Source organism: Cydia fagiglandana, chromosome 1 (genome assembly GCF_963556715.1).
Source record: "Cydia fagiglandana chromosome 1, ilCydFagi1.1, whole genome shotgun sequence".
Taxonomy (NCBI): Eukaryota; Metazoa; Arthropoda; class Insecta; order Lepidoptera; family Tortricidae; genus Cydia; species Cydia fagiglandana.
This window is the reverse complement of record NC_085932.1, coordinates 14,406,712-14,478,800: the sequence shown is the minus strand read 5'-3', so window position 1 is coordinate 14,478,800 and position 72,089 is coordinate 14,406,712. Positions and strand designations below refer to the sequence as shown.

The 72,089-nt window shown below is 35.3% G+C and overlaps 1 protein-coding gene across 2 annotated transcripts; it reads right to left on the bottom strand.

The window, feature by feature from the left end:
- Window positions 1–24,521: 24,521 nt before the first annotated feature.
- LOC134664772 (uncharacterized) lies at window positions 24,522–60,641 on the bottom strand. 2 transcript variants are annotated; one of them, XM_063521526.1, is made up of 8 exons: window positions 59,805–60,641; window positions 59,636–59,706; window positions 42,559–42,637; window positions 39,929–40,128; window positions 36,543–36,753; window positions 35,334–35,461; window positions 29,986–30,154; window positions 24,522–24,908 (listed from the first exon to the last, which is right to left on the bottom strand). In XM_063521526.1, the coding sequence occupies exons 3-8, from the start codon at window positions 42,623–42,625 to the stop codon at window positions 24,778–24,780; spliced, it is 906 nt and encodes a 301-aa protein (XP_063377596.1). In that variant the 5' UTR covers window positions 42,626–42,637; window positions 59,636–59,706; window positions 59,805–60,641; the 3' UTR covers window positions 24,522–24,777. The 2 variants fall into 2 exon arrangements, with proteins under 2 accessions (XP_063377596.1, XP_063377589.1); XM_063521519.1 differs by having other exon boundaries at window positions 59,636–60,641.
- Window positions 60,642–72,089: the final 11,448 nt, after the last annotated feature.

The following is a 72,089-nucleotide window of genomic DNA, read 5'->3' as shown; positions in this document are numbered from 1 at the left end:
AAATGTACCTCTAATGTACTTCACGTACCTCGTCGGAAATTGAACGTACCTCTGTAGTTTGGCAGATATATGCGTTTAAAAGGGGTCCGGCTGGGAAGTAGAATCTGCAGCCGGACCACGCCTGGATCCGCTGATATCTGTTATTTTGAGATATAATTTAAATAACAGATGAATGTACCTGTTACGTACCTCTGAATAAATACTTTTTTTATTTAAAAAATGGTCTCATAAATGGATTTTCATACATTTCATTTTTTGAGTATACTACGCGTAAGCGCCTGTCAAAAAATAATAGCAACAGAGATAGTAGAAAACAAATGTATTCAATTCGGGCAAGGCGTCTAACGTGACAACTAGATACAAATGTGGATGGTTATAGGGAGTGTTTCAAACCGACACGAGTTGCGAATTGCCTTTTCGCACGTGTATTTTACAACGTTTTACAGTATACAGTTGAAATCATCAGAGATGAAGTATTTCTGTTGCCGCTATAACAAATACTAAAAACAATAAGTTAAATATTTAAGTTCATTCCATACAACAAACGTGATTTGTTTGCCGTTGTTTGCTCGATATTAGTGATAATACGGAATGGTACGAGGACCTTCGTGCACGAGTTTGACTCGCACTTGACCGGTTTTTTTGTTTCTTGCCATGACGCTCTATTAGACTTTTGAAACTGTAATATTATTGTATTTAAATGATTATCATTATTATTTCCGACTGAAATTTATATCCTATGTATAACTTAAGTACTAAATATGCCGGTTATACCGGAATATACAGTGTGGAAAAAAATTACGGAACCTGGAAGGATAGTAACTTAAAACCTTAAGCTAGCTCATTGTACCTACTTAAATTAAACATTCTTTTATTTTTAACAAGAGACAAAACTGCATTTAAAGCTTTTTTTTTTAATTAGCTTAGAATAACGTAGCGTGTGTTTAAGTTTTAGAATTTTTGTTAATGATAACATTTCTCCAAGAAACATTAGGCAAACAAGAAACATATCCATAAAATCGAATATTTAGTACTCAAAAATAATTATTTTTATTACAAAAAAAATTGAAGAAAAATGAATATCTTTGAATGCAGTTTTGTTTCTTTTTAGAAATAAAAGAATGTTTCCTTTAAGTATAATGCGCTATAACTTAAGGTTTGAAGGCAGTTTCCTTCCAGGGCCCATCAATTTTTTCCACCCTGCATTACCTATAGGTAATCTAACACATCTAATTTGTCAGTAGGAAAATGCGCGAAATTCCAATCATGAAACATTTTTTAAATTTGCCGAAATTTTCTAATGACAAGGTGGGTGTTGCCAGAGCATATAGATGGTCAAGCAAATCTTGTCAGTAGAAAAGGCGCGAAATTCAAATTTTCTATGAGACTTTATCACTTCGCGCCTACATTTTTCAAATGTGCCGCCTTTATATACTGACAAGATCTGCTTGACCAACTTTATATAGTTTGTCAAAGGACTACATGTCGTTTCAAATATAGACAGAGAGAATCATAATACTATCTTTGTCTTACATTAGTACTAGCACCCAAAAGAAAAGGATGGGTATAGTTTTTTTGTTCTTATTTACTGACTTTGGTTTGGCCAAATATATATCAAACTTAGGTAAATGCAAAAACCTATTACTATAATAATACCGTACATTTATGCGAAAAAACGGGCCGAGTGAGAGATGACAAATGAAGTTTGTCCCTTTCTTTCACAAGAAAGCGTAAAAACTATATATACAGCAGCAAACTATAGTTTTCACAATATGGCTGGTGTTCGCTAGGCAGATCATAAAATGGCGGCGTTTCATGATCTGACTGGCGACCACCAGCTATATCGTGCAAACCTCAAGGGGTGGTAATACTGATAGGTAATCCTAGGCAGATCACCAGTGAACACCAGCTATATCGTGCAAACTAATGAAACGCCGCCATTTTATGCTGCGCTTTACCCGGATCTCTTGAATTGCCTTTTTTACTTTTCCAGACAATTAAATTTAGAGCTGTCCTTGAACTGAGACTGAAGTATTTTAATTATTTTTTGAAATGGGTACATTTGGCCAAAATCTTGCAGTAAGTACCTACAGTGTGCGCTTATTTTTAAATTTCACAGCTCTATTTCTTAAGGTCGGCCGAATCATAAATCGGGTCATAAGTCGGGTCACTGAAATACCGCTTTAAGTATACGAAAATGTGTTTTTTTTTGTTTACTTAAAAGGCTCATAATTCAATAAAAACTAAGATTATTTATTATTCACAACGACGGGAATTGATTTCGTAAACTTAAGCTTTAAATACATAATAATGTATATGTGTTGTGAATAATAATGACTGAAAATCGTGAAAGTTTAAATCAGTGAAAAATAAAGATTTTCTGAAAATATATTTATCTGGAGATTTTATATTTTGTTAATTATACTAATAATAATTGGTTTGAACAATTTTTTTTAAAAAGGAGATAATATAGTCCAACAGATATTTCTTTTTTAGGGTTCCGTACCCTAATGGTAAAAACGTGACCCTAATACTAAGACTCCACTATCTGTCCGTCTCTCTGTCTGTCCGTCTGTCACCAGGCTGTATCTCATGAACCGTGATAGACATTTAATTTTTTACGGATAATGTATAACAACAAATACTAAAAAGTACGGAACCCTCAGTGGGCGAATCCGGCTCGCACTTGTCCGATTTTTTTTACGTCTTAGAGTGTGATCCTCCCCAGCCGGACCACCTCGTCTGATTGCGCTCAGTTTTTAATGGCGAAATGTACCTCTAATGTACTTCACGTACCTCGTCGGAAATTGAACGTACCTCTGTAGTTTGGCAGATATATGCGTTTAAAAGGGGTCCGGCTGGGAAGTAGAATCTGCAGCCGGACCACGCCTGGATCCGCTGATATCTGTTATTTTGAGATATAATTTAAATAACAGATGAATGTACCTGTTACGTACCTCTGAATAAATACTTTTTTTATTTAAAAAATGGTCTCATAAATGGATTTTCATACATTTCATTTTTTGAGTATACTACGCGTAAGCGCCTGTCAAAAAATAATAGCAACAGAGATAGTAGAAAACAAATGTATTCAATTCGGGCAAGGCGTCTAACGTGACAACTAGATACAAATGTGGGTGGTTATAGGGAGTGTTTCAAACCGACACGAGTTGCGAATTGCCTTTTCGCACGTGTATTTTACAACGTTTTACAGTATACAGTTGAAATCATCAGAGATGAAGTATTTCTGTTGCCGCTATAACAAATACTAAAAACAATAAGTTAAATATTTAAGTTCATTCCATACAACAAACGTGATTTGTTTGCCGTTGTTTGCTCGATATTAGTGATAATACGGAATGGTACGAGGACCTTCGTGCACGAGTTTGACTCGCACTTGACCGGTTTTTTTGTTTCTTGCCATGACGCTCTATTAGACTTTTGAAACTGTAATATTATTGTATTTAAATGATTATCATTATTATTTCCGACTGAAATTTATATCCTATGTATAACTTAAGTACTAAATATGCCGGTTATACCGGAATATACAGTGTGGAAAAAAATTACGGAACCTGGAAGGATAGTAACTTAAAACCTTAAGCTAGCTCATTGTACCTACTTAAATTAAACATTCTTTTATTTTTAACAAGAGACAAAACTGCATTTAAAGCTTTTTTTTTTAATTAGCTTAGAATAACGTAGCGTGTGTTTAAGTTTTAGAATTTTTGTTAATGATAACATTTCTCCAAGAAACATTAGGCAAACAAGAAACATATCCATAAAATCGAATATTTAGTACTCAAAAATAATTATTTTTATTACAAAAAAAATTGAAGAAAAATGAATATCTTTGAATGCAGTTTTGTTTCTTTTTAGAAATAAAAGAATGTTTCCTTTAAGTATAATGCGCTATAACTTAAGGTTTGAAGGCAGTTTCCTTCCAGGGCCCATCAATTTTTTCCACCCTGCATTACCTATAGGTAATCTAACACATCTAATTTGTCAGTAGGAAAATGCGCGAAATTCCAATCATGAAACATTTTTTAAATTTGCCGAAATTTTCTAATGACAAGGTGGGTGTTGCCAGAGCATATAGATGGTCAAGCAAATCTTGTCAGTAGAAAAGGCGCGAAATTCAAATTTTCTATGAGACTTTATCACTTCGCGCCTACATTTTTCAAATGTGCCGCCTTTATATACTGACAAGATCTGCTTGACCAACTTTATATAGTTTGTCAAAGGACTACATGTCGTTTCAAATATAGACAGAGAGAATCATAATACTATCTTTGTCTTACATTAGTACTAGCACCCAAAAGAAAAGGATGGGTATAGTTTTTTTGTTCTTATTTACTGACTTTGGTTTGGCCAAATATATATCAAACTTAGGTAAATGCAAAAACCTATTACTATAATAATACCGTACATTTATGCGAAAAAACGGGCCGAGTGAGAGATGACAAATGAAGTTTGTCCCTTTCTTTCACAAGAAAGCGTAAAAACTATATATACAGCAGCAAACTATAGTTTTCACAATATGGCTGGTGTTCGCTAGGCAGATCATAAAATGGCGGCGTTTCATGATCTGACTGGCGACCACCAGCTATATCGTGCAAACCTCAAGGGGTGGTAATACTGATAGGTAATCCTAGGCAGATCACCAGTGAACACCAGCTATATCGTGCAAACTAATGAAACGCCGCCATTTTATGCTGCGCTTTACCCGGATCTCTTGAATTGCCTTTTTTACTTTTCCAGACAATTAAATTTAGAGCTGTCCTTGAACTGAGACTGAAGTATTTTAATTATTTTTTGAAATGGGTACATTTGGCCAAAATCTTGCAGTAAGTACCTACAGTGTGCGCTTATTTTTAAATTTCACAGCTCTATTTCTTAAGGTCGGCCGAATCATAAATCGGGTCATAAGTCGGGTCACTGAAATACCGCTTTAAGTATACGAAAATGTGTTTTTTTTTGTTTACTTAAAAGGCTCATAATTCAATAAAAACTAAGATTATTTATTATTCACAACGACGGGAATTGATTTCGTAAACTTAAGCTTTAAATACATAATAATGTATATGTGTTGTGAATAATAATGACTGAAAATCGTGAAAGTTTAAATCAGTGAAAAATAAAGATTTTCTGAAAATATATTTATCTGGAGATTTTATATTTTGTTAATTATACTAATAATAATTGGTTTGAACAATTTTTTTTAAAAAGGAGATAATATAGTCCAGCAGATATTTCTTTTTTAGGGTTCCGTACCCTAATGGTAAAAACGTGACCCTAATACTAAGACTCCACTATCTGTCCGTCTCTCTGTCTGTCCGTCTGTCACCAGGCTGTATCTCATGAACCGTGATAGACATTTAATTTTTTACGGATAATGTATAACAACAAATACTAAAAAGTACGGAACCCTCAGTGGGCGAATCCGGCTCGCACTTGTCCGATTTTTTTTACGTCTTAGAGTGTGATCCTCCCCAGCCGGACCACCTCGTCTGATTGCGCTCAGTTTTTAATGGCGAAATGTACCTCTAATGTACTTCACGTACCTCGTCGGAAATTGAACGTACCTCTGTAGTTTGGCAGATATATGCGTTTAAAAGGGGTCCGGCTGGGAAGTAGAATCTGCAGCCGGACCACGCCTGGATCCGCTGATATCTGTTATTTTGAGATATAATTTAAATAACAGATGAATGTACCTGTTACGTACCTCTGAATAAATACTTTTTTTATTTAAAAAATGGTCTCATAAATGGATTTTCATACATTTCATTTTTTGAGTATACTACGCGTAAGCGCCTGTCAAAAAATAATAGCAACAGAGATAGTAGAAAACAAATGTATTCAATTCGGGCAAGGCGTCTAACGTGACAACTAGATACAAATGTGGGTGGTTATAGGGAGTGTTTCAAACCGACACGAGTTGCGAATTGCCTTTTCGCACGTGTATTTTACAACGTTTTACAGTATACAGTTGAAATCATCAGAGATGAAGTATTTCTGTTGCCGCTATAACAAATACTAAAAACAATAAGTTAAATATTTAAGTTCATTCCATACAACAAACGTGATTTGTTTGCCGTTGTTTGCTCGATATTAGTGATAATACGGAATGGTACGAGGACCTTCGTGCACGAGTTTGACTCGCACTTGACCGGTTTTTTTGTTTCTTGCCATGACGCTCTATTAGACTTTTGAAACTGTAATATTATTGTATTTAAATGATTATCATTATTATTTCCGACTGAAATTTATATCCTATGTATAACTTAAGTACTAAATATGCCGGTTATACCGGAATATACAGTGTGGAAAAAAATTACGGAACCTGGAAGGATAGTAACTTAAAACCTTAAGCTAGCTCATTGTACCTACTTAAATTAAACATTCTTTTATTTTTAACAAGAGACAAAACTGCATTTAAAGCTTTTTTTTTTAATTAGCTTAGAATAACGTAGCGTGTGTTTAAGTTTTAGAATTTTTGTTAATGATAACATTTCTCCAAGAAACATTAGGCAAACAAGAAACATATCCATAAAATCGAATATTTAGTACTCAAAAATAATTATTTTTATTACAAAAAAAATTGAAGAAAAATGAATATCTTTGAATGCAGTTTTGTTTCTTTTTAGAAATAAAAGAATGTTTCCTTTAAGTATAATGCGCTATAACTTAAGGTTTGAAGGCAGTTTCCTTCCAGGGCCCATCAATTTTTTCCACCCTGCATTACCTATAGGTAATCTAACACATCTAATTTGTCAGTAGGAAAATGCGCGAAATTCCAATCATGAAACATTTTTTAAATTTGCCGAAATTTTCTAATGACAAGGTGGGTGTTGCCAGAGCATATAGATGGTCAAGCAAATCTTGTCAGTAGAAAAGGCGCGAAATTCAAATTTTCTATGAGACTTTATCACTTCGCGCCTACATTTTTCAAATGTGCCGCCTTTATATACTGACAAGATCTGCTTGACCAACTTTATATAGTTTGTCAAAGGACTACATGTCGTTTCAAATATAGACAGAGAGAATCATAATACTATCTTTGTCTTACATTAGTACTAGCACCCAAAAGAAAAGGATGGGTATAGTTTTTTTGTTCTTATTTACTGACTTTGGTTTGGCCAAATATATATCAAACTTAGGTAAATGCAAAAACCTATTACTATAATAATACCGTACATTTATGCGAAAAAACGGGCCGAGTGAGAGATGACAAATGAAGTTTGTCCCTTTCTTTCACAAGAAAGCGTAAAAACTATATATACAGCAGCAAACTATAGTTTTCACAATATGGCTGGTGTTCGCTAGGCAGATCATAAAATGGCGGCGTTTCATGATCTGACTGGCGACCACCAGCTATATCGTGCAAACCTCAAGGGGTGGTAATACTGATAGGTAATCCTAGGCAGATCACCAGTGAACACCAGCTATATCGTGCAAACTAATGAAACGCCGCCATTTTATGCTGCGCTTTACCCGGATCTCTTGAATTGCCTTTTTTACTTTTCCAGACAATTAAATTTAGAGCTGTCCTTGAACTGAGACTGAAGTATTTTAATTATTTTTTGAAATGGGTACATTTGGCCAAAATCTTGCAGTAAGTACCTACAGTGTGCGCTTATTTTTAAATTTCACAGCTCTATTTCTTAAGGTCGGCCGAATCATAAATCGGGTCATAAGTCGGGTCACTGAAATACCGCTTTAAGTATACGAAAATGTGTTTTTTTTTGTTTACTTAAAAGGCTCATAATTCAATAAAAACTAAGATTATTTATTATTCACAACGACGGGAATTGATTTCGTAAACTTAAGCTTTAAATACATAATAATGTATATGTGTTGTGAATAATAATGACTGAAAATCGTGAAAGTTTAAATCAGTGAAAAATAAAGATTTTCTGAAAATATATTTATCTGGAGATTTTATATTTTGTTAATTATACTAATAATAATTGGTTTGAACAATTTTTTTTAAAAAGGAGATAATATAGTCCAGCAGATATTTCTTTTTTAGGGTTCCGTACCCTAATGGTAAAAACGTGACCCTAATACTAAGACTCCACTATCTGTCCGTCTCTCTGTCTGTCCGTCTGTCACCAGGCTGTATCTCATGAACCGTGATAGACATTTAATTTTTTACGGATAATGTATAACAACAAATACTAAAAAGTACGGAACCCTCAGTGGGCGAATCCGGCTCGCACTTGTCCGATTTTTTTTACGTCTTAGAGTGTGATCCTCCCCAGCCGGACCACCTCGTCTGATTGCGCTCAGTTTTTAATGGCGAAATGTACCTCTAATGTACTTCACGTACCTCGTCGGAAATTGAACGTACCTCTGTAGTTTGGCAGATATATGCGTTTAAAAGGGGTCCGGCTGGGAAGTAGAATCTGCAGCCGGACCACGCCTGGATCCGCTGATATCTGTTATTTTGAGATATAATTTAAATAACAGATGAATGTACCTGTTACGTACCTCTGAATAAATACTTTTTTTATTTAAAAAATGGTCTCATAAATGGATTTTCATACATTTCATTTTTTGAGTATACTACGCGTAAGCGCCTGTCAAAAAATAATAGCAACAGAGATAGTAGAAAACAAATGTATTCAATTCGGGCAAGGCGTCTAACGTGACAACTAGATACAAATGTGGGTGGTTATAGGGAGTGTTTCAAACCGACACGAGTTGCGAATTGCCTTTTCGCACGTGTATTTTACAACGTTTTACAGTATACAGTTGAAATCATCAGAGATGAAGTATTTCTGTTGCCGCTATAACAAATACTAAAAACAATAAGTTAAATATTTAAGTTCATTCCATACAACAAACGTGATTTGTTTGCCGTTGTTTGCTCGATATTAGTGATAATACGGAATGGTACGAGGACCTTCGTGCACGAGTTTGACTCGCACTTGACCGGTTTTTTTGTTTCTTGCCATGACGCTCTATTAGACTTTTGAAACTGTAATATTATTGTATTTAAATGATTATCATTATTATTTCCGACTGAAATTTATATCCTATGTATAACTTAAGTACTAAATATGCCGGTTATACCGGAATATACAGTGTGGAAAAAAATTACGGAACCTGGAAGGATAGTAACTTAAAACCTTAAGCTAGCTCATTGTACCTACTTAAATTAAACATTCTTTTATTTTTAACAAGAGACAAAACTGCATTTAAAGCTTTTTTTTTTAATTAGCTTAGAATAACGTAGCGTGTGTTTAAGTTTTAGAATTTTTGTTAATGATAACATTTCTCCAAGAAACATTAGGCAAACAAGAAACATATCCATAAAATCGAATATTTAGTACTCAAAAATAATTATTTTTATTACAAAAAAAATTGAAGAAAAATGAATATCTTTGAATGCAGTTTTGTTTCTTTTTAGAAATAAAAGAATGTTTCCTTTAAGTATAATGCGCTATAACTTAAGGTTTGAAGGCAGTTTCCTTCCAGGGCCCATCAATTTTTTCCACCCTGCATTACCTATAGGTAATCTAACACATCTAATTTGTCAGTAGGAAAATGCGCGAAATTCCAATCATGAAACATTTTTTAAATTTGCCGAAATTTTCTAATGACAAGGTGGGTGTTGCCAGAGCATATAGATGGTCAAGCAAATCTTGTCAGTAGAAAAGGCGCGAAATTCAAATTTTCTATGAGACTTTATCACTTCGCGCCTACATTTTTCAAATGTGCCGCCTTTATATACTGACAAGATCTGCTTGACCAACTTTATATAGTTTGTCAAAGGACTACATGTCGTTTCAAATATAGACAGAGAGAATCATAATACTATCTTTGTCTTACATTAGTACTAGCACCCAAAAGAAAAGGATGGGTATAGTTTTTTTGTTCTTATTTACTGACTTTGGTTTGGCCAAATATATATCAAACTTAGGTAAATGCAAAAACCTATTACTATAATAATACCGTACATTTATGCGAAAAAACGGGCCGAGTGAGAGATGACAAATGAAGTTTGTCCCTTTCTTTCACAAGAAAGCGTAAAAACTATATATACAGCAGCAAACTATAGTTTTCACAATATGGCTGGTGTTCGCTAGGCAGATCATAAAATGGCGGCGTTTCATGATCTGACTGGCGACCACCAGCTATATCGTGCAAACCTCAAGGGGTGGTAATACTGATAGGTAATCCTAGGCAGATCACCAGTGAACACCAGCTATATCGTGCAAACTAATGAAACGCCGCCATTTTATGATCTGCCTAGCGAACACCAGCCATATTGTGAAAACTATAGTTTGCTGCTGTATATATAGTTTTTACGCTTTCTTGTGAAAGAAAGGGACAAACTTCATTTGTCATCTCTCACTCGGCCCGTTTTTTCGCATAAATGTACGGTATTATTATAGTAATAGGTTTTTGCATTTACCTAAGTTTGATATATATTTGGCCAAACCAAAGTCAGTAAATAAGAACAAAAAAACTATACCCATCCTTTTCTTTTGGGTGCTAGTACTAATGTAAGACAAAGATAGTATTATGATTCTCTCTGTCTATATTTGAAACGACATGTAGTCCTTTGACAAACTATATAAAGTTGGTCAAGCAGATCTTGTCAGTATATAAAGGCGGCACATTTTAAAAATGTAGGCGCGAAGTGATAAAGTCTCATAGAAAATTTTAAATTTCGCGCCTTTTCTACTGACAAGATTTGCTTGACCATCTATATGCTCTGGCAACACCCACCTTGTCATTAGAAAATTTCGGCAAATTTAAAAAATGTTTCATGATTGGAATTTCGCGCATTTTCCTACTGACAAATTAGATGTGTTAGATTACCTATAGGTAATGCAGGGTGGAAAAAATTGATGGGCCCTGGAAGGAAACTGCCTTCAAACCTTAAGTTATAGCGCATTATACTTAAAGGAAACATTCTTTTATTTCTAAAAAGAAACAAAACTGCATTCAAAGATATTCATTTTTCTTCATTTTTTTTTGTAATAAAAATAATTATTTTTGAGTACTAAATATTCGATTTTATGGATATGTTTCTTGTTTGCCTAATGTTTCTTGGAGAAATGTTATCATTAACAAAAATTCTAAAACTTAAACACACGCTACGTTATTCTAAGCTAATTAAAAAAAAAAGCTTTAAATGCAGTTTTGTCTCTTGTTAAAAATAAAAGAATGTTTAATTTAAGTAGGTACAATGAGCTAGCTTAAGGTTTTAAGTTACTATCCTTCCAGGTTCCGTAATTTTTTTCCACACTGTATATTCCGGTATAACCGGCATATTTAGTACTTAAGTTATACATAGGATATAAATTTCAGTCGGAAATAATAATGATAATCATTTAAATACAATAATATTACAGTTTCAAATGTCTAATAGAGCGTCATGGCAAGAAACAAAAAAACCGGTCAAGTGCGAGTCAAACTCGTGCACGAAGGTCCTCGTACCATTCCGTATTATCACTAATATCGAGCAAACAACGGCAAACAAATCACGTTTGTTGTATGGAATGAACTTAAATATTTAACTTATTGTTTTTAGTATTTGTTATAGCGGCAACAGAAATACTTCATCTCTGATGATTTCAACTGTATACTGTAAAACGTTGTAAAATACACGTGCGAAAAGGCAATTCGCAACTCGTGTCGGTTTGAAACACTCCCTATAACCACCCACATTTGTATCTAGTTGTCACGTTAGACGCCTTGCCCGAATTGAATACATTTGTTTTCTACTATCTCTGTTGCTATTATTTTTTGACAGGCGCTTACGCGTAGTATACTCAAAAAATGAAATGTATGAAAATCCATTTATGAGACCATTTTTTAAATAAAAAAAGTATTTATTCAGAGGTACGTAACAGGTACATTCATCTGTTATTTAAATTATATCTCAAAATAACAGATATCAGCGGATCCAGGCGTGGTCCGGCTGCAGATTCTACTTCCCAGCCGGACCCCTTTTAAACGCATATATCTGCCAAACTACAGAGGTACGTTCAATTTCCGACGAGGTACGTGAAGTACATTAGAGGTACATTTCGCCATTAAAAACTGAGCGCAATCAGACGAGGTGGTCCGGCTGGGGAGGATCACACCGTCTTAGATACTTACTTTTGTTGTCATCTCCTAATACATCTTCCCGAAACTTCATAACACTTTCAAATAACCTCACTATCAGCTCATTCATACACGTCCCTTTCTAACTCGGCAACGATACTACCATTCGTCATGTTGTATGGGAAATATTTCCGATGTATGCTGCCCGTTTCGAAACGACACTGGAGCTCTATAACTCTTGAAATACAGAAGGTGAACTCCTTAATACGTGGCGAGGTAGGTAAAAAACCTGCTCGTAATCACGAGTATACTACTCGTACCTACTTATTTATGTAAAATTAATTAACCATTAGGCCCCGTCGTTTGACTTTTTATTAACATCACATCGTGTAATTTTTTTTATAATGTTGTGTGTTGTGTGTGTGTGTTGTGTGTGTTGTGTTGTGTTGTTGGTGTTTATCCGGAGAGGAAAATGGGGACCTAATTTGTATAGAGAGGCGGTGATCCACATTCTTTTTACCTACTTAATCCACTCAAGACCACATCAATCGTGCCAAGTTTCAGCGCATTTTTAATCATATAATGAAAGGTTTACATGCCTACGTATACGAGATTAACTAGATGAACATCAAACTAAAAAGCACCCGCAGGCTAAAACGAAATACAAATAGTATTAAAGAATTAAAAAGTTATTTAAATCCAATTGGTATACCTACAAGGTATTTTGAGGACTTTAGATTTCAGACGCTCAGTTTATAATTAAATAAATGTACAACCGAAACAAAACAACCTCTGTGTTATTCGACGTATTATGACGGAATGAGCGTTTCAGTTTTTCAACAACTATTAGCTATGGGTATTAGCAATTAATACATTCACTATTTCAAAACTAGCAAACCAATGCTAGCTCAATATTGAAAATCGTGTTTCCTACCGGCAACCAAAAACATTATTAGTGCAACTCACGCAGTGCTCAATAATAACTCTAATAGGAGTTCTATTTATTCAAATGCGGATATATAATCACAAATTATAAAATAAAATAATTACCTATGCGTAGTTAAATATGCGCAGGCAACGGTAACATTTCGATTTTGGAATGTACGGACTTTCCAAAATCGAAATGTTTTCCTAAGTCACATTTATTCATTAAGTGACGGCGTCTAAAAATCAATAGATTATACTTGTGTGTATAAAATAGTCGCCTTTCAAGTCCAAAAAGTTTTTCGGAAAATGGTCCTTCTGTGTTCATTGTAACCACTTTGTCCGCGCTTTTTTGCGGCTGCCCCAGGCACGCGGGTTGCAAATTACATAATTTATCATGTCGACTCCGTTTTGAGCTTGTTGGAAAACATTTTCTTTCACTCATGTGAGAGTATTTGAGTTATCGTGTATTATTTTCTGGTGTAAATTGACTTCGAGACGACTTGACATTGACACCTGCTTCGTCGAGTTCATGATAAATGCATTCTAGATATAATATCTATTTTATATATTTTGAAATTTTCTGTACCACAATAACGATCCTTTGAGCGTTGCGTTTAAATAAAAAGCTATAGTCTAAACTAGCTTAAACTTTAATTGCAATTAAAGCCATTCAATGTACGAAGACTAATTTTGGTCCAACATTTAGTTATTGAATAAAAAAGTTTAACATAAACAATAATTAATTTTATAAAAGTTATTGGAGGTTGAGTGCTTATTAAAGAGTAATACACAAAAGTTGAGTTGACAGCATTTCATTTAGGCTTATTGGATTTAAAAATAGCGTTTGTAAATATTATGCCAGGTATTCATTTTTGTATTTTTCTTATATTGTGTAAGTTTTTATTCATAAAATCTTGATTGAAGTTTACAATTACATTGTCGAAAAATGCAATGTGCTAAAATGAACTGTGCTAATAGTTAAAAGGGTAGTGGAGGCTTCGCCATATAAATATTTTCTTCTCTGGATATTAACATTATGGAAAATATTTCTATACGAATTGATGTATATGGTTGCCTAAACCATACTATTAGCTGAAGCATTCCCATACACCCGCATTTGATTTCTTGTATTACAACTTTTTTCGGCGTTTAAAACCGATGATAATTGTTCCGGTTATATTTATAACCATTTGTGTGTTTTGTCACAGAAAAATAAACCCATATACCTGCAAATGTTTAGATAATTCGCGTTTGTACAGGACAACGGTACCTAGACCATTAAATGGAATGCGCCAGCTATGCCCCTTCGTTTAAGTTAATTATTACGATTTTGTTATTATTATTATTATACAGTCATACATCATCCAGGGGCAGTGTTGCCAGATGGTCACAAAAGTCACATTTTTCGTGAATTTTGGCCTTCTCGTGTGACATGTGCGTGACTTTCGATCATGAGGCAATTTTTGTGACTTTTTAAGCTAGTCGAATTTTGGACAAGTTTAATTCTGCAATTCGTATTATTTAGGAACGCAGTGAACGCACCCAAGTTGACACTTGCACTGGCACTTTGACGTTACATCCACCATCAAGTTTATTATAATAGTCGTGGCAAAATGAGACTTGTTACCTTGACATGACGGTGTTATTTAGTTTGATAGTATACCTAGTAATTATCTATACGCCTCTGGCGGCCTCTGATTCGATCGGGCAGTTTAATCTGATTGGCGAAAATTTGACTAATCTGAATACGCCTTAAATCGGAGATTGACGCCAATTTTATTTCTGATCAAATCAGTCGATTTGTTCATCCTGTCTGGATACCGCTTAAAGGCTCTCGTGATTGTTCAAAAACTGATAAGAAAGTTGCATTTTATCCACATGTGAGGCAAAGTAATCAAGTGCAAATTTTGCTGGTAGAATTGATTATTTTCAGGAACAAAAATATCAATAGATTTATGGTGATATTATATTAGTACCCCTAAATTGAAAAAATGCCCCAAAAAGAAAATACTGGCGTCACAAATTGGTATTCTTGCGCCCGTACTCCGTTTTATCGGTAATATCGGTCATAATCGGCGATTTAATTCGGCGAGCTAAATTGGCGTTTGCGTCCGCACGTCCTGATTCGATCGGGCAATTTAATCAGATTGGCGAAAAATTTACTAGTCTGGATACGCCTTAAAATTCATGAAATCGATCACAAATAGCATTAAGTATGAAAATGTGTGTTTCAAAAAGAAAAATCATATAAAGTTAGTAGATTTTTTGTGAAATATATTATTTTCTGAATCTGAAAATCGATTTAAAGTTGGTCAAGCAGATCTTGTCAGTAGAAAAAGGCGTCAAATTTGAAAAATGTAGGCGCAAAGGGATATCGTCTCATAGAAAATTTGAATTTCGCGGCTTTTCGTACTGACAAGATTTGCTTGACCAGCTATACCTACCCATACAATACAATAATATAAAAATGTGACTTAAGCAGCAAAAACGTGACTTTTAGTGAAACGAAACGTAACTTAGGACTCCAGAGCCCTGGCAACACTGTCCAGGGGGTAGGGGTGACCACCCTAACAATACCTCATAAGGATCGACCAAGAAATATTTAATATTCCTCGGTCGATCCTGAAATTTTCAGGTTGTCTGAGTCCCCTGTGGTTCTGCCTACCTCTGAATCTCCTCAGCACCCTGCTATGGGAAGAACTGGAGTACCACAAATTCATGCCCCACCGTCCCGTGGAGTCACCCGGGTATATTAACCCCGGTTGTTCTCATCTAGCTAACGGCGAGTACATGCGCAGACATAATCTTGTAGCTAGAATTATTCACCAGCAACTTGCTTTCCTATACGGCGTTGTGCCTCCTTTGCGACCTATGCGACCGCGAAGTACCGTACTACGAGTACCCACCTGCATCAGTTTTCGAAAATGGTTGTACCACGTTCTTTGTGCTTTCTGCGACCCTGACCACCGGCAACTTGAGTCCTGTTCTGCTGCTACACAACACACAAGTTTCATTTTTTATATTATATTCATATGTACTTTTGTATGATTTTTTGATGTCTTTCTACATTTTACTTTTATATTTATATTGTGAAAACATGAGACAGATGCCTGAAAGGAATAATAATTCAGCCCATATGACACTGCTGGTGCTGAGCACATTAAGTAATTACATTTTGATGTAGGTAATATTTCTTTTATCGATTAAAAAATAGTTATTAAAAACATACCTACATTTTAATGTCGCGCTGGCTAATTTAATGTTTATCGGGTGTTAATAAATTTTTTTGCATTCAAATATGCACGATGGTGAATCATGATCAATATTATTTGGACCCATGACGGTTTTAATGTTCATACTTTGTACGTACTGACTTGAGAAAGCTACTAAGTTTTAATGAGATTTTTGAGGTAGCCGTGCGGTCTTCAGGACAGACATGAAATTCGAATCCCAAATTGACTTAGCAGAAGTTACTTTCGTCTTGTCGTGTCCCAGGTTAATCCGCTTGAAAGTTACAAATTTACTCTTGAAATGGAAAAATTTGATGAGCGAAGACAAATTTGAAATATGGCTATGCTTAACTTGTTTATTTATTTATTAATCAAGTTAAATAGTTTCGGTATAAAAGTTAAGTAGGTACCTATTGAATTTATAGACCTCTTTATTACCGAAACATAGGTTAGGTAACTCTTTTTTCAAAAACTAGAAAGGATTTATCCTAGGACTATGATAGTGGTGCCGTCATATCATTATAGCGACCATCTCCATACAAAATACTACATGGAGACGGCTCCTATATGACGGCACCGCTATCCTAGGAAAACAGAGTTTTAGAACGTTTTTTTGGAGGCGAGAGAGCAGTCTACTTTAATACGTCTATGCTTAAGTACAATATGTGCGCACGCGTCATAAAGAAACAAGATGAACGCTTAGTATTTGTTTTAAGCAAGAAATAAGTAAATGCAATATGAAATTACATAGTGTAGACCAAGATAAGTCTTCAGCGATTTTGATAGCCCACGCAGTGCAAGTGTTATTTTTACGTCATAATTTCATATACTTAACCCTTTAATTCGCAATGTTGAGTATGCTTAACATTAGAATCAAAAAAATATTGCAACGTAATTTTCACTTAAACTCAGTACTTTTTTTTAATAAAATGATAGTTTAAAACCTAACGCATCTTCGACGAGTGAGATTATTGTCCAGGCGCACGTATTTTGACAGTTAATGGCAAAATGGTGCCACGACAGCAATTGTCCTCAGGACGCAAGTTAATTAAAAAATATAAAAAAATATTTATACCTATAATGTCGATTGAAATACTATTACAATGTGTTCTTGAGGGTGTGTGCTTTGTGTTTTTATGTTTTTATAACACAATAGCAGCCTAACTAACACAGGACTGGGTTACCATTATACGTGTTGAGAATGCTCAACATTGCGAGATTCTTAGAAATATACTTAGTGTAACGCATGTTGAGCATTCTTAACACTGCGACGCTATGAATAAAGTACATTCGTGTTAGGCTGATAAGAAGGTTAATATAAGGGAAGATGCAACATCCACGACTTGATGAATTCAAAGGTGGTGGACCGCCAAGATGACCGTTTTGCAGCGAGCTCTTCCCATCCCAACGTGCAGGATCGATATCACACACGTTTAGGTGACGCTTGAGCATGTCCGCCGTGCTTCCGCTTGCCCTCTGCTAATTCTGAGTAGAATATAGCTTTAGGCAGGCGGCGATCGTCCATCCGAAGAACATGCCCACACCACCTGAGCTGACGCTGCATCAATAGTGCCTCCATGCCGTACATCCCGGAACGACGCAGAACCTCAGAGTTTGGAATACGGTCCTGCCATTTAATTCTGAGTACCTAAACATTAGACATCTTAGGTGGTGCGTGTCTAGTCTTTTGATATCTGGCTTGTACAGGTATCGTGTCTCTGCGCCATACAGAACTGGGATTATTACGGCCTTATAGATGCTTATCTTAGTTTCAAACTTGATATCATGGGAGCGGCTTTGGCGATGCGAGATGGTATTTCTGAAGCCAGGGTGTTGTCATGTCGTATAGGGATCCCAAGATATTTAAAATAAGACTTCATCTAGTGGTTTCCCATCTAGATTCACTGGTTTTTAATCAGATTCAACTCCACAGGGTGGTTGTTGAGGTTTTGTGTTTTGGAAATACTTATTACCAGCCCGAATTGTTGCCAAGGGTGGTTTAATGCATCAACGTAGCTTTGGAGATGCGCCATACTGCCAGACATAAGGCATATGTCGTCAGCGTAGAGTATCTCTAATATGTAGACTCGTCGCACTTTAGACTTCGCCCTGAACCTTTAAGACACCTTTTTCAGGCCCCTCACATTTAGTTGTCTCCACTGAGAAGCATGTATATGGCAAATAGTGTGGGTGCCATGACACATCCCTGCTTCACTTCGCTTGTAACCTGGATCTCCTCAAAGAGTTCGTTTTCCTGTTGAACCTGCGCTTTCATGCCATCGTGGAATTGGCGAATGAGGTTTACGAACTTCTTTGGATATCCAGATTTTATAGATAAAAGTAAATAATGTCTGGTTGTTGTATCGGCGACAAGCAGGAGCTACTGAAAAGACTATGCTACTGAATAAATTAAGACTACTACACAACTAGCAATGGAGCTGCTAAAAAGAAACTAGAAAAGTGCGAGGCGGACTCGCCCACCGAGGGTTCCGTACTTTTTAGTATTTGTTGTTACAGCGGCAACAGAAATACATCATCTGCGAAATTTTCAACTGTGTAGCTGTAGCTACTACGGTTCATGACTTTCATGAGATACAGCCTGGTGACAGACTGTGGTGGAGTGGTAGGGTTCCGTTTTTACCCTTTGTGTATGGAAACCTAAAAACAGGGCTGGGCCCTGTTTTTTTTTAGAAGCTTCAAGTTCCAAGACCTCCACATCTTGTAGTTCATCAGTATATAAAATCAGTGTACACCTTGAACATATTGCAAAATAGGATACACGAACATATTCAAAATTGATATTATGTCTCGCCTAGTAGCAAAAACAAATCGTTTCTACTCTTTTCATGACACTCAATAGAAACTTTTTATTAAAAACTATAAATTTTTTATTTCTTCATTATCTCTAAATCATGCGCAATGTTGAGAGTACTCAACATTGGTTGCCAATGGTGATATTGTGAAAGTTGGGCAATGTTGAGTATTCTTAACATATGTTTTCTACAATATCATATAAAAAAAATTTTTTTTATTATTTTTCTGTACTTTATATTACCCCTAAGAACTCATTTATGTGCTTAAAAGCAGAAAAAAATAGAAATATTTTTTTGAGCATTAAAGGGTTAATTTTGACGTTTAACTTGGTCTAACTCTACTTACCGATGATATGATATCTCTTCAATCTACTAGATTTTTCTGTTTTAGATTTTATTCTCATCACGATACAACTAGCCTTTAAACAAATAAGAATGGCATTGCGCAAAACGGCTCACGACTGCGATTGTGACACCAACGAACTGGGCTGGGAACTTCGTAGTGTCTGTAAGGCCTAACACTGATTTAAACATTCACCATTTTTTTTTTTTAATTTATTTAGAAAACAAACAGCCTTTTACAAATAAGTCTTACAAAAATTATTGAAAATAGGCCTAAAGTTTCATATGTTACTAGGTTGACTATTACAATAAAGGTAGTAGGTTACTTAATTATAAATTACCCGAAGGTATTATATAGTTGTGAATACTACACGCAAATAAAGTAAGAATACAATGCGAAATATAACTAGAAACAATTTTTTCAATTACTAGAAAACAAAATATGCCGAACTTTGTTCTTGAAAACGGACAAACTATGAACAAAAATGTCTATATCATTAAGCGATTCATTATACATATTACAAGTGCGCCTAAAGAAAGAATTTTTAGCATACTGTGTGCCACAGGAAGAAATAGAAAAGGTAGGTTTAGAACGTGAGTGGAACCGAGAAATTTTGAAGGAAATGTTTTCTAATAGTGGGTTGGAATCAATATGATTTCTAATAATTTTAAATAAGAATAAAATATCTAGATATGCTCTTCTTTTTTCCAAAGGAGGAAGTCTATGTCTAGCTGCTGACGAAAGATAGTCACAGTTATAGCGGCCGGTTCTATAATCAAGGGACTTACAAAAAAATTTCTGAATCCTTTCAAGTCGAGACTGATGAATACCGAAATGTGGGCTCCAAACAACACTACCAAACTCCAAAATACTACGGACGAAAGAGTAATACAAGACTTTTAACGTGAGCGTACTTTTGAACGGTTTACTTAAACGCAAGATCATGCCTAACTTTTTATAGGCTCTCGTCACAATATTATCTATGTGTTCATTAAAGGAGAGTTTAGCGTCCAGAGTAATCCCTAAATCTCGAATCGACGACACACGTGAGACACTGATTTTTACACATTATTAATTACTTTATAAAACGGGACTGGACGATCAGTTTTTATGAAGATATATTTATATAAAGTATCATTCTATGGAACTTGCTAACTAACTATGCAAACAAAAGTCACTAGTAAATTAATAATTCAGCCGGCCTAGCCAAGGTTACAATCGCAATCGCTTCGACAACGAAAAGCAATATGTCTCTCTATCACTCTTCCATATTAGTGCGACAGTGACAGTTGCGTTTCGATCGCTACGGAGCGTAAGCGATCGGCATCTTGGCTACGTGGCCTGAGTTTTCAGCATGTCGGTTTGTTTACATGGTAAGCAAGTTCCATAGAATGACAGTTTAGTACTTCGTAGTTCATCGTATATTATAAATCTTCGGCATTCCATGCAGTTGTGGTTGCAGGTAGAAGCAAGTATTAAATACGGTTTTGGAAGAAGTACAATTTTCTGTTTGTTATTGGGAATCAATGTGTGTGTTATCAATAGAAAAACAAGAAATAATAAAAAGAAATGGTAATTTCTATCAATTTCTATTTGTTCTACAAACTTAATGCAATTATATTCGGTGGCCTTATTTAATTAGAAAAACGTGAATTAATTTAAGCTAACCAAAGAAAAGATTTTTACTAATTCCGACGTGACCATGGGTTTAAATGAGTTTAAGGCTTTCCTCGAGGAATATTAGAAAATTGTCAAGACAGTGCCATAAACGAATACGGAATTTAATTCACGTAGTTAAAATATATATTTAATTTCAACAGATGTCGCTATTAATATAAATATTACAATGCTCATAAATAATTAAAATAATTGACCTATTTTGAAATTCGAAAATTTGAGTAAGGTAAGTCATTCTCAGTTTTAGCATTCTAATTATAGACTAATTGTAACAAACCTTTGGATTCCTTGGGTTTATAAAACAATGCCCCTGAACGAAATTAATACAAATCAATTATCAAATTGATCATTGATCACTTTGGCATGATAATAGTAAAAACGGAACTATAGTTATTTAGAGCAACAATATTTCACGGTTGGGGAAATTAGGAAATTGCCACAACCCTTTTTATTTGTTTGTTATTTTTAAATAATTTGATGAAAAATGAAATAAAGCTTTGTAATAATTCTAATAGAAAAAGCGTGAGTCTAGTTTTAGACCATAATAGTTCACGGTTTCAGCAATTAGAATATTGAAGATGTATGTCTGTTTAAGAAAGAAGGAATTTATGTGAACCATAAATGTGAACATGAGACATTATATCAACTTGCTAGTATCAAAGTTATTTGTTAAAATAAACGTTCTTAACACAAGCTCGCATCTAGTTAACAGCGTACTTTTACAGCAAGATAAGTAAACAGGTTTCGTTGCTTTTAAAATCGTTGACCGTTTTCCGGGGCGAGCTCTTAGCCTTTGTGATTAAGAATGTGCTCAATATTGCTGTAACTACTTCGAAGAGCAAAATTTAATCAAAGAAAGCAAAATTAAATTAGACTGCTATTTCACTACCGGGTTGAAGTGCACGATTGATATAGCTCTTTGAAATCAAGGTGGCACTCGGCAACTTTCCCTTACGTAACTCAAATGCTCCGAGAAATAATTAAATTGCAAAGGTTTCTGGACAAATGGTTATTGGCGAAGGAATTCGGCGGTATTAATTTCTTCACCAGAGGTTTTTAGTGAAATTAATGGGGTTTGCCCTAAAAGGGTTTATTACCGGCCCCAATGAATTGGCTATTGGTAACGTTGCTTTCCATTAAGTCTGTTTCCGCAGATTCAATCTCTGATTCTCCAGTCAATAGCCATTTTAATTAAATTTAATATTGTTACTTTATTTTCTTTTTTGCGATGGCACTGGAAAATATTTTACGAACTACTCGAAGTTTGAACTATGTACAGTAAACATCACCCAAGTCGAGAATAATATATGTAAGCAGGTTTATTAAGATTTACTCTAAGATATTTAATTTATTCCACCTGTAGGTGTAGAATGAACTGTCATCTGCGGTATTTCCGAACCGATATGATTTTAAACCTTCAATTTAAGAGCGTACTCCTATCTTAAATTCCGGCAACGCACTTAAAACCCCTCTGCGCTTGTAGGTGTCCATAAGCGACGGTAGATTGTTACTATCAGGTGATTTTTCTGCTAGTTTCCCTCCTGTACCTGTAAAAAAGCCGCAAACAATTTTGCACGCATTAGGTATATAACGTTTATATTTTAATTCATACAATATTTTATCAACGGTAAAAGAAAAGTTCTACGCGTTTTCCTCTGATAAATATTATTAACCCACTTAGTTATGGTTATATCTCAACAGTCCATGAACCCAATTTGTGAAATAATCCCTCAACTCTGTTGTCAAAGATGGTAAGCCCCATTCCAAATAGGATAAAATGTCCGTACTATTAAGCAACCAAAATATTTCGTTGTAGATTTTTAGGGGACTGTACTCCCGACGATACCTACATGTTAGTATTCATAATAACACAGTATTTTCTTAAAATAAGTTTAACGCTTACCAACAAAGTCATAAAAATAACCTGCTCCGAGTCTGAGTACGGCAATGCACACAAATTGCGTGATAAAATAAATTAAACCATCTTATTAAAGGCCCGTTTTCGCTAAAATTGCGTAATTACCTTTGAAAATTTAAGAAATGCTCCCATATTTTAGTGCGAAACACTTCGCCTTCGGTAAACGACCTCCCAAAGACGTTCATCAGGGACGCTTTTATTACAATAAAATTATTCGCTTAAAAAGATCATCCTTCTGTGGCCTTTGAAACGATTTGAAAATCCATTTCACTTGGTGACTACCAAATAAATCTAAGCGACTTATAAGTTACTTTAGATCACTTGGCTGAGTGAACCAGTCGTTTTCATAGAGCTAACTTTTCAATACCCCAAGTTGTTAAACTTTGAGTGTTTTTTTCTGTCGGCCTAGCCAACTAATTAGTTGGCTTACTAAACCAGATGGCTGCGACACATATAATTCTAAAAGCTGAGTAACAATACAATATTTGTTTGGTGTTACGTGTGATGACAATAGAATGGTGTCTATAAATAAGTGTACTATCCCTGTACAAGACAGTAGTTAGTACTCTTGTACCTGTATTTAAAAACACCAAGTGCACAGCAGTAGTGGAAATGTGCAATACTATGCTGAAAACGCAATCTGCAGAAACTATTAAAAAGCTGCTCTGATAGCGTCCTACATGATATACTTCAGTCAAAGGTTACCTTGGAAAAGGAATACTATTAGCGGCTCGATTCGGAAAATGAATTAGATTTCTACTAGACTTCAACAAGTTACGATATAGATAATTTAAAGATATTTTCTCAAAAATGAACGGCAAAGTCGACTTTGCCATCTAAAAAATAGGTCGCGAAGCGCGGAGTTTATGGTCAGTCAAAAATTAAAAAGTTAAAAACATTGCAGTCTCGATTTTAGGACTGCAATGTTGCATACAAATTCCATTATTTGTCGAGTTCCAAACTTTTTAAAAGTTGTAATGGCCATATCAAATGAAGGCACAGGCCCATTAAACAGCCAAACAGATGATTAGTACCGCGACTATTTAGCTGTCTCAAATAGGTTGGCGTATTTTCGGCAGAAAAATACACTTCTATTTTTTTATTAAAAAAAATAAAAAAGGCGGCAAGGGCTTTGTTCTGTGAAAATATATACGTAAGAATGTTGCTTTTGTAAAATATTTCTATGATATTTATATTTCTTGCACCATTTTTGAGAAAAGCACTATATATGACTCGGCTAGAAGGCTACTTGCTGGCTTCGGATTCAATTAAACGGACTCCCAAGGTCGTCCGTTTAAAACGAATCCTCAGCCTGCAAGTAGCTACTTCCGAGCCTCGACAATAATGTACTATTGTAAGATAGATACATATGTCAAATTTGACGTTTCCACGATTCTGGAGGTCCTCTTGAACGATTTCGACAAGTCATGACTTAGATATCCAAGTCACATCTAGTCAATATCTAATGTAAATCTAGTTGATTTCTAAATCGTCTCTAGATCTTGTGATTATCTCGAAATCCGAATAGGCCTGTAGGTCTCAATAAAACTTTTTTCAATTTAAGTATTTATTATTCGATGATGTATTTTTTAATTAAACTAATTTTTACAGTCCTTATAAAATTACATTTATGTACTAATAACAGTCACAACATTTTGTAATTACAGGATGCATTGGAATTGCTAAAAAAAAACACTACTCACAGATTTAAAAAAAAAGTTCACATAGATGAGAATTAAATATATATATACAAATAACTAGTGTATTTTTTATAGTTATAAATCAATTTACATAAAGATGAAGTTAAGTACCAAACTGTAGGTCAAAAAACGATTTATTTAGAAAGTAGAAGCTCAAAAGACAGCACAGTATTGTTGTCATTTTGTCGAGAGATGATTTTGCACAGCCTTGCTGCATCGCCGCTGGATGTTCACCTGAGAAAAATATGCTTTTTAATAAAATGGTAAATATATTTAAAAAAAATGAAATTATACATTTTTAAATGATATATTATTCCTCATTTAAGTCTACGACCGCATACTATCTATGAACTAGGGTGTTTGTTAATGAATACTACAATAGAAAATGTCTTGTAATGATTGGGTCGTGACAAATCAATGTAGTACATAAATTGCTTGTATCTTGTAATATGCATACAAAACCGACACGCTTTATTAAACTAGTTTAGTCTATGGTCTGTGTTAATTGACTAAAAAAATGTCTCATAACAGTGTTAAATTTACTCTTAGATTTTCTACGTTACGTACGTTGCGGCACCTCATAGTAAGTTTCTTTTTTATTTCCTTTAATTTAAACCACAATATATCCTGTCCTGTTCAATGTGATTTATAATGGACATATTCCATTTTTAGCAAGTTATGAATGAAAACTTGGATAGGTTGAGTTTACACTGTTTTTTTTTTGTTTTTACTTAAAATGTGAAACAATATAAAATTACCTCTATTTTTGAAATAATTCGGTTTAAATTTCAATGGCTTAAATTTAGCATGGTGGGCAGGCCGAGGCTAAAACGATCGAAATATTCATTCACTTAGGACTGGGCTGCAACTAGGCTGTAACGTTACACCTTAGTCAGATTTACTCTACTAGTAGTTTCTGACTTTTGAATTACTTTTATGGAGTTAAATCTATCCATGTATACATCTGCGGCTGCCCTAAGCAGAAAACAAGTATCTCGGAAATTTTCAAAAACGGGTTTTTTGGATTTTCGGAATCTACAATTTCAGGCGCATCTTTCACCAAAAAAATAACTGTAAAATAATGCGTAGTTTTTAAAATATTCATGTTTTTAAAATCCAAGTATATTTTTTTGACCCTGTATTCTACGCTGAATTCAAGTATATGCCCCATTTCTACGCTAAATTCAAGTAACTAAACAGAGATACTTGTAATTCATATAGATGACTGAGATACTTGAGTTTAGCGTAGATGTTCGTAATTGCGAATCAGTTTATTACAATGGTAATACAAGTATCTCCCAACACAATCTGCAATTTAGGTTAGAAATTAGTTACATAGTTATACAGAAGGTACCTTGTTTAAACGTATACATAGAGAACAAATTTGTTTAGCAATATTCGTGTCAAAGGCTAACACGTGAGAGAGTCTGTGAGATTTAAGTATAAAGAAAAAGTGTTATTAAAACAATTAAAATTATCTGTATTGTTTACAGTAACGAAAACAGAACACTAGAATGCAAAGAAAGAGGAAATCATAATCATGCCGAAAAATAGAAACAAACAATAACTGACTTGATTCAATTGACCAAAAGGGAAATATTTAATCCAGAAATTTATTTTTTATAAAGACATATATTTATTATGTGGTAAAGTGAATCATCTAAGATCAATCTCGAGGAGTCTATTATTAGAGTTAGACCGAGAAAAGTCTGCAGAGATGTTGAGAGCACACTCAGTGCCAGTGTTATTTATATCATAATTTCATAGAAGTTTGACGTTTAAAATAACACCTGCACTGTGTGTGCTGTCAAAATCTCTGCAGTTTTTGGTTTAAATCTAGCCACTAAAGAGAACCACCAATTACTTGCCATATTAATAGGTAACATAGCCAAGAATCGACATTGCTTTATAAGAAATAGGGAAAACTGACTTGAAGGATTTAATTAGATTTTTACTTTGTTACATAAGTAAAGTTAAATAGTAAATAAAGTAACTATGTACCTAAGTATTTATCTATGCAAGTATGTATGTATATCGTCGGCATCGTCGCCTAGTACTCATAGTACAGTCAAGGAATTTAAATTCCGACCCATTTCGTACTTTGTCACAGTGACAATCAATATGAAAGCCGCTAGAGACCTCATACGGTTGTCACTGTGACAAAGTACGAAATGGGTCGGAATTTAAATTCCTTGACTGTACAAACTTTGCTTAATTTCCCCAAATTATTATTCCCTAGGTCAACGGACAGGGCAGTCACAAAAATCAAGATTGTTCCCAAATATTGATTTTTATGGACTGACCAGTTCTCACCATGCCATGCACCAGCCTCATTCCTATCAAAGACATCTGTCGAATAGGACTATAAAAAATGCAAGTGCAAGTCGAACTCGCCCACCTTACAAATTTAAATTATTTCTTTATTTGTAGGTACTTTAGAGTTTTCAGGTTTTTCCTTCTACTTATAGTGTAAGACAATATTACTTGCCACATTTCATAGTTCTAGGTCAACGGGACTTCCTTAAGCTACCTACTACCTACCAGTTTTAATTTTGATTCCCTTGAGACTGAAGACGACTTGAGACGAATACTTACGTATTTTGACATAAACTACCGTATCTTTTTTTACGTTAGAAGTTTAGAAGTTTAAAACCACCCATCCACGAAGACAGAGGGTTTGTTGAAGGAATGGGACATTGTATCACAAAATAATCACTGGCAATAAATAAAATCGATGAAATAGGTACCAATAACCATGTGTCAGAAGGTCTGAGGATGCCAACATCAATTACTAATAAAAAAAAAGTATATTTTCCAAGAGAAAATGAGTCTTAAATATATATAAAAAAAATATAATCTTTTCAAGCGTTTTATTATGTAACAGAAATTTTGAAGTCGACAAACCAGAAAGAAACAAAAATGAGTTATCGGTAGCTTATGTCATTAGCTTTCATTTGATACCATTTCCTTCAGAATTGCATGAAAATTTGAAAAGTTATTGAGCGGAGAGCCAAATATGTTTAGTATTTAAGAAGCTAAAGTGCTTGCTATTTCAAAGCTAAACACGAGATACTTGAATTTGTGTAGAATGGTTCTCAGATTTTCCGGCAGTAAACTACACAGAAAACATTTTATGCCTGTACAAAGTTTTATATACAAGAATATAAAAAAATTAAGTCTGTATAAGCTTAATTTTATCGCCCTTAACATAATGGTATAAAAAGATGTTATATTTTAGACCAAATACCTAACAAAACAGACAAATTACGTTTTTTTGCTCTCCTCAAAAATTTGTCAAAAATGAGTTACTTGTTTTCTGCTTAGGGCAGCTCTGGCTGTCATAAAATAATATTTTTACCTAAAGCCAGTTGAGGGTAGATGAAAACATTACACGATCAAATAATGTAAGTTAGAAGTCAGGTCGTTCAGTGTCATATCCTGGCGGTTTTGCATTTGGTTGATTAACTAGTAAATGTTATAACTATTCGAAAATGGACAAATTATTTGTTTAGTTTTATTTAAATACCTAAAGATACAAAGTATAGTACAATACAACATATCTCTTTATGCTAAAGCCTGTATTTGTAAAACCGTATTAACAGCACGGAAGGCTAAGTCTGCAAAATACCTTCAGTTAAATATTCATAACTTGACCCGAACAAGACTACCGTGGTGGATTAGATAATCCCCCGGATAATTCTTAGTAGCTCCAGTCCAGAGGATCTTGCAAGTCCGAATAACAAGTATAAATTTCTTATTGTATTCGGGTTTCTATTCAAGTATTGACTTAAATAAAAATAATTTTGGTCACTCTGTTGTCCGTCAGGTAGTTTCAATTATTCAATGGTTTACAAACATCCTCATTTATTTTGCTTAAAATAAAATACTGGGGTATAATTACCCCATTCACTTAAATGCTGGGGTATAATTACCCCATCTTTTTATTTTACCACTCATTTTTTTTCATATTTATCACATTCAGTTGTTAAGGTTAACTGTCCAATTTATAAACCACACCCCGTACCCAGGGAAATTAAATGGAATACTTTTATTTTTATTGTTAACGCATGCCGTATGCCAATCTCTTGGTTTAGTCCTTAGTTTACTGGTAGAGCAAAGCCTTCTAGCATTAAGTCCTCCATTTGCACTTTCATGTATTTTGCAATAAAGTTTAAATAAATAAATGCCGGAAATAACGTAATCCATATTTTCACATTAAATTAAGTTCATATTCATTTATTCGAAGAACATACGGGCGAAACTAATCTTTAATTTTAATTGTGTTTAAGTTTATGGTTTTTGACGAGAACAAAAAATAGTCCAAAAGTTTTGCTCATTTTGCCAACTACATATTTACTTATACCGCCATTTGAAATAGATCAATTGTGAAAAATAGATGGTAGTCGAAAAATATGTCATGAAATGAAAACAAACAAAAAATGCTCGGCAAATATTAAAAGGAATGCTACACGTTTTTTCATTAGATTAAAATGTTCAGTCCTTTTAACTAAATTGGTTGGATGTAAAACGAACGGCTTGGCAGATTTTGTTGAATAAATAGCGGCAAAGTTTCACGAGCATCTAAAACTTAATTACTCTGGTTATTATATATTTCTTCATGTTGTTCTGCACCTAGTTATACCTGTGATACAGAAGAAGAAAGTATAAGACTCCAAACAAATGATTCGACTTGGAAAATTCTACAAAAATGAATTATCTATAATATTCGCATTATGCGTTACCTACCTTCTGCTAAATTTAATGTTCACAAAATATAATATTCTTTAAAACATTTCAATCGCAAAAAAACTAGTCTCAAAGGTTCTTTGTGTGCCATTATGTAAGCCTCGGCCGGACATTAAGATTTGATTTAGTATTTAACATTTGGATTTTTGAGGTCCGGAAGCGGTAATCGAATTAAGTATGCTAAAGGCCATCAAAAGTGGAATTCACTGAAACGAGCTTTTCTACACTGAAACGAGTGTGGAAACTGTAACGAACGTGTTATTTGCGGTATAGAGATCTTAAATATGTTATTTTTATATCTTTTCAGTTAATTTCAATCACTACAATTGTCAATATTAATACGTACATACATAAATACGTACTTTCTTCATTACGAGTATTACTAAGTCTCTGGATCGCATTATTGATTATGATTATTATGATTATGATTATTCAACTTTTATATACTGCTGTGACGTAGTCTATCTGTATTGACAACTGTGACGTAGTCTATCTGTATTGGACTAGCACCAACACCAGAAGATGAGTTTCTTGTTTCTTAATGCATTTCTATATATTTGCTCACCAGACAACACATGGACTCGGGTGGAGGCAGGAGGCGCGTTGTTAGGCCCACACGTGTACAGCCCGGCATCGGCGCCCCTCGCCCGCTGCACCAGCAGACGGCTTGTGCTTTTCATGCCTTTCTCGGTGACCAGGGAGATACCTCCGCGTGCAGAGTCAAAATTTATAACCTGTTAATGAAACACTTTGGGTAAATGAAAAGTCATTAACGAAGAGTGAGTAAATTACACCCATTTTAGAATTGAAAAGGTAATGCAATTTATACTATTAGTTGAACTAAAATTTTAAGACTCTTCTAGGCTTTCTACATTGCCGTCAACTGTGTTTATTTGTAAAAAAATTTATGGCCGAGCCTTGCGTGTGCAGCACGTATGCGTCGAAGAAAGCGAAGACGTGTGTAGCACCACTGGGCGCGTACTCGCGTAGCCTACGTGCCAATTGTTAACGCTCCGTAGCGTATCGTAGTCGTGTCTCTCTTCCACACTTAACTAGTGCGACAGTGACAGTTGCGTTTTGTTTGCAACAGAGCGTTAACGATTGCACACGTCAGCTACGCACCCTGTCACACTAGACATTTAAAATTACAAACCAAAAAGAACAGTCCTTTGCCAACCGCATAGTGAGTTGAAAAAGCAGATTTTAATATCGCAGTTTGTAACTTTAAAATGTATTTCTATCTAAGAAATAAGTACAATCTCGTTTTGGCAACAACACAAAACCTCATATTTTATATACGTCTGAGAGTGGCGCACTTTTAAGTGCCTAACTGAAAGAAATTTGAGATGGTTAGTAACTAAATATTTAATGTTTTTTTTTAGTATGTATAGCTAAGATATATTTAGTTTATACCGGGTGTGGCCTGTAATGGTGTACCCTTGTTTTGCCGACAAACTTTTCATAGAATATTATTTCATCGACAACGATTCATCGAAACGTTAGTACTAGTAATATTGTTTGGCGTTATTTTGTTTCATGTACTATTTATTTCAATTTTTCTTACTGCGTAGAAATACTATTCAACGAATATTACTTGATCGCTGATTCGTTTCAAATTATTTTAATAGGCACAACTACTAAACATTGCAATTCATTTGTTCGACGTATTACTTTCATACATTTTTATATATCGTACTACTCATTTAAGTATACATTTTTCTGTTGTAACAATTTTAAGTTTCGGTTAGGTTAGAACTGCGACCCCACACAGAAACGAACGGCTATCAAAGTCGGTTTAGGTTAGGTTAGAACTGCGACCCCACACAGAAACGAACGGCTTTCAAAGTAGGTTTAGGTTAGGTTAGTACTGCGACCCCACACAGAAACGAACGGCTTTCAAAGTGGATTTAGGTTAGGTTAGAACTGCGACCCCACACAGAAACGAACGGCTTTCAAAGTAGGTTTAGGTTAGGTTAGAACTGCGACCCCACACAAAAACGAACGGCTTTCAAAGTAGGTTTAGGTTAGGTTAGAACTGCGACTCCACACAGAAACGAACGGCTATCAAAGTAGGTTTAGGTTAGGTTAGAACTGCGATCCCACACAGAAACGAACGGCTTTCAAAGTAGGTTTAGGTTAGGTTAGAACTGCGACCCCACACAGAAACGAACGGCTACCAAAGTCAAATATTACATATTGAAATAATTTTATGCGTAGTAAATTTTATTAAATGCAATCCAAAATGAAATAAGAATACCCGTAAAGAAATACCACGATATAAACTATATACGAAATAACTCGAGTGCCAATTAAAAGTCCCAGATTTAAATTTACTAGTATCAATTCTTCGACGCAATGACTTGTCGATGAAATGAAAATACTTGAAACGTTGTCTTCGAAATAACATTCGATGAAATGTCTGTCGGCAATTCAAGGGTAAACCGTATTAAAAATCAAACCATAAGTTATTTTTAAAAGTCGCTGAACAAATGTTGGTCAGTATGAGGAGTACAGCCTACAGTTTATTTTTTTGGTCATATTACAGGCCGGTTTACCCTTGAATTGACTTTAAAGTTTATTCTAAGACGCAATGTATTGCGAATTTTGCTATCTTTAAGGCGTGACAAGCAACGTCAATCACAATGATATGGCGTGCCGATGGCGTCCATTGAAGCTAATATTTATTATGTATGAAAAATAGAAAGTCTAAATACTTCATAATTTTTAAAAGTTGTTGAACAAAGTTATCACCGTTTGAGGAGCACAATCTATGTTTTAATTATTTGCTGTTGTGACAGGCCACACCCGGTATTTGATAAGAATGGAAAATTGGCGTATGATGGCATTGATGGCTGGTTTATGCCCGTGCTAAAATATGAAAGATACTGACTTAAACTGTCACGTTAGACAAGTGGAACTATCATAAATATTATAATCTAAGCACTTATTATGATGTGAACTATGACAAAGATAAATTAGTAAATACATTTTTAGAACAAATTTCTGTACGATAATACTTTATTTTAGCAAATACCTTGGGAGTTAATACGTACTTAATACGTAAGAGTGGTAACTACATACTAGATAGGTAGGTAGTAGCTATTAACGATAGATAAACCCTAGACCTACTGCCGTATTCGAACTTCAAGATATTAACAAGAGACGACACGTACTAGATCCATTCCAGATACGTTATAGTTTAGATATCAACTAGTTCTCTTTTCCAGCGCAATTCGGGCAACCAATGTCACTTTTACGTTAGATAGAGTAAGATATCTATTAGATGTGAATTGGATCTCTAAGTCATCTGTGGAAATCGTTCAAGAGTATCTCCAGAATCGCGCAAATGTCAAATATGACAGGTTAGATCTTAAACATATCGTTATAGTGTCTTGGTGATGTCTAAAAGATATCTAATAGATGTCTATTTCAAAATCTGAATCGGGCCCCACCTCACTCAGTCATTATACAATTTCACAACCCTCTTTTTCAATATAACACCTAAAGTGGCAAGAATTTCCCAAGTAAAGTTCTAAACTCAATGATCCATAGAAATTAGAATAGAATTTCCAATCCTTCCGGGGGCTCTCTATAGCCACGTTAAGCGCGGGATTTCTGGCATAATCATTGTTAACAGCAACGTCCCTTACGTTGCTGTTAAAATACATATAATATATTATAGAAGGGTCAAAAGTGGCACCAAGTGGTTCGTGTAACATTACACTCGGCGCTGGCTAGCCATCCACCGTGTCTAGATATCCACCAGCCGCCCTATTATGATTTTCTATGTATAAGAAGATGAGTTCGTTTAATTGTAACTAAATTATTTTTTATTTTATTTATTTATTTTGGTTTATCCAATTTTATATTTTAGTAGTAGTAGTAGTAGTAATCACTTTATTGTACACAACACAGGTTTACAAAAATAAATTACAGTAATGGAAGTACAAAGGCGAACTTATCCCTATAAGGGATCTCTTCCAGCTAACCAAAGCTAGCTATATTTTCTATTAAGTCTATAAATATTTTTTATCGCCTATCGCCATGGGCCTGTCACGTTCTAACAAGTATGGCATGCGATAAAAATGCAACCATGCTGCTACCGCAGGTTTATTGAACAGTTATAATTAAGATCTGGCAGTCAACATTTTCTACGACAGCATTACTCGTACCTATCCAGAAATCCTAATATATTGTCTTGAACAACTAGTTAAGATATCAACATCAAAAACAAAGCTGATGGTTCCAGAATTCAGGACGTATACTCTTGCAAACATGTTTGATTAAGAAATTTCATATGAGTGATGGTTGTGTGTTAAATAAGGGTCTAAAATATAATTAAACTATACAACTTCGTCTTGTGGTACGCTGCTACGTCATGTCAAGGAAATTTATAACGTGAATCGTAAAAATTTATATCATATTTCATATCGTGGTATTTACAGCACGAAGGAATGACGGATGCCAGTGATATGATGTCATTTAATAATACATTTTTGTTACACAATAATATGAGTACGGTGGAGGTTATTGAGATTTCTACGTTCCCATCGTATGAACGCAAACTAACTGCATTTATTTAATAGCTGTATTTAACCACCCTCTTTGTAAACTACGCTATTTATCCAAGTTCTTTGATGATTTTGAACACACAGTTATAATTTTGTTTGACATTATAATTAACGACAAAGGACGATGTTGTGAAAACATTTAAAAGTTTATGCAATTAAATTTGAACAGCGTAGTCAAGTTTTGTTTTAATATAGCAAGTTATACTGTAACTGAGTTAAGATTAAATCCCTCTTAGTTTCAAAGTAATCTCTCTCAGAACCACCTACGAGGGAAATACATAAGTTTACTACAGTAGTTATATGTTTATGTATATGATTATGTATTCAGTAAGTTATCTAGAATCCTAGGAGTGGTGGCTAAAGTCTACAAAGAGCTAAATCTGTTGTACTTATATAAATAATATTATAGGCTTAATACTGCCTTTATATATTATGATTAATGCTTATTTTGTCCTTGTATAAAAAATAAGCCTTGGAAATAAAATTATAATAGGAGTATTCTAATATTAGGTAAGCAAACAAAATTCTTAATAATCTGTTGTTCGGGATACGTTATTAACTTAAGGTAGTCCGACCTTTGAAATATACCATTTTAAGGCGACTTAAGTTTTTTTTTTACAAAAAAAGGTATTTTCGACGGACAAGGTTCCCGCCATCCTTGACACAATAAAATATGGTTATTAGTATACTTTGTTATACACACACATAATTTTTATTTTGTATACTTTGTTATACAAAATAAAAATTAAAAATACCGGGTGTGGCCTGTAATACGAGCAAAAAATTAAACTGTAGGCTGTAGTCCTCAGTATACTGATCAACATTTGTTCAGCGACTTTTAAAAATAACTTGTGGTTTGATTTTTAATACACTTTAAAGTTTATTCTAAGACGCAATGTATTGCGAATTCTGTTATGTTTAAAGGCGTGACAAGCAACGTCAATGACAATAATATGGCGTGGCGATGGCGTCCATTGAAGATAATATTTATTTTGTATGAAAAATAGGGAGTCTAAATACTTCATAATTTTTAAAAGTTGTTAAACAAAAGTGTGACCGTTTGAGGAGTACAATCTATGTTTTAATTAATTGCTCGTGTTACAGGCCACACCCGGTATTTTTAATTTTTAACAAGCAGAAACATCTGCGAATGATGCTAATTAAGCTTAGAATAAATTTAAAAGTGGAAAAATTACTGTCTTGGGTCAGACTTGAACTCACGGCCTCTGGATCGATACTCCAGCGCTGTGCCATCTGATCCACCTCGCAACACAGTAATTTTGTCCACTTTTAAATTTATTCTGAGCAAAATTATATTGTTAAAATGAATATTTATAAAGACCTGGTCTGCGTGAGTCCAAGTGATTGAAGACGGGGGTTCGGGCGTATGTCGTACAGTGCACGTGAGGTTGATGGTGGAGTCGGCTTGAATGAACAGTTCGGCGCCACTTGATATTGTTGTTTCAGGCTCTGTACAAAAAGAAAGTGAGTATCGTACCTACTTATATTTAATTAAACTTTAAACAACTTTTAAAAAATTTAAGTGAACCGGGATTTAATCATTTACATTTATTCATGTTTGATTAATAAACATAAAATAAAACTATTGAAACGGATTATGTCGCGTGTAAAAAATAATTAACAAATACCTAGGTGCTGAAATTTATAAAAAAACAAACACGTTGTTGTGTTGAAACGAGTTTTCAACATTTTCAATGGGCTTTAATTGTATTTTAATACACGAAGTTAATTAATATTTAATGTTATAAGTAAAACAGGATAATTCCTTATTTTATTTTGATTATCGGAAAAATACAAGTATCATTAAAAAAGTGTTTTTATCATGTTATAAAAATTTTAATAAATAAAACGCGTCTATATACTTAATCAAAAGTTTGAAAAATCATCTTTTCATTTCATGAAGTCTAATAGTTAATACTCAAGTTAAAAAAATCAACTCCAGATAAAAATATTACGATATACCTACATACATTAGTTATACACATGGCGAAGAGTATTTACGATACTCCAGTCGTCTCCTGCAAGAGGATGTCGAGGAATGCTTGTAGGTAATGGACATATCACAATATTGATCTCCTCAACTGCTTGAAGTGGATTTCACCTACGATGTTAAGAAAGACTGCATGCCCAATGGGTGGCGTGGTGGAGATCTGGCACTCGCACTTGCTAGAAACACTCCGCTGCGGGTTAGATCCATAGCGTCCATCCGTTAGAGCGTGACTTGTGTTGTGGTTGTTATCTTACCAACGATATTGAGAAAGACTGCATGCCCAATGGGTGGCGTGGTGGAGATCAGGCACTCGCACTTGCTAGAAACATTCCGCTGCGGGTTAGATCCATAGCGTCCATCCGTTAGAGCGTGGCTTGTGTTGTGGTTGTTATCTTACCCACGATATTGAGAAAGACTGCATGCCCAATGGGTGGCGTGGTGGAGATCTGGCACTCGCACTTGCTAGAAACATTCCGCTGCGGGTTAGATCCATAGCGTCCATCCGTTAGAGCGTGGCTTGTGTTGTGGTTGTTATCTTACCCACGATATTGAGAAAGACTGCATGCCCAATGGGTGGCGTGGTGGAGATCTGGCACTCGTACTGGCCGGAGTCGCGTCGCTGCGGGGAGCGGATGCGCAGCGCCCACTCCTCGGAGCGCGGCTTGTGCTGCGCCTCGAACCGCTGGTCCGATGTGTACGTGTAGCGTCCCACCGTCAGCAGGTGGATGTCACGGTGACGGACCCATGACACCTGTGAGTCATAAGTGAAAATAACGTTACCCTTGCATAACATTACCTATTCCTATGCAATATTAAAGGATCAGGATGGAAGTAGAATAATTTCAGACTCGCTAAGATCTCAGCTAGGAAAGTAGAGCGGTGCGCATTTCCAACTTTAAAATGGAACTTTCCATTCTAAAATGTTGCCTGGTATTTAGTTTTAACTAAATGCAAAACTTCGATCGCTTAACACCAGTTTTACATTAGGTACGTACGTATTTATTTCAGTGATGTTTTGCCATGTACTCTTTGATTGGGTTTATTGAGTGTACATAAATGAAATTATGTTTTGATGAATAATTACATTTAATTCAGTACATGTTAGTCACGTTTCACCTTGTTTCACTAGTTAGCTAGCCGAATAATTCGCATGAGTCGGTACCAATTAAATAGTAACGACTTTAAAAAACATTAAAATAATAATGGGAATCGAAGCAATGTTGAGAAATAACAAAAGCAACCCTGGTGAGTTATTACACCCATTTTAATAAAGTCTCGGCTTCATTTTAATACAATTTTATTTTGTTCGTCCCTGTATTTTGATTCTTAGAATTCTTACACGATTTCTTTATGAAATTTGTTTTTCGTGCCCCGTTCCATTACACGTTACAAACCTTTATCAGTTACCAATTTAAAATTAACGCTGCCTGAGTAATGGTCACCCCACCAAGAGCACAAAATTTTGATAGGTATATTTAATTGTACATTTAGTTATTTTAGTCGTTGTCAGTTTGTTTTATATTCAAGTTATGATTAGATATACAATTTTCAATTTAAAATCCATAACCAGTCAACTTTAATAAAAAAAAATAAGAAATTTAAAACTGGTCAGGTAAAACCTGTATAAAATTTTGTCAGAAAAATACACATTACATCCTGGGTTTCATTTGGGATTCTATAAAATGGGACGTGATGAGGCATTTTACTGGTATACGTGCTATCAATGGTGATGCTTAAGTGCGCACTTCCGTGAAACGATCGCTGTGAGAGGAGGTAAACGAAAAATATATATTGAGTAGGTACAAGTTCATCTAGTTTGAGCTTCGTAAGCACGCAACTTTTAATGTCCCTCCATATAACCTACTTATTTTGTTAAGGTGATAAGACTTTTATTGTGTACTACTTATAGTGTTTATGTAATTAAGTAAATTATTAAAAATTAATTAATTTTGTCCTTCTGCCTGAAACACAGGGAATCCATGTTCAGACATTTGTAAACCACTTGTCTTTAATAAAGATCCTTAGTCTGTAAGAGCAACCACTGTGTCCAACTGTCCACTGAAGGGCACTACTACTACTCGTGTTTACTTTTCACAATCAATTATTTGTATTGTATGATTAGGGAGATTTCATTTATTACGAGATTTCATTTATTATAAATGAATTCTTGTATCATAGGTACAAATATAAATTTAAGTTGGAGTTAAGTAGTTCAACTTCATCAAATGGCACTTTTTGCATGCAAATGCTTTTATTTTAAATTTTCTTGAAACTACAATAATCACTCAATTATGTAATAAGATTACAGGATTTCAGGAAAAATAGGTTCAATAAGCAAAATTATACCTATTTACAAAAATTACCCATTCTTTTTTTTATTAAATAATCTTGGAATTGCTTGTACCATCAGACGTAAAATTGCATAGTGACTTTATCAATGAATTCATTCATAATTTCTCCATGCAATGTCGCAGCTCACTGTACAGTCAAGGAATTTAAATTCCGACCCATTTCGTATATTGTCACAGTGACAACCGTAAGAGGTCTCTTATCTAGCGGCTTTCATATTGATTGTCACTGTGACAAAGTACGAAATGGGTCGGAATTTAAATTCCTTGACTGTACATATCAGTTTCAATTTATAGCAATAAATAGGTTATGTAGCATAATTTCTAAAATAACATTTTTAGGAATTTCGTACATTAGACATTTTGATTTTCGATGTTCTGTCTTTAGGAATTTCGTACTTAGGAAATTTGATTTTAGAAATTATGCTATATAACCAATAAATAAGGTGGTTTAATATGAAACAAACAAAAAGATCAATGCAACGGCGAAGGAGGGTCAACCGACTTAATCGAAATCCACAAATTAGATTACCGTTTCCTCTCCAACGCCTGATTGGACATCCTGAGTGGTGTTAGAAAACACAAATTTAGTGAATGTTTATTTACTGAAAGTTAACGCCATTGTATGTGTATGTATTGTATTGTAATTGCTGTGAAAAGGAGATGGCGGGATAACTTGGACGCATTCTACATTCTACAAATGGTGGGAAACCCGAAACAGGGTCGAGTGGAGAAAACTATAGTTCGTTTTTTTTAGAATTAGAAGAACTTGAAAGAAGGTAAGCGATTTTGACATGTCTTTTAATTGAAAAACGCTTTTTTTTTAATCATAAACTAGTACTTATGAAAGCAGAAGAATATAAATGAACTTATTAGATTCATAATAGTTACATATTTGCCGTAACTTATTTTTAAAATGTGTTTTTCAATTAAAAGACACACCAAGATTGTTTACCTTATTTCTAATGCTAAAAAAACGAACTTAGCTCAGCAGTGGGACCTGTGGGACACCAAAGTCGGCTATTAAAAAAAAACCGGGCAAGTGCGAGTCGGACTCGCGCACGAAGGGTTCCGTACCATAATGCAAAAAAAAACGGAAACAAATGAAAAAAAAATCGGTCACCCATCCAAGTACTGACCACGCCCGACGTTGCTTAACTTTGGTCAAAAATCACGTTTGTTGTATGGGAGCCCCATTTAAATCTTTATTTTATTCTGTTTTTAGTATTTGTTGTTATAGCGGCAACAGAAATACATCATCTGTGAAAAGGTGTAGTTTACAAGTAAACTACACCTATGTGTTCTAAATGTTCTAATATCAAATAATAATCGTATAAAAAATTGTTACGTTTCAACTCCCTTCATTCCTACAATATTGGCTCTTCGCAGTGTCCATTAAACTAACGCGTTTTTTATCACAGCTGACAACATACATGTTTTTAATTCATAATTATGCCATGTTAAATATGAATGCTAATCCTTAGGATTAAGTGTAAAAGCTTGGGCACCTGAGGCAACCTTCTAACTTATTAGGACCCAAGTACGCACGACACATTATTTTACCAAGTATTTACTCACGGTCCTGTTCTGCAAATTCTTGACTCGGCACAATAATCTGACGGGGTGTCCAACTAGTCCAGTTATGTTTCTTGGAGTGCTAGGATCGAAGTAAGGAGCATCAGCAGATCCTTGCCATTCTTGCAGAAACTCTGCCCGAAAGCGTTGAGAAGATATGTCTACTGTAGTGTTCTCTGCCGGGGCATCTGTTCCGGAGCCAGCTGTTGGATTAAATATTAGGTTAATGGTAATAACAGATGGCCAAGCAAAATTTGTCAGTAGAAAAAGGCGCGAAATTCTAATTTTCTATGGGATGATAACCCTTCGCGCCTACATTTTATAATTTGCCGCCTTTTTCTACTGACAAGATTTTCTTGACCATCTATATTAGGTACTACACTCATTATTCGCTTGCCCTTATCCCATTCATTTGGGGTCGGCGCAGCATGTCCATTTCTTCCATATCTCTCCCTCTCCCGTCCTCTCATCACACTTGCGTTCATTTGATATTTACTACTATTAGTACTACACTCTTACATCATTTTACTTCTCTGAGAACACGTTTTGCCAACAGTACCTAGTAACAATAATTAAAATTTTATTTTATACCTCTATTGTGTGATTCTGTTCATATTTACACATTAATCTTAGTAAGATGTATTATGTATACTTAATTAATAGACATTTCAGAAAAATCTAGATAATGAGACCAATGAAAACAAACCCTGAGTTTGGCCTACTTTGTTTTGAAATTGATAATTTGTATTCGCGGCAAACTTATTATGCACCGAATTTGAAGTGACAAAGTGTGGTAGTGCCAAAATAAAGTTATTTTTTTCATAGAAATTGGACGTTTATGCTGACCAATCTGACTATACCACACTTTGTAAATCTTTACAAAGTTTGTGTAGAGTTAGCTTTTAGACTCTACTATGTCATATGGAGTCGGTCGAGCAATAGGGAATTAAGATCGAAATCTAATCATCAAAGTTATATTAATAATTAATGTAAGAACTTAAATAAATATAAGTAACTATGGAGATCTATAAGTTACTTAGTAATTGTTTTTAAAGATAAAATATTTTACACATTATTTTTATAACATCGAAGTTAATGCAGATACTTAGCTTAATCTCTATAAAACGAATTCTAAGCTATTGCTAAGCCTAACTCCTAACATTTAATCGTCACACTAAATTAACAACGAACTTTAAACAATTTTAAGCCCCGCGCCATGTTAAGGTTTAAAGTCGTAAAGCTCGTAATGACTCTGAACTGAACTAAAACCGCCTCTTTTAAAAATTAATGGCTCACTTTGAAGGGAGTCTTTCAGGAGACAAAAGCCAGCTACTACATCGCATCTTATGGTACAGCCTGCTTCACCCCACTCATTCAAAAGCAGCGGACCGAATATGAATACATATACATATATAACAAGATGTATACAAAGAATCCCGTATTTATGATTTACGAGAACGAACGTCATTTTGTTGAGGCGAACTGTTAGCGTACATTTATTTGGCAACGGAGCAAGAAAGAACGCCTTTATTGCCTGGGTTAACAGTTAATAATGTGCCATTACGTTTAGGATTTTCTTTCGTTTCATGTTTCAAATATTTTGCCTTTTGATGTTCGTGAGTCTGGAACGTTCGATTGAGTGTGTGTACGAGCCTGATCTATCGACTAAAGCTTAATAAATTGATGAAAACAATATAAGATATAAAATATTTAATGAATAGACATTCTTCAATAAATAAATTGTATCCTATACCGACAATTATAACACTCATTAGTGATATACGTAGAAATGTGTATGTCTGTCTTTATGTGCCTGTCGAACAAATCTGTCAATGAATGGAGAAAAATATACACAGATGTGTCTGCAATCAGCGCCATAAATATAGCACCTATGTATGTGCAAAATTGACGGGCATAGTGACAGCCGATAAAAATGGAACCATGCTGCGCCCAGCCAGGATTCGCATGTTTCGACCGGGAATGCAAGCGTTGCTCAATCGCGGATATCAGGTAACGTTTGCAAAATATCGCTTGCTCATTATACACTGATTGATGGATCTATAATTCATCGTTCATTTTACACAAAAGTGATGTGAGTGTGACAGTTTGTTTTTAACAAGCCAAAATAATATTCGCCCCAAGATAAACTGAACGTGAAATGGCGGTAAAAGAAAACTTTTCTCACAAAACAGTTTATCTTTATCTGGCCTTAAGTTGCGGATTAGAACGCATTATAAAGGATTAGGATATGTGTGTAGATAAAAATAGATATATAAATATTGAATGTTACATCCATTCATTAAAAAAAAACAGGCAGTAACAAAAGATGCGATTAGTACCTAGTCACTAGCTAATTTACTTTATATCCAATGTGATAATTTCTATTGATCCGAAACATCTTTTTTTTTTCAAATAAAGACTTAACATAATTGAAGATGAAGTAATATTAACAGAGTATGAATTCTAAGTATGACCCGTATTCGTATACCATCTGAAGACAATGGGCCAAACAGATACGTATTATCCCCCTTCCCCTAGCCTCTACACCCGCTTCGTAGCAATGGTTACTCACATACCGATAACACTCATAATTCATGATTATTCAGGGTAATGCCAGTGTCACACATACGTACCAATGAGGAAGAGGAAGCCATGTAGAAGAGATAGCAATAAAACGGATTTCGTCCCAGTCTGGCCCATTCCGGCGGCGTGCTGAAAAATGCTACAGCTTTAATATGGGAATTTGCTTACGGTAAATGGTTTTAAATTTGAATACAGCATTAATTTTAGGTACTTTAAGTATAATAAAATGCATTTGCACACTTCAGGACATTCGGAATAATTTTATTGTTTTCACAGTTCTTACAAAATACGAGTAAAATACCTTTTAAGAAATTGTTTTTTTTTTCGTGTACGTTAAATTATTATTTCATTTTAATTCTAAAAAAAAGAAGAAAGAAGAAGAAGAATGCGAAAAATGTATTCTATAAAATAATATGTACTTCAAGCCCTCGTATTTTGTACACATATTGCATGATGTTAAGGGTCTACTGCGATATAAATTCATTATTTTAACCTTAAATCCAAAATTATCGTTTATTTGAGATGTTGATGAAACCATCTCCGGACCAGTGCGTGGATATTGATTGTGTTGTGTGTCGTGCCGTAGACAATAAACATTAAACAAAAATGGGTAGTTTCATTTCATTGATTACCTCGAACATATATAAACCAATTCGGATAGTTTAGTGTTGTTTACCAATATATCCATTGTTATTTTGGAGGGACGTCTATCTTTTGTGAGAGAAACGTCAGATATAAGGAAAAAGTAATGAATTTATAGTGCGTCAAGCAAATCTTGTCAGTAGCAATGTAAAGCAAACTAAAGTAGGGCAACACTCAAAGAGTAGTATTGCGCTAAGAAAAGCAGCAATGTACAATGTACATCGAACCAAAACTTTTTTTTCCGCTGAGCGCGCCCTGTTACGTACGTCAATTCAAATTGTCACTCGTGGATTCTCTATTGAAAATGTTTGAAATTGTTATTAAATGGCATTTAAATGGTATGGACGGACAATTTAAAAGCGGTGTGTGGTGAATTTGAAGATCTCAAAATAAAATTAGAAGTGGAATATGCCGTTAAACAAGAATGTAATGAATAAAATCATTGCTTCAGCAGGTAGATGTCCTATTGGATTTTAATATTTTATTAGATTTATATCTTGGAACTGTAAGCATTGTAGGCACCTTATCTTTGATTAAGCACAATTTTATTTAATATATTGGTATTTAATGGCGACACAGCAGAAATATCTCTGGAAATAGAATCGATTCAGATTGTAAACAAAGATGATGGCTGTCATTCGCGATCCACATTCCACAGATAAAACACAGATGACACGCGATTTTCGAATTATTCGAACACAGTGTTGCTAACCCGCGATTTTTCAAATTTGCCGCCGTTTGCTACTGACAAGATTTGCTTGACGCAGTATACATCGCGGTACCCGTTAATGTAATAAAATATTTATAAAAAAACGTAATAGCTATGTAACTCTAACTATGTACCTATTCAGATATAATTGATGCCTTAAACTCATACTTGTAACGGAATAGAACCCTGTTTTTTACAAGCTTTTATTTAGTTTCACCTGACCGTTTTCTGTCTGTTTGTCGGTCTGTAATCAAATCTTGCAAGTTAAATTTGATCAACTTCCCGGTTTCCGATTGAGCTGAAATTTTGCATGCATGTATAAATCGGATGACAATGCAATATTATGGTACCATTGAGCTGATCTGATGATGGAGACAGGAGGTGGCCACAGGAACTCTATGATGAAACAACGCAACCTAATCGTGTTAGGGGTTTTTAGAATTGTCTCGATGAGTGTTAGTTGTCTGTCGTAAGAAAAGTACAGTCAGCGATACAAGCTAGTACCAAAAATTAATTTTTTGCCAAAAACTTATTTAAAATAAATTAGTTCTTAAAATTAAGTATAATACAGTCGACGTCAAAGATATTTTTACACTTTTGCACCTCACTCCTTTGTAATAAGGCGAAAAGTGTAAACATATCTTTGACGTCGACTGTACAAACCAGCATTTTTTTTTATATCTTTATTTAACGAGCTTAGTCTAAAAGACGATGCCGCTCAATAAAACACATCATGAATAGTTCTTACAATACAATTAAAAGCTAAACAGTTAATTCTTTTCGTCTTCGGAGGCCCACCATCACCATACTGTACAGAGCTCTCGCTTCCCTAGATTGAGGGAAAGCCAAGATCCTGTTGCAGCCGTCCAGCTCCTTAATATTAATGCCTTGGAGCAAAAGATCATTCCTTTTGTCTTCGTTCCGAACACACTCCATCATGATATGATACTTAGACTCTTCTTCTTCCTCGCGTTATCCCGGCATTTTGCCACGGCTCATGGGAGCCTGGGGTCCGCTTGACAACTAATTCCATGATTTGACGTAGGCACTAGTTTTTACGAAAGCGACTGCCATCTGACCTTACAACCCAGAGGGGAAACTAGGCCTTATTGAGGTTAGTCCTGTTTCCTCACGATGTTTTCCTTCACCGAAAAGCAACTGGTAAATATCAAATGATATTACGTACATAAGTTCCGAAAAACTCCCATGAGTCGTACCCATGTACGAGCCGGGGTTTGAACCCGCGACCTCCGGATTGAAAGTCGCACGCTCTTACCGCTAGGCCACCAGCGCTTTATTATGTGTAAAAATACGGTTCTCGACTCGCGAGGTGAATGATAGGCTAAATTTTCAAGAATCTTTAAAGAGTGCATCGGTAACACTGATCACGCCTCTTGAGTCAGGGTGTACACATGTCGCTTCGGCTCCTCTTCATGATATGATAGACATCTTCTAATTTACCATACAAAAACCGGCAAGCGACAACAATCTCAACTCGCAAGTCAATGAGAGCAGTATGTCACAATTTAGAATACCGGTGACGAACCAATACGAGGTACTACCAACAGAAAACACAGAAAACAGACGAGCCAAAAGAAAACGTACGGGCGTAAACAATTATACGGCACCTACACAGAGGAATACCCACATCCCTAATATAATAATAAGAGATGAAAACGCAACTAAAAATCAAGACACACTGAAGAAAATCCGAGATACAATAGCAAAAAACAACTCAACGCTCAACGTTATGGGTCGTCAAATAAAAATCAATCCAGAGAGCGCAACGGCCCGTGAGAATATTCTCATTACGCTTAATGCTTGCGGGATAGCCAGGGTAATAGCACCGAAACCGAAGGCCGACAGACATCCGGCGACCAGGATCGTGCTTAAAAATGAAACCTATGGAGAAGACGTCGACACCATCGCTAACGAAATAGTAGACTGCATTGGCATCAAACCAACAGCAATCAAACCACTAGGGAGAACAGGGAAATCACACCTACTCATCTTCGATGGCAAATACAAATCAAGGGACATCCTGGAGAGCTTCAAAGCGTCCTATAGGAAATTCTTCTGTGCTCCTTCCATCAAGGTCGAGCCATTCAAAGAAAACCCCAGGCACATTGTTCAATGCAAAAAATGTTATGCATTCGACCACTCCAAGCAATCGTGTTACGGCAAACAAGAAGAACCGCAGATAATCATCACTACGCCCGAGGGCACAACGACGAAAGTCTGTAAAAATTGCAAAGCAGAAGATCACGGCGCGAACAACGTCAAATGCCCAATGTTCAAAAACATGATTGAGAGGCAAATGGAACAAGCAAAAATTAAGCAAACAAAGAGGGAGGAGAGAATCAAACGCTCAGTGGTAAGACAGGGTGTCAGATACGCGGACATCACAAACATGAGGCTATTCTCCACTCTGCCACAAAACGACATACCACAACAACAACCATCCACAGAACAAGTCCCGCTGACAATAGGCGGTCTCACACTCGAGGGGCTCTATCAGATGCAGATACAGATGCACCAGACACTGATGAGGCTGATCGACACAATAAATAAGACACATCCACACCATAATGTTTAGTAAAGACAAAAAGAAAATACAGAATTTAAAAATCTTACACCTGAACTCCCAAGGAATCAGGAACAAATTCTCAGAAATAAAAGCACTAGTCGAGAAATACAGACCGGCTATAATCATACTAAACGAGTGCAAGATCGACTTCGACAAACACAAATATGACATAAAAGGGTACGATAAACTCACCCACACACTAAAACGACACTTAGCCACGGCCATGTACATACAGAGGGGACTAAGATGGGCCGAAACGGAAGTCACCCCAGGATGGACCGACGAAAACAAGATGATCGAAGGTGTCGGCATCAAACTGTTCACCAACCACACCACCGGACAATACATCAATATAAAAGGAATCTATATTCAGATTCCAAACCAACACCACGCCAAAGAAGAACTAGAAGAGACCCTAGCCGACGAACCATCAATCATCATCGGCGACATGAACCTACGCATGCAAACCCTAGGCCACAGGCGAAACGTCGGCCTCGGTAACATTATTAAGAAGGCTATAAATGACGGAATATGCACCCTGAAACACGCAAACGCACCATCCAGACCTACCAGCCAAGGCAACACCATCCTGGACCTGGCTATCATAACACATCAACAGCTCGAAGCGCAGGCCAAGCAGGTAGAGAGCGTGGGCTCGGACCACCTCCCTTGGCTGCTAACTGTGAGGATTGAACACAACATAGAAGAGCACCTATCTCGTAACACAAAGAAAATCTACGAGGATGAAGAACTGAGAGACGCATACCAAAAGACAATGCGGGAAGGACTTCGCGACCTCAACGAAGACATCACCACTGAAGCGGATTGCGAGAAGTATGTCGAGACAGTGGAAAAAGCAATTGTCGCAGCCCTCGACACTCACGCACCCCTCAAAAGAGCAACGAGACAGGAACTGCTACCGAAGGAAATCAATGATAAAATAGATCTTCGAAATAAACTGAAACAAATAAAATGGCAAGCAAGACACTGCAGCCTCGAACTCCAACTCGAAACACGCACCCTCTATAACCATGCCAAGAAAGAAGTCGAAAAAGCCCTGAAGGACTACACCGAAAAGGGCTGGCTTGACAAACTTCAAGATCCGCGAGACAGCAGATCACAAATGTGACGTATTCAACGGAACATGAAAAAGCCAATCGCCTAACTACCAAACATCACGGGGTGCAGTACGGAGTCAGAAACGATCGACTCACTCACCGACACAGCCATAGTAAAAGAAGCGAAGATAGGAAAAGAAGATGAGGGTACCGAAAAGACGACTCCATTTCAACCGCTCGACCCAACGTGTAAAAGCGAAGTCCAACGCGCACTGAGCAAATTTAAAAACAAGAAGGCACCAGGTCCAGACGGAATCAAGGCAGACGCCCTTAAACTTGGGGGAGAAGTCTTCACTGAGGCATTCGTGCCTCTCGCTAACTTTGTATTGTCCACAGGGTACTTCCCTAACCGTTGGAAAACCGGCGTATGCATATTCCTGCATAAGGCGGGCAAAGATCACCGCCAGGCATCATCGTACCGCCCGATCACACTGCTCAACATCATGGGCAAGCTATGTGAGCGCCTAATCCTGACAAGACTCACTGCTACGGTCAACCGGCTGCAACCACCATTCCAACATGGCTTCACGAGGGCAAGGGGAACAGCGACCCAGATCCTACGTACCGGCAAAATAATTACCGACGCGCTAGCCGTGGGAGATAGCGTCTCTATGATATCTACGGACCTCTCGAAGGCCTTTGACTCCATCAACCACAAAGGCCTGATCAACAAACTTCAGAACAAAGATGTCCCCAACAACGTCATAAAAATAATTGAAAACTACCTCGAAGGCAGAAACCTTAAAGGTAGATTCAGAACTACCGAAACTGACGTCAAAGCGATATCTCACGGCGTGCCACAAGGCTCTATCCTAGGGCCGGTAATCTTCAATCTGTACGTCCATGACATATGGGACATACATGACCATATCAGAGGACTCAAACTCTCACAATACGCGGATGACCTCTGCATACTTAACAGAGCCACGAACCCAGACCATGCGACCATGCGCGCTGAATGGGCAGGTGAAGCCATCGTTGACTACTATACGAGATGGGGACTCAAATGCAATATAGACAAAACCGAGTGCATCATGTTTTCAAAAAGGAAAAACTACCGCCCAACTGTGAAACTGAAACAACAAACGCTGCATTACCAAAAACATATCAGATATCTCGGCGTCATTTTCGACAAACACATGAAGATGAACGAACACACCGCAAAGGTCGTCAAAAAACTAAAACAAGTCAGAGGAGCCCTCGGCCCTATAATAGGATACCACGCGAAGACGGAACTGGAAACAAAACTGGCCATCATACAAACTTGCATCCTACCGCTGCTGGACTACGGAGTTGTGCAACTACTTTCGAGGTATAGCGCAACGAACCTGTCCAAAATCGAACGCCAGTACAGAATGGCACTGAAAAGTGCCGCACAATTACCAAGACGAACACCCACAGAAGTGATCTGGGAGATGGCTGACATCGAAGCTTGGCACCTACGTGCCGAGGACCTCAACACCAAGATGCTAGAAAATATCGCAAGACTGCAAATAAAAGATCTTGAAACCCCCGGGGACGCCTACATGGCGCACGGCGAATTCAACCCCCTCAGAGTTAATTATAGAATTGGTGAAGTAATGTATGATCCTAATAAAAAAGTACATAGGCGGTGGCCTGTCGATAAAACAAAAGCCCCGCGTCCCCTTAGAATAAGATAGTCTGTAAGCACATATAAACAAAACACGTAATCTGTTTGTATTAAACTTATTGCGAATAAATGGAACACAGCAGACACAGATCCATTAGGACATAAGTTAGCTGACTCACCCCTACACGACTCCACCGGTCATAGGGACATTTATGTAAAACACAAAGTAGGCAAATAAATGATATTCTGATTCTGATTCTGATTCTGATTCTGATTCTAATTTACCACACTCTGAACATTCCGGTTACTGGACTTTTCTCATTAAAAATGCAAATTTATTGAGTGGGATGTGCCCGGAGCGAAGTCTGAAAGCAGTTACAAGTTGAGGTCTACATAGGTCACTATTATCAGACCACGGGCTTTTCCATGGCTCTGGTTGTATGGTTTTATACCATATTCCTTTTTCCACCGAACTTTGGTCAAAATGTTCTTTCCATGATATATGCCAGTTTGTCTTCACTAAATGTATGTACTCTGTGAACTATGGTTGAACTGTTAGAGGCACTCCATCAGATGATGCTTCTTTAGCTAAATTGTCCACTATCTCATTCCCTGAGACGCCTATGTGTGATGGTATCCACTGAAGTACCACAAGTTTTGATTTGCCACTTAGTTTAAATATAGCGTCAACAATAGCATACGCTGTTGGACTTCCTCTAACTTCAACCGTACATTTTAGTAAATGCTGGAGAGTGCTTCGAGAGTCAGTGAAAATAACAAATCTTTCATATTCTACTGATTCTATATAGCCTATGATAATTGATCCAGTTGCAAACTCAAACTTTTTTTTAACGTTTTAATTTTGAAGTAAGCAGAACCGTCTGCTCATGGATTTATAAAAATAATGACATGAAAAATAGACCAATCAAATTAAATCCAAAAAGCGTTTTGAAAAATTAATTCTCAGCAAGCTGGAAGTTGTTTTATTACCATCATTAGGTACTAAATGCGTGCAATCCGGGTTTTATCTATCCCAGGAAATGTGCATTTTTCAAAATTAAAAGTGGAAATAAGTCTTTAATTGGTTGTTTTCCTCTTCAATTTATTTGAATTACTTTACGATTTGAAATTCAGCATTTATTTCTACATTTCAAATAACAGAACATCATTCTCTCAAATTGTGGAACTTTATATTACATCTGCACGGAGGTTTATTGTCACGCTATTTCACATGAAAGCATACGATCAATTAAATGTTTCATGCCCGAAACTGAAAAGATCTGAAAAGATATTTGAATACTGGGAAGTCACATAAAGAGTGGTGTTGTATGAATTCACAAAATTCTTTAAATATGTGTACTTAGTTCTGGTTATTTTAATTTTCTGAAACAAACCAAAGTCACTTGCAACCAAAAATAATGTCACTTCCATCGATCGTGTTTACGTATTAGTTTAATTGAATACATCTTTTTTACCTCTAATTTACAAATAATGACGGTTTTATATCAGTTTTAGTTTTAATTTAGTTCTACTTTAATTTCTGTCATGTGTGTCATTTACTGTATCATTAATTTACATGGGTAGATACCTATAGTAACAGTAACACGAAATCGCAAACGCCCAGCTTTTATATTGTTGTGTCGCGGCTCCACTATACGTTCATGTAGTTAAGCTGAGCTGTGATAAAAAGACATTCCTTTATGTGGGCTGTAAACGAAATTGCCCCGTAATGCCCGTCACAAACAGGGGCCATGTAGGTACCTGAAGTACATTAAACTGTTTCGGAGACCGGGTTCCGGTAACTCTAACAAAGTCAGTTTATTTGTTCTGTGTGTGAGCAACTATGTCATATTGCTACCTATGTTAAATAGAGAGGGCATTAATATAACATATTTCAGATCCTCTTGTTTCTCTTTAGTAAAGCAAAACCTAATATTAACTACATAGACATAATTATGTTTGCGTAACTTAGTTTATTTTTAAAACGTACTTTTTTTTTTTTTTAATTTATTGCTAATAAACAAAAAACACTTAAAACTATTACAAAACTTCGCCAAACTGCGAAACAGTTTGTTGGCGAATGAAATACACCCAATTATACCTAAATGTTTATACCTTCATGCTTAATACTATGCTAATTACTAAACTAAATATGACTAACTTGCATTAGCGTAACTATTTAATAACAGACTTCTAATTTTTTTCTTAAATATTGTTTTTGTTGAAAAATTTTGCTCGGGGGGTATGACATTAAAAATACGCGGTATTAGGTACTGCCTTGTTCTTCGGCCGTAATAATTGGAGGCTTGTGGCTCGACATATCGTTTTCGTGTAGATGCTCTTAGACTTCTGTTGTATATTTTTACTATCTTAAATTTAGGACACATATACTGTTCGACAGCTAACAGATATTTAAGTTTTTCGTGAACAGGTAAAATGTTACAGCTCTGAAAAAGTTGGTTATAGTGCTTGTTACATTTTTCTTTAGTTTTCTTATCTACTAATATCTTAACAAGTCTAAGTTGTAAGTTAAGGATCTTATCAAGTTGAGTTTTAAATGTGCGACCGTATGCCACTAATCCATAACTTATCACAGAATCTGCTAATGCGTGGTACAGTGTAAATAGAACCGCCTTATTTACTATAGGTTTTAAATTGCTCATTTACTCATTTATTGCATTGTTATGATGTGAAAGGTGATAGTCAAAAATAAAAAGAACTGTAGGTAGGTACCTAATATCAAAACCAATACATGTTGTATATATTTTTAATTCGAACAAGGATTTCTTTTTTTTTGGTTTTACTAGGAGTTACTAGTATCTTCGGATGTTTGATACTAGTTCATCTTGAAGGTTATTCCATAAAACCGTTCCACTGGGCCTTAGTAAGGGTAAGCACCCATTAAACCTCCACAAATAATAAAATAGTACTCGTAGTATATGTACCATAGTACTTAGTAATTAAATAACGATTCAGGGATCCTCTTTTTAATGAATTCGTAATTTATATTTGTCCATAATTGAAATAACTCTCTAGCTAGTGCAAAATGCCTAACTGTTTTCTAAATTATTCTGTTCCTTAATTATTCTGGTTGATATAAAATAAAATTATGCTATCGGTTTTATTTCTTGGTGTCGTAAAATTTAAAACATAACTAAATAGCAGTATTTATTTTTATTTTTATTACTTTAGAATAGTTAGATACTTTTTATAAGTTTTTATACCATATTTATATTTATTTGTTTAATGTTTCAATAAAGAGTTATTTTTAATAGTAGTCTATTACCGCCAACAAACGACCAATTATAGTTCACCTTATTATTATTATTGGGAGCCTATAATGTCCCACTGCTGGGCAAAGGCCTCCCCCCACTTTTTTATTGGTAATTAAATAGTAATTACCTTTTTAATTTCAATCTATTTATAGTTAATGTAGCTCAAGAATAATCCATGCTTACCAGGTATGTAGCATGGATTATTTATAGGTCCTATTCCACCCACATGTATCTATATTTAGCAAGGATTATTCCAGCTCCAACTAGTACTGAATAATTTCGAATCTCGACACAAGCACTAATCAAAATCAGAGTTAAATCAAATCAGACCTTGCATGCGACTTTGTGAATAAATATGGATAAATGCAGTATACATAAGTCTTTTTAGTATATCGCACAAAGCTTTGCTCGCGGTACACTTATTTGTGTATGTAACTAGTTTTTGGAATTAGGACTTCATATATGTAGCCTCGATTATAATTACATAGGTACTTTTCTCTATGGAGCTCTTGACTCAACTGAGTACAGAAAATTAACCGAGTATAGTGAATGAGTACTTAGTAAATTAGATATCTTACTAATAACAGTTTTGAATGATTCACGGTTAGTTTCATTTAACTTATATTCAGTGACCCGTGAACAAGATGCATGTAACTACCGAGCGTCGCAATATCGGGAGCTCGAAAACTATACAAAAGATAATCACGGTTCATATTCCGGTTTATATAAGTCTAGTATCTTACGAATAGACATATCATTTGACCTAACTTTGGCATCACTTGCCACAACGTATTGCTAAGAATAAATAAACATATAAGCTGCATCTTTGTTGTGACGCCAAAGTATAAGAATAAATTGAAATGGAAATTATATGAAAACTAATACAGCATGCACTGTTTATGGAGGAAGTTTTACTCTCAAGTGTTTTACTGCGGTTGGGTAATGGCTGCGATACACCCTCCGGGTGTCTCCGTTGATTGTGCTTTATACATTTTCTTTTATTAGATAAACGTCATTTAGGCTGCACTCTGTAAACACAGCAAAGCAAAGTTTCGAAATACTTTTTGCTTTAGATATGTTGCAAATAAATGTTTAGATGTTTCATATCAATTAGAGCCCTATTCTATTATCTATTTTTACCAATAAAAAAAATAAAAAAAAAAAATTAGTTTTATGATTAGAGCCCTTAGTTGTGAGATTCTTTCGACTCACGGTGCGATTATTAAATAAAGTTTTCGCTGCCATCATAAATTTATATTTATATATATATTTATATAGTTATTTAACAGTCAACGTTTTTTCTGAAGCACCCTTTTTCAGCCTGATTGATATGTTGTAGGTTACAAGTGTTAAATTATAGTATTTTCGTCACGCAAGGACTGACAAATGGACATTTTGCGCAACCCTTTTACTAGATGAAAACTAAAATTGGACTTTAGAGAAACACATTGCATTTCTACTCAAACCTTCTCTTTCAATTTGTATGACAATTAATTGAACCCTCTTTCTACGCCTGTTAGCCTATTGAATTGCTACTATTTTTTGTTGTATTAAATAAGGGTCGGCTGGTTGTTTCATTTGTTAATAACGACAAAATACTATTATTAAATTCAACTTTCTGACCTCGAACCGTCGGTAACATTTCGGATCTTTTTTAATTTTCGATACTAAAGACATAGATGTATTTAAATAGGAAACTTAAATTTAACAAGAGCATTTTGTCATTATTAACATATAAAAAAACCAGCCGACCCTTGTTTAAGGCACTACCCCTTATTTGGAACGCTTTCAATAGGCTACGTGTAATTTACCTGAACATCTTTTTGGACCCCTCATTTTGTGGAAAAGTATAGGATGATTACTCCATTAGGACTGGATGTAACAATTGACATCGAGTCCAAGCTTTATAACAGTCCTTGTACCTGGCCTTTCTCATCAAAATGTGACAAGAGACAATGTGGTCAATATGTAATCAATCTACACCATTCAGATTTAAGGTACTCTTTCCTTTAACCGGCGATTACGTCATTTAGGCTTCAAGGTAGCCTTTTATTCAATTTACACCAACCACAATGATACAAGGATGACCGCTCGTTGAGTCAAACCATTTTATTGATGATGTTACACAGGTCATTCTATTGTTACAGTGAACATCAATAACAAAAGAACACGAGTCAGGATTTATGACGTTTTCAATCAAAATAAATAATATCATTATTACATAACATGAGCGTTGTATTATCCCTTAGTTATGAGACCTAGGTAAATTATTGCTAGTTTATCTGTACATGATAGGTATTTATATTGGCGAGAGGTCGCACAGGACCGAGAAAAGTGACGCTGTCTTGTGTCGGAGACCAAGGCTCATTTTGGGTCGCAGAGTCTACGGAGTAACGCTACGTCTTACGTAGGCGAACAACGCGCGAACGCGGCGCGGCGCGGCGCGGCGAAATCAATCCTTTGATGCCCATAGAAGTGTCCTACGTAAGCGATCTCGTTGCGAACGCGGTGCGGCGCGATTTGCACGCGAATGTCAGGCGGCGCGGCGCGGCGGCGGCCGCTTTCGCCGCGCCGCGCCGCGCCGCGTTCGCGCGTTGTTCGCCTACGTAAGACGTAGCGTAAGTAAGTAGGTATTTATATCAGACTAGAACTATACCGAGTGACCATTATTAATGTTAGTACATTATGTACCTACGTAGGTACGTAAAGTACGTTTGTTATAAAAAAGTTACGTCTTCACAATATTTCATAAGTTTACTTAATGAAGGATTTCAATGAAAATGTTTGAAGCATTTTGTTTCTAGTCAACGTTCATTAAGTACTATTCTTTAGGAATACTGCGCTCTAATTCTAGCTTCGTTTTACTTTCCCAATTGTGTGAGAACGAACACAGCTCCGTTGTTTGCTCAATTTGGACCAAAGCCATAAGCACAAGTTGTAAGTGCTTAGGTACAAACAAAAAATAAATTAACTTTTTGCTTGAAGCTTCGGTTACTAAGCATGTGTTTTGTACTCAAGAAAACTAGCTTCCACAATTATTGTGTTAAAAGAAACTATGTTGCGGCAGTTCTTTTGGTTTCATTTTAAAGGATGACTCACGCTAGACCTGGCCGCTTCGTTCCGGCGCTTCGTTTTCTATGGAAAGCACCACGTGATCACCGATCAGCCGTCGTAGAAAATTACATGTCGGACCCTCCGGCCCGGGTACGGTCCAGTCTAGCGTGAGTCATCCTTAAGTATAGGTAGATACAGTCAGCATCAACAGTTGAGGATTAAACAACGCGCCAATGTTATTTGTCACCCTGCAAAAGAGATACATACATACATATTTTCTAATAGATATACAGCTCTTCAACTCATGTTCAAAAAGACTGTCAAGACTGTTCTATTTGAAAAGTTAATCAGTTAAATTTAATATAGTTCAGACGCAATTCTTTAGCTAATCTCATTGAAAAATAATTTTGAATGTAAACTCATGCAAACGTAAGTTCGCTAAACGATCCACATAAGTCCTTAGGAATTCCCCTGTCTGGCCAATGAACCTCCTTTGGGATTATTTCGATGATAACCCAGTATAGTGACGTACTATTGTTGCAGGTGAGAATTCAAATAACAAGTTACCGCTTCAGTATGCATATGATGGTCTTTCTTGTCTACGAGACAGCGTGATAAAACGGTGTCCGTCACTTTCTATCCCACGGAATTAAACAGTGACAGTTATTTTATCACGTGGATAAAGATGGATAAAGCTATTCATAATTTATTTATTTATTTTTTATTATTATTAGAGATAAATCACAATTACATAATATTTTGATCCAAGAGCATTGTCTCGATACTCCATTTCGCAGTACTTAAATAATTAAATATACAATAGACACATCTAATTCGTAAACAGCATTATGCATATAACGATTGCAAAAAAATTACAAGCTGAGCGCATCTGTTATCACACCGGCCGGCCGAGCAAGATAATAATACGCTGGCTGGTGATATTTCATGAAGTTAATCGGACATTTTATCATGATTAAGGACATTTTTAGGGTTAATATGAGCAAAATTTTAAATTTCTTTACCTTAAAATAAAAAAAACCGGGCAAGTGCGTGTCGGACTCTCCCACCGAGGATTTAAATATTTAAATATTTGAGTACTTATTAGACAACAGAAATACATTATACATCGTCTGTGAAAATTTCAACTGGTGACAGACAGACGGACAGAGCGGAGTCTTAAATAGTTAGTAATAGAGTCCGCTTTGGGTACGGAACCCTAAAAACGGAAACCTTTATTTATATAGGATAACTCGTGTAATCTCTTCATCCGTCTATCACAATCAATTTTCTCCGAAACTACTGGAATTATTGAGTTGAAATTGCAGGTGAGTGAATGGACTATTTCTTGTTATTCTGTTCCGTCAGCCAGGTGACAATAATAGCACAGTTTGTTAGAAGACATCTTCTACCACGATACATTATCGTGCATGATTGATTGCCCATTGTGGAAGGAGCTTACAACTACCACTAAACAAATGTTTGGTTAGTTAACATGACATACAATTAGGGTTTAAAGGGTTAGTAGACCGTAACCATCGCAACGAGTGACAAGAAAAAGTTAATTCACAGAGGTACACATTGTAAATGCCAAATATAAAATGTTTCCTAAACTTATAATCATTTCATCAATCAATCCCGCACAAGGGTGAAGTTACTATAATTATTACGCTACACTAGGCAGAAAAACAGTAGAGGAGGTTTATTCTGTTTTAATAACTGGTCATGAATATGATCTGGATTTCTTATGGATATCTGTCAATGTTCAACAGTGACAATTCTAGTTGAAAGTTGACAAAAGTCTAAAGGTCAAATTTGCTCCACATTAAATGTCGATAAGTTTAAATTTAGGTCACTCGCTGTCAACACAGTACTTACATCATAGGGAGTTCTGGTTTTCAAGCGAACCAAAAAGCAACCCTACATTTTAATTAAATATAATTAGTAAGTTACTTCCAGTTTTCATGGCAATGTAGTCGTAATCGGAAGTAAAGCTTTATATATTTAAAGTATTATGTTAATTATGTATACCCTATAAGTTTTAGTTATTATATGTATATGCGCCCTAGTTTTTAGGCCACCGTGGTGTTTTTCGTATACACATAGGACAATGTAAATGTATGTAGGTACTTGTCAGTACTATTGTTTCTTTAGAACAAAACTCGTGCAGTGAGTGATAGCAGGCATTGCTATCAGATTGAAAAACAAACAAGCACATCATAATAATAAGAGTTCTCTAAGGAATAAACAACGTAGCATAGCATCTCCGAGTTTTTTCCGGTTCGTATCGTTTAAGATTGACTCGGTCCCCGCAGGCAACGCGAAGTTACTTTCTTATGAGATCCGTCATAAAAAAACTCTTTCATAAATGTTACAAGTGTGTTTCATTGATGCGTCATATTTAAGGGATGTATTTAGATTGTATGATTAATCTTGGTAGCTCGCCATATGAAGGGAGGGAGCGCGTCTTATTGAACATTGAAGTATGTAGGTCAACCGACGGAACAAAATTATATCCATGTTTGGAAACTTTTTCTGAGTTATGTCCCATCAGAACTGCTTGAATCTTCGATGTGCTGATCGTATTCAATTTTCCCAATCGTCTCTTAATCTGACAGGAGTATTGATTTATTGTTATCGGAGCCCCGATATAACTGGAAAAAATTGTTTGTATTGTCTAGGTCTAAGCTCATTTCTGTTCTTGAACTCATTTAGTCTAGTTTTATACTGACACGTAAATGATACATATAAATCAAAAATGTCTCAACCGATTATGTTTAAAGCAAATTTCCATAATAATATCAAATATATGTCATGTATTTTTCGAGGGGTGAGGACAGTTTTGCACTTTTGGAGAGATTGCTCCGGAAATATATTACGTTGAAAGAATTATTTATTGACCTACCCACGGACATCCCACACCATAGAGATGGAACATAAAAAAAACATCGTCAGTTAACATGTGTGTAACCCACATTTTTCACAGAGTTTATTTTGTCATTTTATCGACGTAAGTATGAGATTAATTAATTAATGTATATGTAATTATATGACAAGTCTTATAAGTATTGATACTAATTGCCAACTTTGTGATGGATAGATAGACATGTCACATGGCGAAAGTATAATGGCTTCCTACTAATTGACTACGGATTCCTAAAAAGTGATTGGTAGGTGGTATATCGATCGTTTCTGTTGGCCTTCATTGAAATGCCGGGTGTGTTTCACTCAAACGTGTCCGAATGTCTAAATGATTCCAAAACACTCTATTAGTCGTGTGGAGCCCGGTTCAACTACTAGTAGATTAAAAATAGATAGAATAGGCTACTTTCCTACTAGTCAATCAGCTTCTTATTTAGAATTGTCAAAACGATTTGCTTATAAGGAATTTAATGAAAACAAGTATAGTGACGTCACGATCAACTCACCTACTTATTATACATATTTCTATCCGATTTATTAAATATAAGGGCCCCCCCACATCTGGCGTCTTTCCAGCGTCGGCGTCTGTCGGCGTCGGTCCAGCGCTATGGAAAATGAAGTCGCTGCGCAGTTGCGTCGACGTTGCGTCGACGTCGGCCATAGAATTGTAGACGCGACGCTCGAAAGACACCAGATGTGGGGGACCCCTAAATTGTGTTTAAAAATAACTGCAATCAATGTATTTCTAATAATTATCTGGTGCTTTAAATATTTCGTGCACGGTGTGAAATAATTTAGGTACCTATTTTAAGTTGAGGAATCATCCCTATTTATACCTACCTGTAAACGTAGCGTACCGTGATAAAAGTATTCTAAATTAAAATTACCTTGTCAAATATACATAGGTATACATACCTAGCCTATAAATACAGGTTTTCGAACCTTTTTATAATTTAACTATTCTATTCATATACATTTATATCATTATAAGCAATTAAATTTTTATTAATTTTGAGTACCTATATACGTACTATATAGGTCTTCAAACTATTTTTCATATTTTAATTTGCCTAAAGTGCTCATTTGAAATGGACTCAATGCTCAAAAAAATAAATTAATACTTATTATAATTGCAGTAAGTTCCTACATAAAGATTGAAGTTTACAACTGGATCTAAGTAGTTTGCATAAACGTCGTGTTGCATAAACAAGTAATGAAAGATTCGTACTTACATGATTAAAAACGTACTGAGCTGCGTTTAACGACGGCTATTACTAAACTTCAGATGAATGTCTTGTAAGTACTCAGAGTAAAATGTTTGGCAATATTTGTCTAATTTAGATAATGGAAAGAAGCGACGACAAGTCACAGGCAAAATTAATTAAGATGCCGCGACAGAACAGCAATTCTTCAGATTAGAACCATTTTATTTATACCAGGAGAATCCATTAGGCCGGGGATGTCATCGTGACTCGGCAGCGAAATACTACAAAGAACCGCCTAATATTTACGATCACTCATTCGTCTGTCACTTTACCGTGACAGATTGCCGCTCGGCGGCGACTTAAAGCTAATCGCACATGAGCAACCGTTCCCGCCTACGACATACGTTTGAAACTTATCACCAACTTAATCGAGAGTTCACGGCGTTGACTAATTCTCAACATATTATTGTGCTCCGTCAAAACTTTCCGGTATAAATTGCTGCGGACTCGGGTTCAAAGTGTGAAGTTCGCTTTCTACTTGGCTAATGTTTGGGGGTATAAATCAATTAGTTATTTTGACAAGCGGCGGGGTCGCGGGGGAAGCGATCGGCGCGGGCGGGTCCCGTGGCGTTACCGGCGGACTGCGGGGCTTGTCGCGGTAAGCGCAGCGCGCATGCGTCGTAGTACATACCACGAACACGCTTCTCGGTACACTTTTCTCATTACCCGTACCAGCTAAATTGCGAAACCGCCGGCCGTTGAAGGTACGATAAAGAGCCCGTCGTCAGGGGATGTTCCCACAGAACGTAATCACCGGAACAACAAGCCGGAACTACCTTTTTTCTTTCCCAGTAATTCACACCCGACTTAATCTCATAATTGACCGGCAAAATTAGCATAAAGTCTGTACAGCGGAATAAAATTTTAGCAGAGCTGAGGATTAAACAATAATTTGGAGTTTATTCCCTTCCAACAGGGCCTGTTGTTATCGTCAACCAATTAGCGCAATTTGTTATTTATAATCCAACCACTAGCCGTGTAATTTAATTTCTAAATTGGGCTAGTTGAGAAAATTTGGAACTGCTCTTAAGTAATTTGAAAGCAGACCGTTCCATATTTAAAAGGGCGTGTTCAGAAGAAAATACATAGATGGAAAATATGTACATACATACGCGATCTCACTCTTGACGTTTGAGTAAGACGATTTAGCCTGACCTTGCGCATCAAGAAAGCAAAACTGTATACTGCCGTGAATTAAGTGCGACATAGGTGTGAGCGAGTAGAGTTTAGAGTAATTTCAATGTATGAGTTTTAAAGACAGACAGAGGTATCTTTACCTCACACACACACACGTTAATAGCCTTTTGGCTATTAACGTGTGATGCTGATACACGTTAATACGTAATATTTAGTAGCTGTAGCCACAATAAAACCTAAGTCTTCAAGTCCTATCCCGCCTGGCCATGGTGATCCTAGACCTACATGATTGTATCATGGCCCTGGTAAGCAATAAAACTATAATAGAGAAATCTAAACCCTAATTTTTATTAAAGCTTTATAAAACGGCATAAAATGTTTGCCATAATTTGGCAATTCAGCCTTTTTTCAATAGCACCAAAAAATTAATGTCTCAAACTCTGTCTTTCATGACAGTTTAAATAAAACCATTACCAAGTGAATGAATCTTTCACAACTGTTTATAAAACATCACTGACCTCAAAATATAAAGTGAGATAAAGCGGCCGCATAACGCGAATTTTAATACTCGCGACGATGAATAGTAGAAATATTTCAGGAGTGAAAGCTCGTCACGTACCCTCCGACTCCCAGGAGGTTCGGGGAATGCCAAGGCGTGCTCGACTCCGATATGAAATGCTGCCCCTCAAGATTATACATTTCTAACTGGAAGAAACCTATCGCAAAATATGTGCTATCGTGCAAACTTAATGCACTCTTGTAACCATTGCGCATTGTTACTACTTCGAAACGGTCTAAGATAAAAAAATACTTCCTGTCCCACCTAATTATTATATATGTTACTGTAATAAGTATTTATTAAAATATTGTATAACAAATACACAATTACCTAACTAACCTATAAAATATAAACTCAAAATCTGAAAATTAATTAATAAAAGCTATCCCCCTGGTACATGGTGCCGAAGATGCTGGCAGCATTTCCTTGCTGTATCGCCAAACTTATTCTTTGTGCGAGGCTAGCTCTACAATCATAGGTGGCGTGTGCTATTCTCTTCGATAATTCTAAAATAGTGTAGACCCTTTCGGAGCCCGCGGGCCAAGGGTCTCGGCGCCAAATGGTACGAAATGGTATGCGGGGCCGAGACCCCTATATTTGGTCTTTGGTAATTTTTCGCCCGCCTTTGACGCCGCGCCGGCTTTTGTAGTTGTGTCGTGGAGATAAGACGGGGCTAGGGTGTCTACACAGATGGCGTCCCACACCACACCAGCGCTCATCCCATCTTCCACGGAATTAGTGACATTCCGTCCAGTTTCTTCCAATATCAGGAGGCTCAAGAGCTCGCACGTTGACGCTGGTAAAGGACAGGCGGAGAATATCGTTAAGCACGACGTGTCTAGAGGAATAAAGATAGAGTTAAATTGTCAAAATTTCTAGTAGTGCTCCGTACAAACTTTGTTTACCGAGCACTCCGTAATGAAATAAATATTTTGTTCTTTCTAGTATCTTTGTATCAACGCAAATGTTACCTCACACTGTTATGAAATTATTCAGCGAACACTTTTAAGTGAGCTATGTCACTGTGCTTATTTAAACTCAGTTTACCCTCCAAGGTTTTTTACATTAATATTTAGATAAGTAACTCCACATTCATCAAAAATATATGTAGCTTCCACTGCAGACTTAACGAAATTAATACTAGAGAATGCCTTGTGGCAATAAGTCGCCTTTTTTACTGTAAGATTTTTTCTAGTGTCTAAGGTTAAATTATTCTTGAGAATCTAAAGCTTAAATGTTTTAAAACAACATCGTTATTATATTATAAGAATAGATAGGTACGTAAAGGCCGGTACTTAGGAATTATTTAGTAATCAAAGGCAAATTGAATCAAAGACTTAAACACAAACAGGATATTTGGGATTTTTGGTTTCAATTAAGGCGCTCTTATACTGGAGTTTTACGTTTTCAAGGGGGTGAAGCAGACGCAGCGATAGAATAGGCAGGGGGGCACCCCGCGCGCCCCGCCGCACGATTCCCGCGCAACACGTCTACTTCCTTATTCTGTCGCCATCCGTATTCTGGTTTGTTAGTTCCGAAATTTTTTACGGAAATTTATATTGAATGAGGTTTATATATTAACGAAATAAATAAAATTGAGATTGTTTATAGGCTAATTCGTATTTTGATGAGTATTTAATGAAATTTACAATGGTGGTAAGTATAGATAATTGTATGTAGAGTATTAAATAAATAAATAATAAATAAATAAATAAATATTATGGGACATTCTTACACAGATTGACTAAGTCCCACAGTAAGCTCAAGAAGGCTTGTGTTGTGGGTACTCAGACAACGATATATATAATATACAAATACTTAAATACATAGAAAACACCCATGACTCAGGAACATATATCTGTATCATCATACAAATAAATGCCCTTACTGGGATTCGAACCCAGGACCATCGGCTTCGCAGGCAGGGTCACTACCCACTAGGCCAGACCGGTCGTCAAACCACAAAATAAGTAAGTATTCCACAGTAAAATAATAAAAATCAATCATTTCTAATCACATTTAATTCCACGTTGTTTTATAATTCATGTAGTCTTGTGTGATATAATAAGCTTTAGAAATCGATACTTTTGGGTTCAATTGGCGTAAAGGACATTTTGGCGAAAATGAGTTATATATACAGTTTTATTCAAAAGTCCAAGCGCTTTCGTTCTGTATAGTTAAATATTCAATATCTCTTTAAATGTTCTCAATTTTATACTATGATTTTGGAAAAACACCTTAGCTCAGGGGGCGTAAATGACCAGTTATAAATTACATAGTATAGTAAAAGTAATTGTTATAAATTGTATTGATAGACATAAATAAATAGATATAGATGGTAGGACAGCAGTGATTCTGCTGCAGTAATATAAACAAATTTAAAAAAAAATGTTTTTTAGCAAAAATTTTTTGTAAGTACTTTAAGCCCTTTTTCTAATAAAACAACCATAAAAAAGAGGCCTAAGGGACGCCCTTCTTAAAAACAGTCGTGTTTTTTGGCGTAACGGACATGCTATTTTCGTAAATAAGTATTGTATTATAAGTTCAAGCAGTCAGTTCAAAAGAACTCAAAAAGTTAAGAATAAGCCATAAATACAGACATCCGTTTATTGAAACAAACAAAAAGGTATGATTTTTTTTCTCAAAACCAAAGCGTTTTTGGCTCTCCTAAAAATCGCGTTTTGTCCGTTAAACCCTTCGAGCCTACGGTAGTCGATGTGTACCGTAGTTGGAAACGAATACACCCTGAATTTAGAATAAAAATGTCTGAGTATGTCACTTACGCCCAAACCGCAAAACGCTACAAACAAAAGTTGATAATTTACAGGATAAACTTTCCAGCGCAGATAATGAAATTGAGAACCTCCTCGCCGAAAATAAGACATTGAAAAGTACAATAGAAAAGTTAAAATCGAAGGTCACTAATTTGGAACAAATCTGCAAAACTAGCACGAAGAAACGTAATAAGAGCCCTAACAAGTCCACACTCGTTTTCACACCTAACGCGAACGCTACTAAACATAATGACAGTTTTAAAGACCTGATCGGCGATGAACAATCCCGAACAGTCACAGAAATAGTACAGGATTTAGAAAATCAGGGTATCGCTGTGCAAACAGATGTTACTATACGATCAGATGTCGCCGTGCAAATACAAACTGCTGTCGCTGTACCAACAGACGTCGCTACAGAAGAACCGGAAAAGACAGTCACTAAAAATCTACAGGCTGAAAATTTTACAACAGATGGTGCGCGTAAAAAGTTAGACGTTCGAAGCAGAAATAAGGCCCATAAAATATGTATGATAAGCTCTGACCAGTTCAATAAGATTTTAAATATTGCAAATTATAATTTAGGTGAATCTTACAATATCTGTCACTATCTCTATCCAGGAGTTGGGGTTAGAACTCTTTTTGACAACTTAGAGAGCAAATTGGTAAATTACACTAAAGATGATTATTGTATTATTTTTATAGGCGAAGATGACTTCAAAAAATCACAATGTTATGACAATTTAGTATTATACATAAGGCATATGACATCCACATTATCACATACAAATATTATTGTGTGTTCTCCAACCTATAATATTGGCTACTATAATAATATGTTTAACTGGAGGGTTGAATTCTTTAACCATTTATTGCATGCAGATAATTCTAATTATGAATATGTTTATTTATTGGACAGTAATAGAAACCTGGCATACGATCATGAGATGTTTCACTTGAACTCAGGTCGTATTAATAAATATGGATTAAATGTAATTTTTAGAGATTTAAAGACATTAATTGAATTAATTCAGATTGACATTCACAATAATATTTTAATTGAGCAATCATATCGCAGCAGCACACAAGAATCAGAGTTTTTTCGTGACTACGACTAACGCACGAAATGACGCAAATGATCACAATGAGCTGACAATAATGCACCAAAATATAGGAGGACTATTAAACAAGCTTGACCAAATACAAATTGCATTAGACGATTTTCACTCAAAAAGCCAGGAGATCGATATAATTTGCCTCAGTGAAACCTTCTCAAAAAAAGGTACAGAACAAAATGTCAAAATTGAAAATTTCAAACAAGGAGCATATTATAGTAGGAACGCCTGTAGGGGTGGCACAGCTATTCTAGTAAATAAAAATTTACAGGTCAAGCAAATAGAGTTTGAGTCGAAATTAGCCTCAGATTATTATTTTGAGTGTTGTGGAATCGAAATTATTGGATTGGATGTGGTAGTTGTTGTTATTTATAGAATACCGGTACAAACGAAGTCCCATGTTGGAATCTTTATTCACAAGCTCGATATATTGCTATTCCAATTAACATCTAAATATAAGAAAAAGAAAATTGTCATCTGCGGAGACTGGAATATTGATGTTATAAAAGATAGTCAGTTTGCAAAAGATTTAAAAAGTACACTGCAAAATTATAATTTTACAATGCACATAAATTCCCCCACCAGGATAAATACATGTATTGATCAGATAGCCAGTAACGTAGATAAAGTTAAAGCATATACACATCAGTTATGTTTATCTGATCATGACATGGCTCAGACAATTACTTTTAGTGTCAAACGGAAAAATAAATGTCTGACTTGGTTTGAATACAAAAGAGATTTTAGTAAAGGTAATATTGCAAAATTCATACAGTGCATCTCGGCGCTATCATTCTCTGAGGTACTGTTCTCAAGCGTTCTTACGGAAGCATTTACACTGTTTTATGAATTAGTGTGCTTATTTTACAACCTATGCTTCCCGGTCATAAAGGTCAAGATGAATAATCGATATAACAAATCAAAATGGTTAACAAAAGGAATACGTAAGTCCTGTTATACAAAGCGAAAATTGTATTTAAGTTATAGATTAGTAAAAACAAACAAATCATATAATAGGACTCAACTCAAAAATTATAACCATGTACTAAAAAAATGTATTATTAAATCACAAAAAATCAATAACATAAAATATAACGGGTTGGCTTAAAGTAATGAGAATTTTTGTTTTCGGACATAAAGACAAAAAGACAATGGCCATGGATTTCTGGATGTTATATTGAAGAACTATGCAATATCCAACATTAGAACCAAATTCAAGAATGAAGTAATTGGCCTCCCTTGTGTTAGTTTACGTAACATGCTTCTGACCGTTTGCTTTTCACTTTGGACAAACTACCAAGTACTCTCTGACTGATCGTTTTGTAATTACACGGTAAAATTTATTTTATTCTATAATATTTTTGCCTACTATCGCAATATACATATCAGAGTATATAATATTTGCCAAAATTCTTCGATTGATTTAAGTCTTGGGGATATTCTAGGGTTGGAAACGTTTAGTCGTTTTTCCGCGAGAGCCTAAAAGGGTCAATTTCTGAACACGATTTTTTTTCTGTCCGTGATGAAAATCGCGGGTTAGCATCAGATAATACTTACCATTTTTTTTTTACATAAAGAATCCACACTTTCACACCGGGTTCCATATGAATTCACTGATTAATTGGTTTTTAGAGTACACTTAAAAATATTTAAAGGCTCAAATTACTACTCCCGTGCCCTGTCCGGAATCTACTTTTGAGCATAATGAAAAATCCTACGAAAAATTCTACATTAGTATCACTAATTTAGTGTCAAATACTTAAACTAGATGATATTTACTATCACCGAGCACATACACTGTTAACTTCATTGTGGTAAATAACTCGTGATCGAAGTTTAAATTTTGTCCGAGCGCGCGAGTACAATTTCGTCGGCAAAACTCAAAGGGCTCCGACAGCCGACGTCTGTATCTGAACCGCCTCGTGTCCCGCCTCACCTGTACTAGCACTATTCGTCTGTCTCTCAAAGCAAACGGATGTACGTCAAGCCGCGACGTGTTCGAGCAAATCGCATAAGTATTTCGGAATCCGGGTGGGAGACAATTTTTTTCTAATTTCGATGTCCCTTATAAATTTTATTTCCCACATAGCTTTTCAATAACTATTTTCATATTTAGGAGCCCTTTATGTATCTTTATGTAAGCAATAACATAAAAGTTTGTTTAAACACGATTTAAATTTTTGGCGAATTTTTTTATAACGATTTCTAATTTCTGTGCCCTAATTCCCATGGAATATTTACCTAAAACAGCTGATTAAGTGGCACGGGAATTAGAAAGTATTACATTTATTGTCAACAAATTTTTAATTGGGGGCACTGTAAGTTAATTGGCAATGTTTATGTTATGTTTAATATATATATATATATATATATATATATATATATATATATATATATATATATATATATATATATATATATTGGCATTGAATATATATTATATGTAATAATAATATGACGTATATCTTTCTATTTTACATTTAAGGAAATACGTAAGGTAAGGTGGGGTAAGATGATACTGGGGTAAGACTATCACTTGTATGGAATCCTCGTACTGTTAGTCTTGCGCCACTTTACCTCATTCATTGATCATATTATAACATTAAAATATTATATAAACATAAAACTATTTTTGGAATTATTACATATTATAATACCTGTACCTAAGGTTATATGAAACAAAATGAATCAAATTTACAATGTTTTTTTTTTGTAAATTTGACAGCTGACAGCGTAAGCCGTATAAAGTTTAAATATCTGGGAGACTGAGCTTTGCTCGGAAAACATATACCTATCTAAAAACTCAAAAATGCGCGTTTTCCCAGAGATAACATTGCACCTAGCTAGATCGAGTTTTCATCCCAGAAAACCCTCATTTATGATCAAATTACATCGAAATCGTTAGAACCGTTTCCGAGATCCCCGAAATATATACAAGAATTGCTCGTTTAATAGATTAGTTGTTATAAATTAACTTTTATAATAGGTACACGAAAAATTAAATATATCCTATTCTTACTATATTATAAATGCAAAAGTATCTCTGTCTGTATGTTATCTCGTCACGCTTAATTTGAGCATATACACAGGCACAATCACTCACAATCAATATTATTTAATAATACTGCAATATTAGTCACGTTCTAAAGATAACTGAATAAATAACTGCATAATTAAGTTTGTAATCCTTTAGAAATATATGCGATAACAACGTTACTTTTTAGTTTTTACAATTAGTAGGGAAAGTAAAGGTACACTACGATGTACGATGTGAGTATGAATAAAGATGTGTATAGTTATGATATGTGTATACAAATAGTATCAGTATGGTATGGGTATGATTACCAGAAAAGAAGGACAGCCTACAAAAAGAGATGGGATCCTATCTAAAAGATTACATGTAAAAAGATGCAAATCTCGCAACGCAGTTTTTCTATTCTACTACAAAAAAAATTTGGGATGTAATGTGAAACCAAGTCGGTTATTTTAGTCAGTGCCAGGGGGTATTTATTTAGGAAGTTTTTTTTTTAGGAAGATTATGATGTTTTTGAGAAATTACTTAACCAACCTACACTTTGCAGATTTTCCCGCATGGTAGGGACACCCCGTATACCTATGTGTTAAGTAAGGCGGGGTAAGACTAACTTAGTTTATTTTGATCGGGACAAGACTAACAGTATGAGGATTCCATACAAGTGATAGTCTTACCCCAGTGATAGTTTTACCCCACCTTACCTCATATGTGTTCAAACAATTTTTGGGGTTATTAATTTATGAAGGCAGCATATTCGATTTCTTCAGATTAACTTACACAATAACTTCTTCTCACTGTGCCCCTATTTATTTCTTAGTATCATTTCCTATACGGCCATATACCAGATCATACACCTTGTTTGTACCTATCTACATGCAGATACATAATGACACATTTTAATGATTAGTTTTGTATGTAAGGCGGACAAGTTTACGAAACTACTCAAAGAATTGTTTTGAAATATGTACATTTTACTAAGAAAGAGTGATTAGTTGCCATTAAAATAAAGGAAACGATTAGTCAAATACTTAGTTTTTAGTGTAAGTATCATACTTTCGTAGATTTGTCGTTCGAAACTAAAATTAAAGAAGGTAAATATGTTCGATGCCACTTCAGTATGGTTGCAGTATATTATTGTAGATTAAAATATAAATAAATAATAGTTTTAAGTACCAAAATAAGTTAAGAAAACAATTCCCGTGCGTTAAATCTAATTTCCATGGACGCACTAATTCCCGTGCCCGGCCCAAAATTTTAAATTTAAATAACTTTTATAGTTTTATGAATATTTTTATCCCATAAGAAAATTAATGTTTATTATATTTTTTATCAAATTCTCAGCATATTTTTTTTTGTGTAATGTTGGTATTTCAAAATTCCATGGGAATTAGACAAAAATGCTCGTTTGGTGAAATTGACCCAAAACCAGTTAAAAACGTCATTGCATACATTTTACCAAAATATGATACATAAACAATTTTCTCTAAATATCAATCAGTTGCAGATTTCATGAAAATGTTAATCAATTAGCAATTGTGAATGATGGCATGATATAGATAACAAGCTAATATGCCGAAATAATTAAAATTAACGGCAATAAAACAGTTATGGAATGTAAATAAAACGTTGTCCAAAGCATGACGCAGAGGGTTTGAACACAGTTATGAGAAATCGGATGTGGGAGATGTTATAGTATATATAATGTTTTCTTGTAATTTAAAATATGCTCTTGTTTGTCACTGTAAAATTTCGAAAACCCACAGCTATTGTCTTTTTTTTTATATTTCCGAAAACGAAAATTCTCATTACTTTAAGCCAACCCGTTATATCAAGTAATAAAAATAAATGTAAGGCGACATGGAACATAATATCAGCTAATTTGTCAAGTGCAAATAGTTATAATGAGATTGATTCTTTGAATTTTAATAATACGACATTTCATAATCCAAAAGATATTTCTAATTTAATGAATGATTATTTTATTGACATCACCTTATCGAAATCTAATGTAAATAGCAATGCAAAGAATGTAACAAATAATATTAATAATTATTCCTCTTCAATATTCTTAAGACCTGCTGATGCCAAAGAAGTTTTTAAAATCATAATGTCACTTAAAAATAGTAGGAGCTCTGGGTATGATGATATTACAACATATATTCTTAAGTTGATTGCGCCATGGATATGTCAACCTATAGCTTATATTATAAACCTTTCGTTTGATCAAGCGGTTTTTCCCGAGCAGTTGAAGCTGTCCGTGGTGAAGCCCTTATTTAAAAAAGGAGACCGTAAAGACCCGAATAACTATAGGCCCATAACAATTGTTCCAGTTATTTCGAAAATAATTGAGAAAGCAATGTGTGAAAGGTTAACGGGATTTTTAGAAAAAAACGGTCTATTGCAGGCAGAGCAGTATGGTTTTAGAAGAGGACACTCAACTGAATTGGCTTGCTTTGATTTAGTAAAATATGTATCTGAAAGCCTGAATAGCAAAATACCAGTATTATCAATATTTTTAGACTTAAGTAAGGCGTTTGACTGTGTTGAACATGGCAAACTTCTTGCAAAACTTGAATGTTATGGGATTAGAGGAGTTGCACTTGATTGGATAAAAAGCTACTTATCACAAAGGAAACAATGTACTGAAGTAGTTAGAATAGAAAAAGTAGGTAAGAGTTTTGTTAAAGTCAAATATCGTTCAGATTTTCGTGAAGTACAACTAGGTGTTCCTCAAGGGAGCAACTTAGGTCCCCTATTATTTTTGGTATACGTCAATGATCTACCTCGGGCTATCTCGCATAAATGTATACTTTTTGCAGATGACACAACTTTACTCATAAGGGGTGAGAAAGTTGAGACATATGAGACTATTGTAAATAATGCACTAGCTGACATTAACAATTGGACATGTACAAATAATTTAAATATCAATTTGGCAAAGACATTTTTTATTCAATTCTACTCATATAATAGTAATCCAATTCAATTAAATATCAATTACAATAATTTATCTATATCAAAATGTGAAAATATTAAATTTTTAGGATTATTCATTGACCAGCATCTAAACTGGAAGGAACATGTAAATGCGGTGTGTAGTAGATTAGATCGGTTCGTCTTTGCAATACGAAAATTAAGAAATACTGTTAACTTTGAGGCAGCTGTCACAGCCTATCACGGTGTGGTATCGTCAGTGCTAAATTATGGGCTATTACTATGGGGAAATTCGGTAGATATCGAAAGAGCATTTATATTGCAGAAAAAATGTGTCCGTGCAATATTGAGAGCCTGGGTAATTGATAGCTGCCGACCACTATTTCAGAAATTAAAAATATTACCTTTAGCATGTATGTATATTAAAAAAGCATGTTTACTTGTAAAAAACCGTCCCGATTTGTTTAAAATGAGATCTGAATTCTTCTCAAGCCAGAGAACTCAATATCAGAATCTTCTACACCAACCTCGATGCAACTTAGATATATATAAGAAGAATGCTTACAATATGTGCATAGTTCTTTACAACAACTTGCCCAACAGTATAAAGCTACTAAACGCTATGGAATATAAGAAAACATTAACTAGTTTTTTGTTAGAGCACTATTTCTATAGCGTGAAGGAATATTTAGAATATAATTTGCATGAAAGTCTTTAATATAAACTATTTTTATTATTAACTAATTAATTATTATGACATTTAATATTTTAATTTTAATCGGTTACAATATTTAGTAAGTAGTAGTAATTAGTAAATATATAAATATTTTTTGTAAAATTTGCATGTCGTTGTGTGCGACTGAATACTGTA

Bases quoted from the DNA above. Each gene is read 5' to 3' on its own strand.
- LOC134664772 (XM_063521519.1), bottom strand. From the start codon at position 42,625: ATGGGCCAGACTGGGACGAAATCCGTTTTATTGCTATCTCTTCTACAT. The intron at 36,754-39,928 runs GTGAGTAAATAC...TATGACTCACAG, and splicing joins AGAATTTGCAGAACAGGACC to GTGTCATGGGTCCGTCACCG. The intron at 30,155-35,333 runs GTCTTTATAAAT...TTTCATTAACAG, and splicing joins CTTGGACTCACGCAGACCAG to GTTATAAATTTTGACTCTGC.